This window comes from Schistosoma haematobium, chromosome 1 (genome assembly GCF_000699445.3).
Source record: "Schistosoma haematobium chromosome 1, whole genome shotgun sequence".
NCBI classification, from domain to species: domain Eukaryota; kingdom Metazoa; phylum Platyhelminthes; class Trematoda; order Strigeidida; family Schistosomatidae; genus Schistosoma; species Schistosoma haematobium.
This window is the reverse complement of record NC_067196.1, coordinates 36,084,972-36,139,694: the sequence shown is the minus strand read 5'-3', so window position 1 is coordinate 36,139,694 and position 54,723 is coordinate 36,084,972. Positions and strand designations below refer to the sequence as shown.

Below are 54,723 nucleotides of genomic sequence, written 5' to 3'. Positions count from 1 at the left end.
GGGTGTTGTTTATGAAATTGAAAGGACGAAGTGCGAATGTTCGGGCAGATGGACACGGTGAGTTCACATATAGGAGTTGGGAAACCCTAATTCCAAACTAATGATACACATGGGCTCCAGTATCCTGAGGGAATAAATGGCGTATGAACCAATCATTGGTCACCGGCTACCATGGGACTGCATCTCCTTACGATGCTCCCCTGCCTTGTGGATCAGACCTTTAGGTCGAAGGCTCCGAGTGTGGCTCCCTAAGGAAACCACCTGGTTCGGTCTAGGCACACGGGGAGTATCACAGCACACACAAAAATAAAATTAAGTGACAATATTAACTGGAAATAATGTTAAAACTCAGACAACTCATATCCGTTCCATAATATTGATTATTATTTTTTTATATACTAGGACACTTACGTACTCTCTTTTAACCCTACATTGTGTATCCTTTTTTAAACATATACATCAGCCCACCTATGGTGGAAACTCGGCGACCGGAACGTCGTACTTTGTGAGCCTGCAATCTCATCCGAAGTCAAGGGCGGCGTGGTCTGCTGATCTGGACGTAAGACTGAAGTCTCGTCTGTAGATGGTGCACATGACACGCGCCGTTGACCGGGACTTGAGGATGAGGTCTCTGACGTATCTAGCGTGGGATCTGAAGTAGATGTGGGGATCTCGCTAGTAGGTTTTGTAGGTCTAGCATTGGGTCTCAAGTTATCGAGTAGGGCACTGTCATCGACGTGTGCTGGTTTGAGACGATCAGTGCTGACGATTTGACACGGCCATGTCGATCAACCTTGAAGGTCTTTTCGTGACGAGAAATCACGTAAAAAGGTCCTATGTAAGGCTGTTGCAGGAATTCGCGTACCGAATCTACTTGAATGAAAATATGTGAAGAGGTAGATAACTCTCGAAGGAGAGCGACCTGCCGATGTTGTATTCGAGTTGACACCGGAGACAGCGTTCGCATAAGTGCAGACAGTCGTTGGATGTGGTCTGATTTACCGAAATCAGGTCTGCTCCGTGGTGTGAAAAATTTCTCAGGCAGACGCAATGTCGTGCCGTATACAAGTTCAGAGGCGGAACATTGAATATCTGCTCTTTCGAATAGTTAAGAGGACGAGCGATAAAGTTTCGTACCAACTGTCGTTTTCGTGTGCTCGTAGAGCACTTTCAAGTTGGCGATGAAACCGTTCAACTAAACTATTTGATGCTGGGTGGTAGACGGTAATGCGCATGCGTTCCCTACCAAGCAACCGGGTCAGTGAGAAAAATAGTTAATTTGGGAAAGTTCTCGAATAAAGCGTGGAATATATCGTCACACCGATGAAAGACGCCTAAGATTCGGTACGCGTACATCGGAGTCTATTATATTAATACTTGACTTATCGTTATCCGTCATTTCAAGTTGTTGCCAGAATGTTATATATTTAAAAACATCAATATGAAATTGTGCAACAGATGTGGATAGATAAGTAATAGACTCACCGCAATTGGCTTCTTTGGAAGATTTGACCAGTGGTTGAGACGCGTTCCTAATTTTGGCTCACCAGTTGTAGTGTGGCGTCAAATCGCGTTTGACTACGATCACCACTACGAGCGCGTACCAGAAAATTGAAGGCTATCACCGAATACGAACACTGAAATCACGTGCACTATTCAAACTAGCTTCTTTCAACATTCGCTTATTAATGCAATTCGGTGTGGATCCCAGTAGACAGTCGTTTGTGCGCTGTCCGACTAAACGGAACAGTAAGGATCCGACAAGGTAGGGACACTCGTCGTTGCCTCTTCGTCGTCTGTGCCTATTCTCCCACTGACTGCAGCGCAGACGATGTAAAAGATGAGTTTTACAGAAAGCTCTCCGAACTTCTCCGAAAAGCTAGGCGCTCGGATGTAGTATTAATAATGGCCGGCGACTTTAATGCTCAAGTAGGTAAACTAAGCGATAGGGAAAGACACCTGGGTGGACCTTATGGTGTCGTGGCTCAAAGAACAGATAATGGCGACCGTCTGTTGCAGCTATGCTCAGATAACCGCCTGTTCCTTGCAAATACTAACTTTAAGCATAAGGAAAAACATCTTTTAACATGGAGACTCCCTAATTCGTCCCAACGTTGGACCCAAATAGATCACATCGCTATCAGCCACCTATGGAGGGGCTCGATACAAGACTGTCGCTCATTCTGGAGCACATGCTTAGATTCAGATCATGCTCTAGTACGAGCGCATATTTGCCAGCGTCTTACTGGACGTAGGAAAGACGCTGCAAATAAACCTCTTAGGGCCCTACTTAATGATAGTCAAGCTAAGAGTATATTTCAGGAACAACTAGGAAAACAGTTAGGCAGCCATGTACGTGATGCCCACCCCGATGCAGCATGTAATGATATCCGAAAAGCTGTGGAAACAGCAATGATATCTGCTAGTACGGTAACCCGTAAGGTTAGGGAGCAACACTGGATCTCAGCAGCATCTATCGCACTGACAGATGCTCGGAAACTCATTCCACCTGGCTCTGAACATAATGAAGAGCGGAGTCAGCTTAAGCGCAAGCTGACAAGAAGTCTACGCAATGATCGCGAACAGTGGTGGGTAGCGAAAGCAAGAGAGATGGAAAAGGCAGCGGCAATAGGTAATGGCAGACAATTGTTCAGACTTGTTAAGGAAACCGGTATTAGGAAACCAACTGTTAGCGAAACATTCTCAGAGAAAGTTGGACATATACATTCTCAATCCAGGAGATTGGATCGATGGGCAGAACACTTTAGGGATCAGTTCAACTGACCTTCAGCCACACTTCTGTTTCTTACGATCTCCAGTCAACCTAAATGGCAAGTTAATGTAGGTCCTCCGACTCTTTACGAAGTTGAAAAAGCCATAGGAAATGTGAAGCGAGGGAGAGCAGCAGGCCCTGACAGGTTTACTCCTGAGATTTTTAAGGATGGTGGTTTAGTATTAGCAGTGAGATTAACCGAGGTCTTAGGTAGAATTTGGGAACTGGACGTAATCCCATCTGACTGGTCTCAATCACTGATTGTACCAGTCTATAAGAAAGGACAAAAGTCCTCTTGTGACAATCACAGAGGAATAAGTTTGACTAATATAGTGTCTAAAATATTAGCTTCAATAATACTTCGACGCCTAACTAAAGCTCGTGAAGAGCAGACTAGAGAAAATCAGGCCGGTTTTTGACCTGGACGTGGTTGTATAGACCACATATTCACATTACGTCAGGTTCTAGAGCACAGACACACGTTCAGACGCCCCACAATGGTAGTATTTCTCGACCTTAAGGCGGCATTCGACTCTGTTGATCGTAAGGTTCTATGGCAGTGTTTGTCACTGAAAGGAGTACCAAAGAAGTGCATTAACCTTATACAGGCTCTCTACTCGAACACAACTGGTAGAGTGAGAGCTTATGACGAACTGTCATCAGAATTGATTACCTCAAGTGGTGTTCGTCAGGGCTGTCCACTCTCCCCATTCTTGTTCAACTTTGTCGTCGACGTACTTTTAGACATAACACTTTCCTCGTCTAGATTTCCAGGGGTTGAACTTCTACCGGGAGGTTCACTTGTTGACTTAGAATATGCAGATGACATAGTTTTATTTGGTGAAGACGCTGACAAAATGCAGAGTCTTCTGACCACTCTAAGCAACAATGCAAGCATGTTCGGGATGCGATTCTCCCCCTCGAGATGCAAAATCTTGCTTGAGGATTGGGTTGCATCGACACCCGAACTAATGATAGGGAGTGAAGTAATTGAGCCTGTCGATCGCTTCACTTATCTTGGAAGTCTCATCAGCCCTTGTGGTCTGGTGTATGACGAAATCTCAGCACGGATACAGAAGGCTCGACTAGCTTTAGCCAACTTGCGTCATTTATGGCGTAGGCGAGATATCCGTCTATCAACCAAAGGACGTGTTTACTGCGCAGCAGTTCGTTCCGTCCTACTTTATGGCAGTGAAACATGGCCGGTAAGAGTGGAGGATATTCGTAGGTTACTAGTATTTGATCATAGGTGTCTTCGAAACATTGCTCATATATCGTGGGACCATCGAGTAAGTAATGCAGTTGTTAGGAGACGGGTACTAGGTAAGGATGGCAAATCAATTGATGACGTAGTGAAACTTCATCAGTTGAGATGGCTGGAACACGTGTTGCGTATGCCCAACGACCGACTACCTCGACGTGCTATGTTCAGTGGTATAGGAGTAGATTGGAAGAAAGCTAGAGGCGGCCAAACCAAAACATGGCACAAGTCCATGAAGTCACTGACAAGTAGACTGAGTCATGTTGGTAGGTGTAGACTACCTGGTTGGGGACCACGAGATGATAGCAACCGATGTTTAGAGACCCTGAATGACATGGCTCAAAATCGTTTGCAGTGGCGCAGGTGCATCCACTCTTTGTGTTCTCCAAAATTTTGATCTCCTTATTCCTCCTTGTCTCTTTCTTCTCTTCCCAAATTTATTTCACTGTATTATACTCTTTAAATAACATCTCCAAACACTAATTTTCCCGATTACAGCTTATAATTTTACTACATCTAGCACTACAGGATTATGAATCGACAAGTGCATCTCTGTGCTAATGTGGTGTGGCAACTCGAACTGATGTACGTACGTACGAAGTTCTACGTTGTTACTGACTGACTGAATTTCAGTTGGACAACAGATAAGGCTGGCTATGTCTTTGGAAAGTCTTAATATCGACGTTTGTTGTCTAACCGAGACCCGTATTCAAAACTCTGGTGAAGTACTACAAATTCGCTCTCCATCTGTCACTTCAAAAAGCTTGTTTATCCGAAGACCCTGTGGCATCTTCGTCTGGTCTTGCTGGCGTTGGTGTCACACTAAGCGCTAGAGCTGAAGCAGCACTAATCGATTGGATCCTCATTAACAGTCGGTTATGTGCTGTTAGATTAGAAAGTTCCATCAAAGTGAGAAGAAATCGGCGTGAAAAACGATGTCTTTTCGTCATCTTCGCCTATGCTCCGACAAATTGCAGCCCGGATACAATCAAGGATGAATTCTACCACCAGTTAACCGTTCTCCTTTAGAAAGTGAACCGACAGACAATGTAGTATTATCCGGAGACTTGTGTGCTGGGGTCGGGCGTCTAGGCACAGAAGAGAGTCGTTTAGGTGGCCGATGGGAACTTGTTGGTCGCAGGACAGATAACGGGGACCGTCTGCTGTAACTGTGCACAGACCACAACCTGGTTCTGGCTAGCCCTAACTTTTGGCACAGTCGTCGCCGATGTGCCACCTGGCGTCCTCCCTCTGCATCCCAAGCCTGGACTCAGATTGATCTCATCGCGATCAGCTACCGCTGACGTGGTTGTGTACAAGACTGACGCTCCTTTTGGAGTACCTATCTGGACTCTGACCATGCCTTGGTCTGCGCCAATCTTGCCTTACTTTTCAGTGGACAACGAAGTGACCGCCACCAAAGGATTGATGTCAGAAAGTTGGTTATAACTTCTGTTGCAAGTGTCGAATCGAGCTAGCTTCTAGGCTAGCTACCATTCTACCGAGAAGTATGGATGAGCATTGGTTGCAACTGCACGGCTCCATGAAAATGGCGAGTAAAGTCGCTTGTCGCTCCACAAAACGTCACGCTTATTAGCACAGGGTTTCTTCAGGTTCCTTACAACTCATTGAAGCCCGTCGGTCTACTCTGGGTGACCGTGAGTCTGACCACAAACGAAGGCTGTTGCGTAATGAAATCGGGCAAAGCTTGCGTAAGGACCGAGAAGCCTGGTGGTCGGAGCGTGGTAATGAGCTGGAACCAGCAGCTTCATCTGGTAATTACCGGAAGCTCTTCGAACTCATCCGAGCCACCGGCAGCATGAAGTCTGGTGTGAGCGAAACAATCTGTAAGGATGACGGGATGCCAATCACTAACATCCATCGACGTCTCGGACGATGGAGAGAATTCTTCGAAGGGCAGTTCACCTGGCTTACTGCTCAGACTGTCCTGCCCTACATGGCTGGTGATGACTGATCCACCAAATGAGGCGGAAGTTCGCAAGGAACTCCAACTCTTGAAGCGTTACAAATCACCTGGCCCAGATGACTTACCTCCGACTCTTTTCAAAGATGGTGATGACTTTCTAGTTAAGGAACTGACGACGTTGTTTACAAAGGTCTGGGAGCTAGAGAGTGTATCAACGTCATGGAATGAGTCGATAGTTGTCCCTATCTTTTAAAAGGGTTCACGTCGTTTCTGTAACAACTATCTTCGAGCAAGTCTACTTCCGATTGCGTCCAAGCTATTGGCTTCCGTCATACTTCGTAGGTTGTTCAAAACCCGAGAAAGATTGATTCGCGAGGAGAAGGCTGGGTTTCGTTCTGATCGAGGATGTATTGATTATATCTTCACTCTCCGCCAAATGTTAGAACACCGTCATACTTTTCAAAGGCCAACAATCGTAGTGTTTCTTGACATCAGGGCTGCCTTCGATTCGTTGAACAGGACTGTCCTCTGGGATTGTCTATTGAAGAAGGGTGTGCCTGAGAAGTTTATTAACATCCTAAAAGCCCTATATACAAACACCTCAAGCAGAGTGAGGGCATACAAACACCTCTCTCCATTGTTCCATTCGAGCAGTGGGGTTAGGCAGGGTCGCCCAATCTCACCATTCCTCTTCAACTTTACCATCGTTGACATTCTGGAAACAGCTCTGATGGATGTAAATAATGGCGGTGTAGATCTGCTGCCTGGAAAAAGACTTCTCGACCTTGAGTATTTGGATGATATTGTCTTACTGTGCGACAATGCCCAAGTCATGCAATCCGCACTTAATCAGTTTGTGAAATCTGGCCTCTCCGAGTTGAGGACGTTAGACGACTGTGTTTGATCATCGTTGTCTCCGAAGGATTGCTGACATCCAGTGGCAACACCATGTGAGTAATGCAGAGGTTCGGCATCGTGTGTTCGGGCGTAGAGACGATAATTCAATTGGTGTCACCATCTTGAAACATCGACTTCGGTGGCTAGGACATGTTCTACGAATGTCAACCCACGGAATTCCACGTCGTGCATTATTCGCCGACTCTGGGACTGGCTGGAGAAAGCGGAGAGGTGGTCAGTGTGTGACATGGTATCGTGGTATGAAAGAAAGCTGCAAAGGACTGGCTTCTGTTGGTCCTTCACGACTCTCTGGTTGGGGTCCGAGAGATGGTGCTACACAGTGACTAGAGACGTTATCAGATATGACTCAGAATAGAAGCCAGTGGCGATCCTGCTGTAACCTTCTTTTACTTTCTTCATAAAAAGTGGTTGTATCATCCTTAATCGAAAGATTTCTTCTGATTGTGCCTTTCCGTTTCCACCTTTATTATTATTATTATTATTATTATTATTATTATTATTATTATTATTATTATTATAACACTACCTTACACTAATCTGGTCGTTATTGCTCTTTTTTTCTCTTCCCATTCTCATTGTTTTGTGTGGCGCATATATATTTGGTGCCCACTTGTACCAATATTTATGTGTTCAAATAAATAAATAAATTCATAGTATTTCGTAATTATATTAAGTTGACCAGAAATTTAATTCCAGTATCTTTTAAGTTTGACAATTCGTGTTTTTAACTTTATGTGTAAATCCACAATCTGAAGAATCCGATCATTATTTACTTTGTTCATTGGGATTACCTCCATGGTATGCTATCCGACATGCTGAGTACAAATGTGAGGAGAGTTCATTCGAAATTCACTAAGACGGGAATTTTTTCCCCTGCGTATTGAAATCAGTTAAAATTGAGTATCAAATAAATTATTTGCTTAAGTTTGTTTATTTATTGTAATTCAATGTACTTATTTTTGATATTCATTCACAAATACATTTCATCTTTGATTGTGTTGTAGTAGCGTCATATCTCATATTCTTGAATATTTAATTAGACTTTTGAAGAGTACACTTTATTTGTCGGTCGGTTGAACATATGCACACCTGATTTTAACTGTACCTTGTTACTTCGGTTTTAGTTATGATTAATGATTCGGATGTGATACATTGTTCCATAAATCTTTTTATTTGTTTCCTGGTTTTGCATTGTCGGACGACAGATGAATCAGAAATATTCGGGCCTCTGTGCATAATTAAGTAATTCTGGACTTTATTGAAATAAAGTAATATTTAACTGAAAGAGAATTCAGCGTATTAGTCATGGCAAATATAATTTGTCTTAATGGATAGGGTAAATATTTACTTATTCCAAGTGTTAATTCTATCGAAGCGTCCAAGTAACCCCGATTGAGATACGCGCAAAATCGAAGTTCCAAAACAACGATTTGTCTACAAAAGCGGTTCTTTATTAAATAATACACAAAATTTAGTTACAAACCTCAACTTGTGAAGTGTCTAGGCGTTTAAACGCGTCGTTCAAGAATGAAAATAGCAAAGACTTCCTGTAAGAGTAACATAAAGAATGATTACAACATACGATAGTCCAAAGACAGCCGATAGCTGTGTCTAAATTTGATAACAGTTTATGAACAACCGAAACTCGAACCAAGAGCAAGCAATATGGAAACTGTTGCGTTTAAACAAATGCATAAAACAGTGTATAACCGTTACAGTAATTAAATTACAGTGATTATAATGATAATTACAATGATAAGTAAATTAAACGTTAAAGATATCTGTGAACATTCCAGAATGTTACAGCACAACTTGAGTTACAACGTAAGTGTGAAAATTGTTGGGCATACAGCTGCCTACTGAATGTAAATAAGTAGTATAAAACAACATACAAAAGAGTAGAAAAGGAACATGTAGGAACAATGTAAAACAAACTTAACACCAAGAAAGCAATGAATATATGACCCGAGATGTGATGATCGCAAATAGCGTTACGTGTATGGGAACCGCGTAAATTTCCACTGTTAACAAAATCAGAAACACTGTGACTTTGAAAATTCATTCGTTGAATCTTCTATTAAGATGTAGGTTTCACTTACGCCTATTAATCCCAATGGAGCATAGGCCGCCGTCCAGCATTCTCCAACCCACTCTGTCCTGGGCCTTCCTTTCTAGTTCGATCAAATTAGTGTTCATTCTTCTCATGTCTATCTCCATTTCCCGGCGTTATATGTTCTTTGGTCTTCCTCTTTTCCTTTGACCTTGAGGATTCCATGTGAGGGCTTGTCTTGTGTCGCAGTTGGGTGCTTTCCTCAATCTGTGTCCTATCCACTTCCAGCGCTTCTTCCTAATTTCTTCCTTCTCTGGGATCTAGTTTGTTCTCTTCCAAAGTAGGTTGTTGCTAATAGTGTCTGGCCAACGGATCCAAAGTATTTTGCGTAGACAATTGTTAATAAACACCTGTATCTCCTGGATGGTGACTTTCGTCGTTCTCCAGGTTTCCGCCACATACAGTATAACTCTTGACATTTGTAATGAAGAATCTGACTTGGGTGTTGGTTGATAATTTTTTTGATCTCCAGATGTTCTTCACTTGTAAATATACTGCTCTTGCTTTGCCGATCCGCGCCTTCACATCCGCATCAGATCCACCCTGTTCGTCAATGATGCTGCCCAAATATGTAGGGGTTTTTACATCTCCCAATCTTCTCCGTCAAGTGTGATTCGATTGTTGCGTGCTGTGTTGTATCGGAGAATCTTGCTTTTCCCTTGAGACCTACTGCTGCTACACTCGTCATCTTCTCCTATATTTGTTGTTACGTTTGCGATAGAAGAGCCAGATTATCTGCGAAGTCTAGATCGTCCAACTGCATCCTAGATATCCACTGTATCCCGTGCTTCCCTTCAGATGTTGACGTCTTCATGATCCAGTCAATCACCAGGAGAAAGGGTGAGAGTAAGCAACCTTGACTGACACCGGTCTTTACTTCAAACGAGTCTGTCAATTGTCCTCCATGTACGATTTTGCAGTTTAATCCATCATAGGAATTCTGTATAATATCGACTATATTCTCAGGCACGCCGTAGTGTCGAAGAAGTTTCCATAGTGTTGTTCTGTCCACGCTATCAAATGCTTTCTCGTAGTCAAAGAAGTTGATGTCGAGTAATGAATTCCACCCAATCGATTGTTCCACAATGACCCGTGGAGTTGCGATTTGGTCTGTACATGATAGATCCTTACAGAATCCAGCTTGTTGGTCTCGAAGTTGGGAGTCTATGGAGTCCTTCATTCTGTTTAACAATACCCTGTTGAAGAATTTTCCTGGTATTGAGAGGAGAGCGATGCCCCTGTAGTTATCACGGTTGATGAGATCACCTGTCTTTGGTATTTTGACCAGAAGTCCTTCTTTTCAGTTTGTTGGTACTTGTTCATAATCCCAAATCTTGCTGAAGAGAATTCGGAGTATCCTTGCAGTTACTGCTACGTCTGCTTTTAGTGCCTCTGCTGGAATGTTATCTGGTCCCACTGCTTTGCCTTTCTCGATTTGTCTGATGGCCATGCTGATCTCTCCAATTGTTATTGGGCCAACATCGATTGGGAGGTCCGTGGGTGCTACTTCGATGTTGGTTGGGTTCAGTGGAGCTGGTCGATTCAAGAGTTCTTTGAAGTGTTCTACCCACGTGTTTTGTTGCTCTTCAATCTTAGTGATAACCTTGCCTTCCTAGCTTTTCACTGGGCGCTCCGGTTTACGGTGATTTCCAGAGAGTTTCTTTGTCGTGTCATACAGTTGTCTCATGTTTCCTTGTCTTACAGACTTTTCTGCCGTCGTTGCTAAATCTTCTGATGCTCCGCTTCTTGAGTTTCAATTTTATCTTGGCGACCAGCAAGTGATGATCTGATGCTATATCAGCTCCTCTCTTGGTTCTCACTTCCTCCATTGTCCTCCTGAACTTTGTGTTGATGCAGATATGGTCGATTTGGTTCTGCGTAGTGTGATCCGGTGAAGTTCATGTGGCTTTGTGTATGCGTTTGTGTAGGAATATAGTGCCGTCTATGACCAGTCGCCTGAACCACAAGTCTCCAATATTTTCCAAGCTCGTACTCACCTCGGTGTACTGCTTCCGGATAATTAAATCAACTGTCTCTTTTTATTGGAATGAGAATTATCATTGAGTCAACTCACATTTGCATGATCTTGAGAATGAATGAATTAAGACAACTAAGTAGTATACTGTACTTATTCCTTAACTGGAGGTCAATTTCAGGCACTGCTTCGTAATTACTACATGCAATCTGAAAATAGTATTTATATCTGTTCGCTCTCCACATACGGTAATCTGATTCCGGCAATCAGTCAATCCCATGACTGAATCTGAAGTTGGTCTCCTCAATTGCCTTCAACCTCTTCTTTCTGCGATCCGGAAATAAGATTTCTAACCTGTTGCTCGCTCTGACGAACCATTATGAGACATTTTGCTTTTAGGTTTTATATGGGAGTAAAATGGACTTTTCTGTGAACTCTAGATTTCTCGACAGTATGTACATTTTCCTCCTGATGAAAGTAAGAAATGAGCTAGAGTTTTATTACGTTTAAGATTGTTTCTGGTCATACAGCAAATTTCAAATCGGTCCATGCAATCGACAAACTCTTTAGCGCTTGTATTTATATCCGGTTTTTCAATAACAACTAACAATCTCAATGCCACTATATTGTTTCGAAGCTTTGTTTATACATAACTTGGTATGTGTTAAGTCTTGTCGATTGGACGCTATATTCGTTCCTAAGCTATTCTGATAACCCGCACGCTAGAACTATACAGCGACCTGAACACCAGAAAGAAGACGCAAAAGTATGGGAGACACTTTACTCCAAGGTTCGTTTTGTACAGAAAACATGGGTATTTATAGATGTTAACGTTTGTTCAATCAACAACATATTTCGGCCAGTCCGTTAGCGACATATTATGTTACTGACCAGTAGTAGCAGGCCACGTTGGAATTCTAGAATGCTCCATCATGCTCTGATTGGCTAGGACTCTTCGGCTCCTTTTGGGCCTCTGGAGGCTCCGTTAAAGTTCTCCGAAAGCCGACTTCACAGTATGCAAACTAGTTTTCCCGCAGTTGACCAGTCACGTACTGTATAATGGTCACGGCTGATACAGAAGTGAAGCCAGAGAATACAGCGAATGCGTTCGAATGTAATAAATATTAGAAGCAGAATTAGCCACGTGACGATGTGCGAATTGTACAAACACCTCAGTAATACTATTTCATAAGTCTTATTACTGGCTTTGTTTTTTTAACTATTCTCTCTTTTTGATACATTTTCTATCATTGATACAATTACTATGTGACTCTTAGATTGGTAATTTTCTCTTCATGGTCATACCAATTTTTACCGATAGAAATTTGTGCTAAGCTCTAGCCTATTTATAACTGATTGAGTAGTTAGATCTTATGAAATCGCAGAAACTTTTTTTTCCACTTTATGTCATACAAAAAATTTTGTCATTTATAATTAGATGACTTATTTGCTAAAATTGATAAAGATGTATATAATATTTTTCCATTTTGAAGATTAGATTTGTTTATCGAATACTTGACTTTATTAGGCAGTAAATTCATTATTAAACAATTTATTTATTTTTATTATAAATCCAGATAATCACGTGATTTTTCTTTTTCTTTCTCGGTTACTGAGAATGATTTGAATTGAACAACAATAAACCTCATTAGAATTATAAATTCAAGATAAATTATACTTTTTATTTAATAACCAAATATGAGTTGACCAAGTGTAAAGATAAATGTCCATTGAATAATTATGCGAAAGATATGCATACAAGTGAGTTTTGGAAGGAACAAAAAGCAAGTTAATGAGATGCTCTCTCTCTCTCTCTCTCTCTCTATATATATATATATATATATATATATATATATATATATATAGCATACTAATCATCTTATTCAAATGAATATAGTTAACACTGAATAGAAAGCTTTTAAATAAGAATGTTGCTATCAAACAAATAAGTTAATATAAAATAAAATAGCCATGGCAAACAAAATAAACAGTGATAATAATACATATTGATCCTAAATAGTAATAAAAAATTTAAAATATCATTAATATTGACAAGATATAGTGTTAGCAACAATAAAGCATTAAAACTAGATAAAAATAATGTTACACAAAACAACAAACAGCACATTAAATCTTATCAATTCATTCAGAAAACCCTTTTTATGTTAATATCGTTCTGTTTTTTCTTGTTTTTTTTTTTTAAATGCTTCATTTGTAAAGATTATCATAGAAAAACTAATTTTATTTGACACGTACATGATACAATTGAAACTTGTAAAATATGATGAACAATTATTCAGTGATTTGATTTGACAAATAAAACATTGGATCAATGTCATAGTAATTTGCAGTGACAATAATTTCTAAAGCAGAATATGAAAGACGAAGCGATGTATACTTATATCTGTGATATATATATATATATATATATATATATATATATATATATATATATATATATATATTTGGAAGAAAAACATTCATAGGATAGAAGTGTTCCCTTAAAAGCAAAATAAAATGTGTGTAAAACTATAAATAATCGCGATTAACCAGAGAATTAACAAAAAAAAGTAAAGTGAACATGCAGACAGTTAAATAAACACAACACAAAAACCGGAAGCGTTTGGACGGATATATAAACTACCTGACGGTGTGGTATAAACATCTTAAGTTAGATTTTTTTTAAAAAACAACACAAGTATTCTGATTCGGATTGACAGAAAACAGGCATTAAACAGGAAAATTAATTTATAGTTCATGATGAAATGAACAGAAAATAAGACAGTGGGTTTCAACGAAACTTTAAAATAAATGTTTAAAAGGTATAGATAAAAGAATTTATTTGAAATAGTACTGTTATCAGGTAGTGAAAATGAATAGACAGAAACTAAAAACCACTTGTATCTACAATATATAAGAGGGATGGATATCTTATAAATAGACAAACAAAAAATTTATTCATACAACATAATCTGGAAGACAAAGTAACTATGAAAACAACAACAACAACAAAATTTTGGCGAAATGAAATACAAACAAACATGAATAAAATAATACCACTGATAAATGCATTGTTATTGTTACAATTACAATTATTCACTGTTATGATTAGGTTTATTATTTGGTGTTCAGAATAACCGAAGATGCGAAAATGATACAAATACACAGACTATACATTCAGTTCTCTATTTTTTCGCCAGAGAAATCTCACTGAACTTGTTCGAATAATACTGATAATAATCCTTATGATTATTTTTATTTGACTAGAGTTGCTGTATCCGCCTGATTAGCACTCAATAGAACAACTGGAAAACATTTTACATGTGTACGCCAAACTGGAGTGATTTGGAAAAATTTCAAATCGGTCCATTCAACACCATCTATCCAAACTTTAAGGATAAGAAAACACAACATTAACAAAGATGAAACATTGGTAGTGGGGTTTAGGCGTTTGTATGCACCAAAAACATGACAAAATATTGACACCAAGTTATTAATGTACTACTTTATGCTTCAAAACAGTTTGTCTGTAGTAAGCAAACAATCAATAGCGCAATGACAAATCTAGTACTAATACCAGTTACTTCAGAAGCAAGAGTTGAAAATTAAGAATTCAAGTTATATAACGTAAAATCAAAAGCTACTTATCTATATTATTAAAGTGAACTGAAACTACGATATACAATATATGATATAAATAGATAAACTGAGTAGCTTTTCACACTGCAAGATCATATATCACACATTATGGTTCAATAGTTGACTTTGCTATGAACTAGGTGGATGAATCAAAGTCGAAATACTTTCAGGAATTCTAATAATTGATTAAATAGTAAACTCTTAACTTTTAATTATACGATTCTTATAAATGAACTGAAACCATAAACTATTTAATTAGGAGGTAAATAAACCATGTGTATATAAATTCACATGTATCTGATAAAACAGTTAGATTAGTAGGACAGAAAAGCGAGCCTTCATATGATCCAAAGGATATATTACAAAAAGTCTAAGGTCAAGTGGATTAAAAGCAAATAGTAGTGCCATCTCGAAATACCTCCTTGATACAGAATATCAAGTCGATACACTGAAGCCTATCAAGGTGATTAATAAACAATCGAGCTCTAATCTTCTAAAATTTTCCGGAGTCATATCAATTAAACGTCTAGAACCAGATATATGCGTCCAAAAAGTAAACAGTAATAAACCTTTCTTTGCCCTGGTAACATCACATCCTTTTTATGGCATCATTCATCACTTCAATTTTTTCTCAAGTTTTAATCACATCATTGTTACTTCTCTTACATTCATAGTTGGCTGACTTCAACTAGTGTTTTTTTATTACTATCATTCAGTTTTCAGTTACTTCATTACACAATCATCTTATGTTTGTAAACTCTATGATTTCTGGACACTAGTTCTATGTTCTGGAACTTTCACTCTCATAATTTATTTATCTGAAAGAAAAAATTTCTGACCTTAATAACTCCGTTGGAATCTTCGCTACAACATGATAAACACATTCATCTCTAATCATCTTTGTATTTATAAGTATGTCAATATCTGTAATATCATTGATTTTTAAATATTATAGGTTGTAAGCAGCTGATGAGAGTCTAACGAAATAAAATGAATTTATATTGTTCTGCACCAATCTTTGATTTTGCTCTCTTTAAAATAGCAAAACGAACTATGTGTATGAACATTCATGGATAAAGTGATCTGTATTATAAGGTTATATCAAGAACGGAGAAAATCGGAACTTTTATGTTAATATGTTCAAATTTCGTCTTTTATGCTTTATCATGTAATTATTACTACAACAACAACAACAACAACAACAAAAGTAACTAACCTCTCATCATATGATTATTGTTCACAGTAAACCCTGAAAAACCACAATTACTAGCATTACCACCAGTCAAAGCTAAGCCTAATGCAGATATTGTACTTGAAGTTTTATAATCTGGAGAGCATAGAACATTTGAATCTGATATTAAACCGGCTGATGAAGAATGATGATGATGACTGGATTCTGTATCTTTTGAACGTTCAGTATTATTAGTTGAACTGGTATTATGCAAATTACAACAACGTCCAGTACATAAAAGACGTTGAATACCAGTAATCAACTCATAACGACAGTTAAGTCCTTTTCCTTTACGACCGATAAGCATAACTGAAATATTTGAAAAAGTCAAGAAACACAATGAAAATTGATTAAGTTTTATCGATTGAAAATAGATTCTGTATACAATAATAGAACAAACAGAGAAAAAATACAACAAAACTGTTAATTAGACAATGATACCTGTTTTTTTTGGAAATAAGAAAACAAAAGTTGACATGTTTAAACCACACAGCATATCAAGATTTTAATTTATAAATTTTACGTTTTAAACTAAAACACTGTTTATCTGTTAACATTATTGTTGTCAAAAAGAGCTTGCTGAAGTTGAACGACTCGTTAAAATTACTTATAAGAAGTTTCATTTTATAACGATTAAAGACGATTACAACAATATGGAAGACTTCTAAAGAGTTGTAAGAAATATCGATTAAACACGGAGTCAAATGTGTGTTACCAGATAGAACATACAAAATGAGCTACGGAGGAGGTTAACTATGAATAAGTGAATAATGTGGAAGAATATTTGAGGTTTCTGGTTGGAAGTTTCAAAGAAATTTCGGTTTATCTAAACAATCTGTAGTATTTCTAATTAAAATTACAATGAAATGGTATATCCGTCATAGAATTGCACATATAAACAGTAAACTAGTTTGATAATAAACATTCTTGGTCCTTTATTTGTCCAAGCAGAAAAATTATGGACAAATATGGGACCAAGAATCAAATCAATGGTAGATATAATCAAAAAAACTAAACAATGACAGGTTAAAGGTCAACAATAACTAATCAACATTGATGTCTACAGAACGAGAAGTGAAAAATATATGGAGAAATTAGAACACTTCACTTCTAACTGAAGTTCGTGTTGATGATGTCGCTCAGAATAACGATGAAAGCTCCGCGATTAAATCAACCAGCTCAGAGAAAAAAACTCCAGCAAAAAGAAGATTTATTACCTCATATTTCCTCAAGATTGATTACTTTTAATATTCGAATACTAACTCGAGTGCTGAAATTATATATCAAGAAAAACCAGACTTCTTGATATATATATATATATATATATATATATATATATATATATATATATATATATGCCAATTTCATAGAAAGGCGAACAATATCCATTAATCCATAAATTGTTAGTCTAATATTGATTGGTTTCAAGTTAATTTCCAAATAAAAAGTTAGCTTATGAGAGAAACAGAACTTTTGATTGATAATATCGGTCTTAATAGAATAATTGCTCAGTGTGTTTATTGGTTAATTATACATAGATCGTAAACATGAATGAAGTATAGGTCAATTAAAACTGAAGTATACAATAAATAAAAATGGATAAATTCGAAAATAATTCTAAATTCAAGTATTTTATCATTCCTGGCACTTATCAAATATTAGAATGAGCTATTCAAAAGTCATCGGACTTCTGATAGTCGGACTATATAAACATATGTTGAGAGCAAATGAGTGAGTGAATTAAAGTGGGTGCAATTACATTTTTAAGACCATATTCATGTACACTATTATTACATACTCGTTTTAAGGTTAGGATTTATGTGAGTGGTCTAGAGCTACATTTTAAGTTTAGAGGTTAATCACACTGCTCGGTTGCTAAAGTTAGTCAGTCAGCTACAACGCAGGACGAGGCACATATATGCATCGGTCCAAATTGCCACACTTCATTAGCACAGCAAGATGAACACCAAATTCATAGAAGCAGTTACTTAAATGGTAGTAATATATAAAAGAATGTGTATAATGTTGTAGCATCTATATATGCACAATAAAAAATTCATTTTAAGTCGGTAAACACGTACTTTTTTGTTTTTTTTCCTTTGTCCATAATCCAAGAGCGAGATGTTGAGTATGTGTTTGATTTAAATTGATTTGTACATGACGAATTGGTGAACAAACTAAACTGTTAGAATGGGATTCCATACCATAATTAAATATGTCACCATTACGATATGGCGAAGATAACATAGAACCGGTTGTATTGGGTGACGAATCTATCGTAACGACCAAACCAGGCGATATAGTTTTTATAGTAGAACGTCGCGGTGGTGATACAGGATCCGATGTTGTACTTGGTGGACTTGTAGGACAAGAAAGAGCACTGTTAGTATTGATATTATTTGAAACAGAATTCGCAGATGAAAACGACGATGACATTGAAGTAATTTGACTATTGCTACTTATTGTTGTAGTCTGACTAGGTATCGACCAGTACTCTATTTGAATATCCCAAAGGCGTCGATCGGAACCGAATATTGGTGACTGAACACTTCTTTGAGCAGAAGAATGTGATCTATATTTGCCAAAATAATATTAATAAATGGAGTAGTTAATAGTAGCTTGGAAAGAAGTATGAATTAACATTAAAATTCATTGTTAGGATTTTATTAATGCGCATTATGAAGTATTTAGTAGATTAATTAAAATATTTGTAATAAAAAGCAGCAAAGTCAAACATAGTTAAGTCATGTAAAGGAAAATAGAATATCACTTGCATATTGTTAAAAAGCTGCACACACACATTATGATTAAAAGCAACATGAATAGAAAGTGCGACGAAAAAAAAATATTATATTAGTAAAAAAATTAGCAGCTACAAGAACGCGTCAAGTGTTTTGCAAAAAATAATGTTGGTGACATGTCTTAATTGTTCCATTAAGTAATAATCAGCGTTGAGTTTCGTCAGTAATCGAATTTTATCGGCCAAGCTACAATGTGGCCGTTGGCCTAAGTGATTAGAAATCAAGTGCACTATGTGTTGCTACTAGGTGTTTGGAGTCAGTTAATAACAATCCATCATTTCCTTGACAATGGCTCACATGACGTAGGAAGCACCAATTCCTTTGGTGGTTGCTAATATCCCCTGCTAACAAGCCTTGAATAGCAAGAGAACTGGATTCAGAGTATCTTGCCTCCAAACTCTCAAAATCAATATTATAAAATTATTACAAGTCTCAACCGACGAGGCCCACTTTATATGATAAGGTCTTATTCGAATTTATCATGAGAAAATATTAATTTTATGTATTATTCAGTGTGTTTACTGCCTTGGATTTCCAAAATAATGGGAATTACTGTTAGTAAAATGGCTGAAAACCAATCATAATATTGAACATAAAGGTGTAACCTATAAAATTCCTCGATATTATGGTGAAGCAACATTTCAGAGACATGAATTTAGAGTAAATGAAGAGTCCTAAAAAGTGTATATTTATTAGACTCCACGTATGAAAGATACGGTATTCTAATATACTTTGCAAAACAGAAAAGGCCTTTGAACATTCAGTGATTCTTAACAATATCGATGTAGCGCGCTCAATGTTAAAATGATATATATACAAGGAATATAAATTATAGATTGCTTTCGTACATAATTATCACAACTTTTCAGCATAAACACATGCACATAAAATTCGACAAGATCCAAATAGTTTGTTAAATCCCGGATAGAAAGTTCATCTATATTCAAAAATCTTTTTTGACTGTATGTACTAACTATTGAATAACACATAAAATAATCAGAAAACATCTCGATCAATCTCTGCGTAACAATACGATAGAATTATGTTTAATGTATCGTATGAATGAATTCCTGGAATCAGTTTCTTTTTTTTTTAATCCATTTTTGTAACTTTAATGGAAATTCAGTCAAACTAAAACTAAAATATCCAAAGTAATAAACTTTAAGTGAGAAATAATAAATAAAAACACGTAATAAACATAATATACTTAAGAAATTCTGTTGATTAATCTGAATGAATAGAATATTTAGCATTAACTATTACTGGGCATGATTAGAAACCTTAAGTGATTATATGATCGCACTGCTCATCAAATGAATTATTATAAATGAAGAAAAAAGGCCCACAAATTAAAGATATTTCTATGGTTTCAATTGTTTTATTAAGAAGGAAATATACGTATATTTAGGTAGTTTTCTTCGGATAAAAGACTGATGTAATGCTCTATGAAATATTTAAATCTCCGTAGTTATTTGAATGAGGAAACGAGTAGAAATAAATGGTACGAATGAAATTCAAATGCATAAAACACATTCCCTAGAGAAACGAAATATATTAAAAATACGTCATACATTATACAAAAAGACAAGTAGAAAGACAATGACATAAAAGAAACAACTAATTAATTAGGCAAAACTTAATTTAACAAACACAAATACACGTTGATATAATGACTTCGTTTACATTTGGTAAGTCAGAAATAATCATCTATATAAATATTATGACAAAATTAAAAGTAAACATATGAGTTTATTAGTTTGCACACCACTGATAAACAGAATGAACGTCGACTATTGATTTTCGTAATAAAAATCAGAATTTAATAGTTGAATCATGACTTTGAAATATTAGATCATACATTTGACCTCTCTCCGAGACGCACACATATTTCAATTTGAGTAGTTGAACTACTGATGGCACACATACTGATACAAGATGTGGGGCAAAGTCGCGTACATTAACACATGCTTGATAAATATGTTACACCGACAATCATTTTCGAGAATTTAATTTTAATCAATCTTATCCGCGTTGCTTATTTACTAGTATATTAATCAGTATTCGTATATTTATCAAGTTTCCAAAAATGTCATTCAGTTAAGACATTTGAAATTAAGGTTACTGTCGTCGATTATTCAGACCCTTGAATACGGTACACAGTAAAACAAAGTTAAATCCCTACAATAGTATCATATCAATCAAGAATGAAGATGATTCTCGATGATTGCTACCGAGGAGTGCGAAACTCTGGTCCAAGGTTTTCATAGCAATTACCTTTAACTATCTGAAACAGATTTATAATATATTCCACGGAAAATTGTTAATCTTTAATTATTATCATTATTTCATTTGAAGAACAAAATTATAACAGAAACGTGTCAAGTAATCCATGTTTAATTGAATCTATCTTTATGTTGCCACAATGGGCTTGTGAGGGTTTTTAATTAAAAACACAATCACGAGCCGATCAAAGTTAGACAACCAGTGAAAACCTGAAAGCACTGGATGGACGTTTCATCCTAGCATGGGGCTTCTCAGAAGTGAACATCTAGGTTTTCACAGGTTTTCTAAGTTTGACCAACTCATGATTTTATTGTTAATCAACCATCTCCACAACCCATAAAGACAATTATCATGAGCTCAGCTCATTAGTGACCAGCTAAAAAAAAAAAGACATTTCCTGAGTTCTAGTGAGAAACTGTGGAGCTAACCCATGTCGGGTGGTCGCGCAATATCGTGGATTGATTGTAGTTAGACATTAACACTACAGGGTGCCAGTTCAATGGTCTAGAGGTTAAGCATCTGTTTGCGAGACCGAAGGCCATGGGTTTCATCCCCACTTGTGGGGTCGCCGATGTGCACCACTGAGAAGTCTCACACTGCAATGAAACGGCCGTCCAGTGCCTCCAGGTTTTCAATGGTTGTCCAACTTTGATCGGATTGTGATTTTATATTCATATAGAAATGTATATTATCCCTAAAACATGAGAATTTTCACCTTGAAAAATATTTTCGAATTGCTATATACACACAAGCCCACACAGTACCAACATACGAAGGAATTTTCACACATTTTTAAATTGTAGTTAAAATTGTACATCATTTTACAATAAAAAACCAACTAATGTGTTAATCAAATTGAATGATCTTGTTCACTAATGATAAGTCAAAATAAAGATACACAGAACAATAAGGTGGTAATTGTTATATAGTTTTTCACGTTCGGAAACTGATTAACGGGTTGTACTGTAGACATTTTATTGTTATCCACTGTTATTATTCTAGCTTAAAAACTAGTTTATTTCACGACAAAAGTATATGTGAAGAAATTTCTCATAAAAGTTAAAAATAGATAGGTCATTTTAATAGGTGTTTATACAAACACATAATAAGTAAATTTCTCATATACACCAGGAACTATACGTTGTGTGTCTTAATTCTCTCTAAATAGAAAAATATATACTGATGAAACCACGTTTGAAGAAAAGAAAGCCAAGTTAACGGTAAACATCATAATAAGGAAGGTGTTACATGCAGAAATTAGACTAAAATTGATTATTCCAGCAAGGTATTAGATAAATGAGTGGAAGATTAATGGACAATAAATTGTGTAAAATAGTTGTAAATCGAATAAAAAATACTATAAATAACACACATAAATACAGAGACAAAACCTTTGTTAACTTCGTAACACAAGCATTGTGTAAATATACTGTTTGTGGTTCAGCTAAATAATAAGCTCAAAACCAAGGCATAAAGTTTGTTGGTTAGAGAAATGGTATTTACTATTATCGTATGCAGTATAGAATGTAAATGTTTAATGTACCCGGGTAGAATATCAAACAAACGTATAGTAGCGGTAGTAGTAATACTACTACTAGCACTATTCCTGTTGTTATTAGTTCTAAAAGATCCATTTCTCCATGAAGATTTTCGTTTAAGTAGTGTTTTATGTGAACGAAATGATAGTGAAAAATTTCGACGTATTCTAGTCATATAAACGATGGAGAGAAAAATAAACAGTAACAACAATAATAGATGACAAATAAATATCAATAAAAAGAAACAATTTTAAAATGATCAGAGTGAAATAATCAAGGAGAACTGATCCAAGAACACGATAACTTTCTCATGAACAGTAGCAACACTTTTTATCTAATTTCTCAGGGATTGATCTCTCACTTGAAGGCTTATTTGATGACTGAGGGTACTTAAATGGAACAGTTCTCCTCGATAAAGGTGCCGGAAAAATTGGAAATGAAGAATGTGAGCGCTGTGAATATCTCACTTACATTCGGAGTCTCATCAGCTCCGTAGAGTTGATGGCAAACAAAAACACCATAAGACCTCAAAACGCTTAAATGCCTATTGACAACTTCCGCCACCTATGTTTGTCTATTAAAGAACGAGTATATTGCTTAGGCACTCGTGATGTTTTACTTATGGCTGTGAAATGTGACTTGTGAAAGTAGAAAATATTTATAGGTTATGAGTAATTGGTCACATATGTTCTCAAGACATTGCGTATTAATCGTGGGGCAACCAACAAACCAATGCTGAAGCTAGACATATGGTGCTAGGTTGGTAAGGCTGTGAATCATCGGCTCAGTTTGTTGGAACACGTAATACGTATGGTTAACTACCACCTATCTTGAAGTGCAATGTTGGTTGGAGATTTCGCTTATGACACTATGGTTTCAGCATCAATATTCTTGCATCACTGTTATTTTTGAAGTAACTAAGTTATGATCCAATACATATAAATATAAACAGATAGATAATATCACAATAGGTCCAATTACAATTTTGTATATAAAAAAACCTAGTAAGTTTTAATAAAGATATTTGTTTACAGACACGTTGAAATCATCGTAAGGATTATACCATAAGGTGAATCAAAATAAAAATCAATAAAAACTGTCGTTTAATATATATAGTAGTAGACTAGAATTATTTAGATAACGGCTATTTATTCTCCAAGTAAAAAATACGGAAAGACATTCGATATTGGTTACTAATTACACGACAGCTAAGTGCATTGTCACACAAGCTTAAAACTATGAAATGATAGTGACTGGTTGATTAAAAACTACCTTTTCCATACTTAGATGACAGCATTTTTCGCTACAAGTATCATGTAGGAACAGACATCAGATGAAAAATCAAATTTAGCAATAGCAAAAAATCGTAATACGCAATACTCTTTGTGATAATACGTTTAACGGATAGAATTGTTCAGCTGATATGCTATATAACATTATCTGTGAGAGATCTGTAGAGAGCATTTATGTAATTAAAATCTAAACAACTGGCTAGGTAATTAATTATGGATGTGTGTATGTTTCAATAATATTGACCTTCAATTAGATAAAACACGAAATCCAGTCGAACCGAATTCCAGATTCCTTAACATCTCAAAGGATTACTAAAGCCTTCTATATGTGATTGTGTCACATCACGTTGATAATAAAGTTTGTAACTGAATCAACGTTTCTTAAAAATGATGATTTGTTTCGATAAAAAAAATCACATTGCTGTAAGATGATCCTGGTAACTCTTTATAAACAAGTTATACTGCCGTATATAACTTTCTAAAGTATACTAATTTCCCGTTTGTTTTTTAATTCATGACACTGTCCAGTGTCTTTATCTACGTTTTTATTTCTCTTTTAGCTTCTAGGTACTAGGTAAGGATGGCAAATCAATTGATGAAGTAGTGAAACTTCATCAGTTGAGATGGCTTGGACACGTGTTGCGTATGCCCAACGACCGACTGCCTCGACGTGCAATGTTCAGTGGTATAGGAGTAGGTTGGAAGAAAGCTAGAGGCGGCCAAACCAAAACATGGCACAAGTCCATGAAGTCACTGACAAGTAGACTGAGTCATGTTGGTAGGTGTAGACTACCTGGTTGGGGACCGCGAGATGATAGCAACCGATGTTTAGAGACCCTGAATGACATGGCTCAAAATCGTTTGCAATGGTGCAGGTGCATACACTCTTTGTGTTCTCTCAAATTTTGATCTTATCCCTCCTTGTCTCTTTTTTTTTTCTTCCCAAATTTATTTCACTGTATTATACTCTTTAAATAACATCTCCAAACCCTAATCTTCCCGATTACTACTTATACTCTTATTACCTCTACCACTACGGGATTTGAATCGACAACTGCATCTCTGTGTTAATGTGGCGTGGCAACTCGAACTGATGTACGTACGTACGAAGTTCTACGTTGTTACTGACTGACTGACTGACTTCAGCTTCTTCCATTGGACGTTCAATATGTTTTCATCTTAAAATTCACAAGCTAGTATTAAAATCATAATAAACATGACTTCCGATATTGTACACAAATTTCTCTTTACATTGAAGAACCTATTTAAAAGCTGATTAGTTAAATTTTCTGAAAAAGATAATCATGAAGAAACAAGTGATTGCACTTAAACTCCAATATAAATCTTAACATCAAGGTTATGTTAATCATGCCTATAAGAATGATTCATTTTCAAGAAAAAAAGCCAAGTAATAATCTAATGAAGAATTCAGATAGGCTTGAAAAACTAAACAAAGTACAACCAAATAAAAATTAATGTAGAGAGATCAGAACATTAGAACATTTTCAATACGATTTAACAGGAAAAAAAAACGGAAAAGAAAGCCTAAAATAAAAACGAAATCAATGTACTTAACATAGGAAGTAAACAACTGTTGAAATTGAATAAATCGAGAGTGAAAAAGTGTTAAAAGATGAAAGCGAAGAATAAGAAAAGCAAGAATGAAAATAAGAAAACCATTAGTTGGATAAAAATTAATTTCCCAAGTAATGATTTTCAAAATGAAAATAGAGTAAAATAATATTACGTGAAAAAAGGTCGACAGAAAGAAACAACGATAAAAGACATAAGGTTCTAATTGGTATATCTTGAATCCCAAACATTGTGATCCATTAGTTCATTATAACCTTATCCACAGAATGATAACTAAATTATATGAATTGCTGTAACTGTTATATCCGACGAAAACTAAATCAATGGTAGCGGTCAGGATTAATTTATGGACTATTATAATACATATATTATCACTGTATAATTATTAACTAACTAGATTATTATATACATATTTCTTTTATCATAGATTTCCTTTGACCCACTAACTACCGTCATATGATCAACTATTCTTAATCTATTGCCAACTTATTATTCGCAGTCTCCCCAACTCATAACCACTGCAAGCCTTGGCCGATCTTATTAGTCCAGATAGAGTTTTGATTGACAAAGTTGCACCACATATACACCAAAAGCCTCTTTGATTCAGTCTAACTTACATATCGTAGATTTGTTGATCATGAATGAAACTCATGATTAAATAGTGGGTTTTATAAAACCGATTGCGCTTGTTCAGATGTATTCACTTTTGTCATTTTGAATAATGAATGAAGTTCTATGAAATCCTATTTTATTTACCAACGTTAATTCATTTATTTTATTTCGAATTTCCCACTAGCAACAGTGTACTCATTATTAATTTCAAGTCTTCTGTTTTTTCTCTTATTATTTACCTATTGTCATGGTGTGATCTGTTTCCATTTGAATCAGATTCCTCATTGTATTTATATCTGCTCGACTAGATAGTAATTAAATTAGTAAAAATCAAACTAATTAATGTGCCTAGTTCATATGGATTACATAATGAACTAAATACATTACGTGAATCTAGTTAATAGAAAAAAGTGAAATTAGGAAAGGTTCAATAAGTACATTTTGTCCTGATATAATTACAGCTCGATAACCTTTAAAACGCATAGAATATTTACCGTATAGTAGATGGAGTAGCGTTGATAGAATTTAGAATACATTAATTTCAGGAAACAGAACAATTTAAAAATCATTTCTACGAAATATAAGTATCTTGAAAGATGTGCTAGCATATTTCAATTGCCCACATTTGAAATCAAAAACTAAGTGAATTGATGGTAAAAATTCAAGTAATTACAAAATCCAACAATATTTATGTCGCCTTAGTAACAGTTACCGTAACGATTTACATACTCCAAGTATATACAGAATTGTCGATACAAGAAACTTAAACGATAATAATAAATTAGTTAATAAGAATATACACTAATTAAAACTGTACATTACCTTGGTGCTATGGTTGCATTATGTGAAACTAATTCAGGACTAATATTACGTTTAGTATAAGATTGTTCTGGATCACTCGGTGTTTTAAAATCAAAGTCAGCGGTACTTGTATTAGTTACTACTGTAGATGTATTAAATGAATTAGAAGATGGATCGGCAGTAAACGATCGACTAGTCTGCTGTTGGTGTTGAGATTTAGTCTGTGTTGGAACAGTTGTCAATAAGCCAGGATAATTTAATGTTGAACAATTGCCTAGACGAACATTTAAAATGAATGGAATAACCATTTCTTCATTCTGAATATTATTATTACCTAAAGAACATAAATATAAAGTAAAATGTGGAATTTTAATGAGAAAATAATTTTTTTTAACGTTCTACAACTGATAAACTAAAGGTGTCAAATGAACCTATGTTTCAGTTTCTTTTTATTACTTCAAAGTTTGACTGAGAAATATTGAATTGTTTATTCATTAGGATACACACGTTTAATAGTTACTTCTATTCGTACAGCTGTTATTGTAATGTATGCTGCGTATGTTGACAAATATAAGTAGAAAGTAGCAGCAATCGGGAGTAGAATGCCTGCCAGTAGAAGATTGGGATGAAGAGAACAGGAAGGAAATCGGAGAGTGATTGAAATAACAACAGTTAGATGAACAGTGGAGTATGTAAAAAAAGCTGTTCAAATGATGTATTTAATGTATAATTGTCATATTTTTCCAAGTCACTCTATGTATTAAACAATAAGTTCGTTTTCCCCACCTGAGTTTTTGTTTACTACACTAATACTATTCTTTAGTGGCTACACTTTCTACGTAGGTTCATATAAAAAGCAATGTATATATTAATGAAAATAGTAATTGTTTACTCGGTTATATACTTTGCGTATAAACATTGACTATTTATTACATAAATCAAATAAACACAAACATCATGAATAAGGAAAGAAAGAACACAACATTAAGAACTATATATTCAACCGTAAAGTAAGGTATCTAAGAGTGAAAGAAATGTGTATTCGACGGGTGTCAGTAATTCATAATAATTAACAGAGTTTGTCATATAATTTTAAATCGACTAGACTATTTGAATTTTTTTGTCTTGAAACATTACTTTGTGATTTGAATTGTTTTAGTTTCAAATTAAAATCACAGACAATTTTATTAAGTCAACTTTAAGTAAATGTATGCTAGGATAAGTACTTTTACGAAAAGATATTCCGTTGCATACATTTCGACTAACTAGAGTTACATAGAAATTGAAGAATTAATCAGTGACAAGAATAATCCCTGTTAGAACACATTTAATTTAGATACATAGAAAAGGATGAATTATTTTTGAATCACCTAGAAATTTACATTTATTATTTATTTATTTATTTCAACACATACATAATGGTACAAAGAGGCACCAAATACATATGCGCCACACAAATCTCATTCGATATATGTGAGGGCTGTGATACTGCCCGGGTGCCCAAACCGAAGCAGGTGGTTTTCTTAGGGGGCCACTCCCCGAGCCTTCGACCTGAAGGTCTGATCTACAAGGCAGTGGAGCATCGTAAGGAGATGCAGTCCCATGGAAGCCGGTGACCAACAATTGGTTCATACGCCATTTGTCCCCGCAGGATACTGGAGCCCATGTGCACCATTGGTTTGGAATCCGGTTAAAGCGCCGGACATTCGCCTTTCGTCCTCTCATTTTCGTAAACAACACCCCCGCCACGAGAAGGAAGTGAGTAGGACTTCCCTGGCAGAGGCTATATACGCGTGGCCGTGTGAGAGCACTTCGAGAGGAAGAGCGGACTCTCTCCACTCTCGGCCGTACCAGGGCATTTGGGGGCAGAAATTTACATTTACAAAGATTTGTGTCTATAAAAAACGGTCAATACATTCAATGAATTACAGTCTCGATTGTAAAGCGCAACGATCATTCTATGATTTTGAGAATCCGTTTACAAGAGAAAAATTGTGTTAAGTAACAAACCTGGTAGTTAGGTATTAATTTTATTTCCTCGCGACTAACGAAATTTGTATCTCCTGATCGTTTATGCATTAAATGACTTCTTATTAGGTTTTTTGTGTTTAGTCCATTTTATAAATGTATTTTATTCTCAATAGTTGAGATCATGAGTCAATTGAAGCTAGATCACTATGGAAAACCTGGAAGCACTGGATGGCCGTTTTGTCCCATTGTGGGACTCCTCAGCAGTGCGCATGCATGACCCCGCCTCGCGAGATTTGAGCCCAGGACTTATCAGTTTCACGCCAGGCGCTTAACCACTAAACCACTAAGCCGGCATCTAACGGGAAGAAAAAACTCGTTTCACTTAACTAGTCTTCTGATAACAGTTTATTAGGTGATATTGGTCGATAATTCGGTTGGATTCACATATGAGGATATTCATGTCATCATCACTTCTGTCAAGTGATAATAAAAGTCTAAATTTCTCAGTCATCATTTTTGTTTATGGAATATGAAGCGCTAGCCCCTAATCCAAATATATTACATCAACAACAACAAAAATTAAAGGCATTTAACAGTATGACTCTGTTTGTTTGTTTTCAGACTAATGAAACCATACCTGAACAAGAAATCCCATCTGAATAACTAGCATTTTGGTCTGTTATTCCTTGACCTGACTGATTTGCAATATTTATATTGGTTGAAGATAAATTTGACATCGCATTAGTACAATCTGTAGTTAGAGATTTTTGCATTTTATTTACATTAGTTGAAGTATTTTTTGATGAGCCAAGAAGACATGATCCAATAGGAAATGGATGGACATTTCTACCATTTGTTAAATATTTCACAATACGATTAACCAATTCAGATCGTAGCACTAACAAATCTAAATCATTCATCGTAGAATTAACATCGACAGAAGCAGACTCATTGCATAATTCTGAAAATAAGCTTCCATAAATTGGATCAATTTGACAAAGATGAAACGTAAACAGATTGTTAAAGTAATTCGATCCATGAATTGATGGTAGCGAAGTACGATCAGAATCTGCTGTATAAGAAATACATAAGGCAAAAAAACGCAGTGATTTTTTTCTTTTTAAAATAAAAGATAAGTATAGTACTACAATATGTGTATATGAAAATTATCATGATTATGTGGACACAGATATCAGGCTTACAATCATGCTATGTAGTTAACGGGAGTTTCGCTTTATTTTTTTGGAGTTAGACAAAAGTAACTGGGAGCTTGATGTTTATTAAATCTAATCGGAAGTGATTGTCTGGTAGATTAGATTATTTATTATATACTTTAGAACTGGATAAAAACTCATTTTGAACATGGCGTACGTGATAGAAATTCCAAGTGAAAATTTATTATTATTGATAGTTCTATGGTTTACATGACTCTTATCATTAGCCTACAAAATGACCTTAACTGTTTTGATGTTTTACATATATGTGCTTATGCATAATATATCTGGATATTAGAGCAAAGCTTTAAGAGAATATAATTAGAAACAATATTTGATGTTAGGTGGTTGGAGGGAAGTAAACTCAAATCTGATTTATTTAAGCACTAGACAATATTTTGGTGGAGTTTTGTTCTCTGAGCTGGATGGTTTGGTCGTCCAAACCATCCAGCTCAGAGAACAAAACTCCACCAAAATCATCCACCTGAGCTACAAATCTTCTCCACCATCTCCACTAGACAATATTATTATTACTATTCCATAATCAATTCGTGAAAACTATAATGTTCATTGATATGTTCTCGTTTAATAAGAACTTTTAGTACTCTTCAGAGGCAAAAATTGTTGTTGTTTTATTTTTAGAAAAATAACAACAACCACGAGAATGATTAAATGAACAAAATAAAATCATGAATGACTAAATACAAAATACAGTGACAATAACTTACAATCATTCAGATTAGATTGATTACATCCAGTGTTACTTGGTGTATCCATTGTATGCTGCTGCCGTTGTTGACTGCCAACTTCTGATATCTGATTAGTCTTCATTAGATTGTTCCGACTTCGTTGATGTTGTAATGCTGATGAATGATGAATAAATCTAGTTAATCCATCAATTGGTATAATGAAAAATCGAAAAGCAGTTATCAATTCTGTAGATCTACAACTTAATTGATCAACATAAGCACGTAAGACAAGATTAATTAATAAATTTCCACCGAGTATACAAATTTTAATATAATCACCATCGGATATACGTCGTGTATAGCTTTGTGCTTCATTAGCCAAACGTGTGAAAATTGTACGCATTTCAATGAGTGAATTTACGTTAAATAAACGTAGATTTAATTCAGATAGTAGACTAAATACAATCTGCAAAATTGAACAAATAAAAAACATTTTAAAAACTTAATTAATATGAATATTAGTAGCATAGAGCAAGTGCGGAGATTGTTTAACTTGTAGTTCACTTTTAAACTAGATGACTAGTGAAAGTCTAGAAACATTCGGAAACTGTTTTTATCTTGATATAGGACACCTTAACAATTCATATGCACGAGCTTCCCATAAATCAAGCCCAAGATCTTCACCAGTTGACTGAAGGTTGAAATGTGAATACTCATATGCTTACACAGTAGTCTAAAAATCAAGTGTTTGCTGAGAGACCTGAAGATCCGGGCTTCGATCCCTGGATAGATCATAGATGTGTACTGTTCAGGAATCGTATACTAGGACGAAACGACCCTCTAGTTATTCTTGATTTTAAACAATTATCTTGATAAAGTCTGAGCATGATGTAAACTGTATTTACGCTACTATGTGAACTATGAATTAAACCTACAATATTAGTAGCGCATAATCGATTTAAAAATAAATGCCAATGTAAGATTATACTAATATGAAGAAAATAAGGTAAGGAAATATAAATAAATGAACAATAACAATCCCTAAAGGATATAGTTTCACTCAAGGAAAGTACCACGAAAGATTTATGTCAGTTATAACGGTTCATTTCATTATCTACGAGGTTTAGCTATAACCTGATGGTTCTAGAAAACATCAGGAGACATTATGCAGGTAGTCTATAAGTTTTCTTGATAAAACTACTAGTCTATGGTTGTAAGTAAATAAAAAATTATTCTGATTTTAAAATTTTCAAATACCAGTTTACAGGTCTTGTGATTTTTTATGCATTTATTGTACTAAGGTGATGAATATGAAAATCCATATCATATATCAGTGCTTTTCCCAACAAATACGAATAAATTATCAATAACTTGAGTGAAATCATCCAGGTCCCAAAGTAGAGGGTCAGATATATAAACGCAAGTATGGTGAAATATTTTACAACGAAATGTGTAAAAATATTGTTTGATTTTGAATAAACAATCATGTGTTTCGAAGTATATTATTAAAAGGTCCGAGGTGAAATTGACTAAAATTCTTTTTTTCTTCCCAAACAAGAGGATGACCACCAAATCAGTTTGAACGACACTGATGTTAATGAAGCTTACAGTTATATACATTGTTTTAAAAAGAATGTTCATAAGTCATATTTTAACACTGGTCTTCAACATTGAATTCTCTTGGTTAACTGACACTGAGAGTTCGTGTGAAGATGAGCTTTAATCTTCCTTCTCAGTCGTTTACGTACATGACAAGAGATGTAAAAGGTGATTGTTGATCAATGTTAATGATAAGAACTGATGAAATGATTGTGAATCAGTTATTGGTGTTGAGAATCTTGTCGGTGCAGCTGTTAACTGAGAGGTCACTTAATTTTTCAGCAATCGAATCGCGTTACGTCTTTGTTTATTCTTCCTACTGTGGAATAATTGTATTGAACTTAGAAAATTCGATCACATACGTATTTTATCTACTTGCAAAATATATAGTTGCTTATTCCTATATTACATAAATTATTGACAGATAGTTTCGGGTGATTATAAATTTCCGGACGATGTACGGATATATCAGTACTATTTTAGGAGTGTACTAAAAGGGAATATGGCAAGATATACTTCATTCGGAGTCGGTAACTGAACTTTAGTGCTTTTATACTCAGTATGTAGTTACTAATTGCATCAAACACAGGATAACTTTCAGACGTTCCTATAAATTTCACCGGTGATATTTGAATTTTTCAGTCTCATCAACAACCAAGCAGATGGAGGAAATTTTTTCACGAATTAGAGGCGATATGATATCCTGTGATTATCTTGTCCGGCACATCTCTATATAGCTTTCGTATTCTTGCCTGTATCTAGGTGACACACCATATAGATAAACAAAAGAACGAACCCAATAGTGGCGAACTTCTTGAAGAGGTTTGTGCTGATGAGACCCACGAATATTGTTTTCAGACGAATTGCAGATTCACATTATTGTTTACATGTATTGAATGCTTAATCTGTTGTCCACTTGAATTGGCTCTTTTGGTGGTTTATCGTATTTTCAACAGAAAAACGTATTAATAGAGTCATATTACGCTAGCAATATGAATCTTCCAATCTAAGGTGAATGCTGTTTTCTCAAACTGCTTGGTATTTCATGTATAGATAATATCTATCACATTGGTTCCACTATATGACGAATGTATCACATCAAAACTAACTAGATTTTTAGTTTCAATAAGACAGTATGGAAAATTAAAAATTGAACATCATCTTGAAAATAATAAATAGGTCGGTCGGTTTACGTTTAAACATAAAAATATGAATTATTAACCGCGTAGAGATTAACGTGCTCCACTTTCGAACATGTGTTTGCCTAAACCGAATTAAATGAATTGGAGTTTAAAGCGACAAAACCAACCGATGAATATTTTAACTATTAAGCCATCACAGAGAATTGACCCGGTTTCTACAGGCTAGGTTATGAACAAGTATCAAATCTATTACCTAGGTTCGTATTACGCCTAACAAAGAAAACTATATGGATGGAGGAGTCTGTTATTTTGACCAGATAAAGCATACATCATGTTATTCACACCAATGAGGAATGGTTTTAGCATTGTGTATAAATACAAAGATGTCAGCTTCATGAGAAAATAACTATGGTTGAAAAGTACTCGAAAGATAACAAAGCAGAGTTAAAAATAATGCATCAAACGATCTTACTTTTCCAGATTTTTCGAAACTACCAACAATAAATGTGACACTTGCTAGTTTTTCTAAATTTGACGGATTCATTTCCGTAGAAGTCTAAAAAAGAGCAACAAGAATATCAGATGAGAAAAATTCAACGAAAACTCATTTAAAAACGTAACATTCTTTTACAGATTTGTAGCACAGTAGCTCAAATGACTACTTATAAGATTATACATTTCGCAGTCTTATCATTCATCTATTTATTCCAATTTATTAATTTGTAAATACTTAATTTATTGGTATTTACACCACTAAACAGCTGAATTCAACACACTACTAATATTGTATAGTATGTATGATAAAAGCTACAAATTATATTTTGTTAAAATACTTACCAATCAAATTTCTTATGAGGTGTTTACTGAATCCCATAACAACAGAAATTACACGAAGCTATTACGCAAAACAGAAGTGTGAAATACTAGAAAATTTCTTTATGAACAAGGAAATCATTCAAAAGATAAGAACTTAACATATGTTCAGTAGTTTTTTGCTTATTTAATAATCGTCTTGTGACTAAATGAATGGTCAGACGACAAACACGTGTACTCTCCTTCAAGTCATGTTTTGGAAATTCCTGTCATATTGTCAGTCTTCTTATCATAACTCATTAGACAATTCAATTCTCTTTTAAATTACACTTGATTAGTGTTTTGGAAAGATAAGATACTAGAAAATCTGATACAGTTCACCATAACAATAATCTGAGATAAATATGTCCTGGATACAACTTATACTTCAGATGAAATTTTACGATTTCTCTATACGAAATTATTTATTCAAATGTTACTATCGAGTTCCAAAATGAATGACTAATTTAACCAGACAGTTATAAAACTGTAGAAATGGGGAAAAATATGCATCGATCCAAGCCACCACATCACACATAAGTACAAGGGAAATATAATGAGTAGAAATTAAAAAGGTAATGAACTATACTATGGGCTTTTTCAGAAAAATAAAATTTTAATAAGACTGATTAAAACGTACAGCAAAATGTTGAAATTCCGAAGTTTAACAAAAGATAAAAAATGAATACATCTGTACCCCTGAAACTGATTTCGAGACATATCATTTAAGGTAGTCAATCAAAACTAAGGTTATCTTTTTCAGTATGCATCATTTGTGTGTTCTTCTCAAGTCAATGGATAACGTGTTAACAAATACATTCTACAAAACAAAAGAATGTTATTTTGTCTTAATTGTATTCTGTCATTATGAGAAAAACAGTATCTTCAGATTGATCACAATTATATTTTAATAGTTGAATTCATGAGTCGATGTAAGCTAGACCATTAGGTTTTCAATGGTGGTCTAGTTTACATACTCATGAATTCAACTATAAAAATTACTACAATCTCCACAAAACCTATTCTGATCATGATCATAAATAATTTTAGAATAATTAATACAAGTGACTATATAACCTACTGTTGTCTGAATGCTTCCGTTACAATAGTCGTTATGTTCGAAAAAATTGATCCCAATAATAATTTTCCTGAACCTAAATTCATACTTAACGAGACAGCTAATTTTCGCTTATTTTATACATCCGTGTAGAGAAAATTTTGGATAGATATGTATCTAAATATCCAATCGATATTTATAAGAATATGAACCGATAAAAAGTTGAAGTTTCATTTCTTAAGAATTTAAAACTATAAAAACACTTCCATAATTTTACTCTTATTTACTTCTTCCCAGTTTATAGTGATTGTATAAATTATAATATCAAGTTATTTAAATGTTGTGATTAGATATAAGTATTCTATCTTTTGACGACTTTTATGAACAGTGTATAGTTTCTTGGCAGTTTAAATAAATTAGTGTAGGGTTGCAGAGAATGTTGAGTTTAGGTTGATATCATGAATGGATCAATGTTAGGCCACCATTAAAAACCGGGAAGCACTGGATGACCATACTAGATGGTGGTCTAATATAAATCCATTCATGATTTCAACCTAAATAAATTAGTATTGATTTGGAAGTCTTTTTTTATTAACCCTAAGAAAATTAATTACTTTTACCTTTGTTTTTCGAAGGTCCTTTAATATATGTATATCTACGAAATAAGGTATCATTACCAACATTTGATTTGATAATTTCGAATAAACTTGGATTAATTTTAATTTGGTTATTTATTCTCTGAAAAAGTGACTTACACTAAGTCACGAAACGCCAGAAAATCTAATTTTCTACTCCTCGGGATATTACAGATATATTATTTATCTACGAAGTAAAATTTTTTTATATAAAGAGTCATGTTTCTAGCTACATATACTACTAGCACATGGTGAATTAAACGGTATATTATCAAACAATTACGACAGACATAGAATCGCAGTTGGAAATGGAAGCCGATTGAAACTGTTGGTATAGAAACGCTTCAATGACATGAATGTTTTCTTAAATCATTGTAGTAACTTTATCTGAGCAAAAACAATTGCTTTAGTGAACATAATTTAGAGACAAAAAACGTGAGAATAATGAGATTTAGCAAACGTTCCCACTAATACCTATGGAGTTAGACGGATGTTAACTAGTAAATTGGATAATTCAGTGGCCGAACGACATCTTCTTCACCAAGAAAACGTAAACCTCAATCTTGTAAGCGCACAACTGTTACACCCAACATTACCTAATGACATTTTATATTATGAAAAATTGATTACAAATATCTCTTTAACATGAGATTTCATTGAAAAAAGAAGGGAGTTGAAGTATGAGGGTGAGAGAAAAGAAAGCATGTTATCGTATTGTTAGTATTTTCAATTGCCAACACGACTCAGTTATAAACAGATATAATAACAATGAAAGTAACAAAAGCAATGAAGACTATTACCAATCAAATTTACATATCGGGATTGATGATAATGATCGCTATAATAGATCATCAACATTGTAACCTTGAAATAAACAATTAATAGAAAGCTAGGATTCAATTATATACCTAATCTAGTAAAGCAACATAAAATTAAAGTCAAGGTCAAAAGGTTACTCTACCATCACAATATGAATTTAAAAGTAATTATCGAAGTAAAAAGAACAACAAAGTGCTCAATAGAAGGTAAAACTACCAGTATAATACTAACAATAATTGAATTGTAAAACTTGATGAATGAACTTTATATAACATGTATAAGTATATCAGATTAGAAAAATAATATGATTCCTACATACATGTTTTTATTTTAGATCCATGACGTAGATCACATTGTTAAAATGTAATTGTAAGTAGCAAGTACGCTGATTTTCATCCCTAAATACATCGGAATATTAAAAGTAACAATAATATAGTTTGCATCATAGACTAACCTTAGTTAGAACTATTTAAAAAGTTGTCCAACTAAGCTCGGTGTTAGTGATGTGGAATATAGTGTATTCAATATTTTTCACAAACTCCCCCTAATACCAGTACTAATAATACTTCAACAGATTTCTTTCCTGCACTAGACATTTGTATGAAAGCTGACGAGTGACTAGTTGTTTAAAATGTAGTACTGTGGATCCAGTCATATGCTTATAAAGTAAATAAGCTGAAGATTTATAAAAACAACAATAATTGCAATTGTACAAATATTTAGATTATGTAAGAAGTGGCTTAATGATTAAAGCATAGTGCCATCGTTTTCACTCATTTTAAAGCATATCATAGGTTAGGCTTCAAAGAGTACATATAAAATCATACTTGTTTAATGAGTTCTTTTTAAAATCTAATTTATATAGAAAACTGAAAGAGACATTTTTTCTACAGCCTATTTAATGAATTAATCGAAAATTGTTATGCTCATATATTTGGCAGTTAGTTATTATTTGGATCGATATTTCGTATTCAAATAGAAGCTGAATAAATAGTTATACTCATATTGATCGACGAATATAAAATAGATACTGAACTTGTGAAAACATATAATAATATGCCTTAATATTATCATATTATGATATCAGTCTCTGATACATAAAAGCTGTGAATAAATCCTTCAAGTAAATGCTAATTGAGTACTGCGTTAAAAATGAGTACTATTTAACTTTAATTTAGATAAGTGGCCAGCAATATCACTCGTCACAATAAGTGTTTCAAGAAATCTTGTACAACGAATTGCAATTAATGAGTCGTGGTTATTACTGCATGGTTTACACAGACTACATAATCATAAACATACCAGTCAACATCTAACGTAAACAAGTCATACTTAAATATCAAATATCTATTGTCCTTCAAATTAATATTTGGATGAATATGCCTACTTAAAAAGGTTTATTTAAAAACAACTTTTGACGAAACTAAACAATCATCAATTCAGCTATAACGTAGGACCAGGTTTATATATGCATCGGTTCAAGTTGCCATAAATCATTAGCACAACAAGATGGACACTTAATTAATAAAAGCGGTTATTTCAATGGTAGTAAATAAGAAAAGTCTGCATGTAAGGATATCATACCGGGAGAAAGATATCGGTTCGTAGAACGAAAGGTATAGAGTAATTTTAATCTCATAATTTAAGGTAAGACAGAGTTTATACACGTACGCCATTGTGATCGATTCTGAGCCATGTGACCCAGAGTCTCCAAACATGGGTTACGATAAGTCTTATTTTAAGCAAAGAAATATGGCCTGTTGTTAAGAAATAATCTTATTAAGCCGAAAAACATAGAAAATGATATATATCCATTTGAAGCCTTAACTCAACATGATTTGTACAACATTTCTTTTAAAAATTAACATACTTAGTTGATTGAATCCTGATTAAAATAAACCATAATATCTTAATATAAGGAAAATTATATGAAGATATTATGGTTTCTGTTTCTGTTAAGCAAGATTCAATCGACTAAGTATGTTAACTTTTAAAGGAAATGTTGTACAAATCATGTTGAGTTAAGGCTTCAAATGGATATATATCATTTTCTAAGTTTTTTTAGAAAATGAAAGACGCGGTAGACGCCCAACTTTGAGATTAACAAACTGGATTCAGTAAGGATTGGTTGTGCACAGACCAAATCGCGACACTACGGATCATTTTCGAACAATCAGTTGAGTGGAATTCGTCACTATACATCAACTTCATTGATTATGAGGTGTTTGACAATGTAGACAGGAGAACATTATGGAAAATTCTTCGACACTATGGAGTTCCTGAGAAGATTGTCAATATTATCCGGAACTCATACGACGGACTACAGTGCAAAGTCGGGCATGGAGGACAGCTAACGGATGCATTCCAAGTAAGGACCGGAGTCAGTCAAGGTTGTTTACTCTCTCCCTTCCTCTTTCTTCTAGTGGTTGACTGGATTATAAAGACCTCGACATCTGAGAGAAAAACACGGAATACAATGGACAGCTCAAAACCAATAAGACGATTTGGACTTCGCACATGACGTAGCTCTCCTATCCCATACACACGAACAAATGCAGATGAAGACAACTAGTGTAGCAGCAGCCTCTGCATCAGTAGGCCCCAACGTACACAAAGGAAAAAGCAAGATCCTCAAATACAACACGGAGAACATCAACCAAATCACACTTGGTGGAGAAACTCTGGAAGATATGGGATCCTGAAGGGAAACGGAGAGGCGGAAGGGCGAAAAACACTATGTCGGGAAGTGAGAGCAGATATGAAAAAGGATGATTAACAACTGGAAAGAGCTAGAAGGAATTGCCCAGGACAAAGTTGGATAGAGAGTGCTGGTGGGTGGCCTGTAGATCATAATCCTTATTCTTCAAACTGCTTTATAACCCTCATTTAGCCCTATTAAGTAGGTAGACACTCTCAAGGTCACGTTAGCGTCCCTCAAAGGTCGTCCATCAATTATAGTCTCACCATTTTCAACTACAACTTAGTAATTGAGTGTGATATAGATGCTGCAAAAACGAAATGAAGGTCAATGTCTTAATAGTAACTTAGGTGAACGCATGTCCTAGCAGTTCGGTACTTTATGGTGTCAGTTTTTGATGAAAAATATTTTAAAAATTAATTGAAACATTCGAAGATCTTATTACATCCAAGTGTTTGCGGAATAAATCAAAAACAAATTTCTTTGAAAGAAAGTTTGGATCTTGCGACTTACACCTAACTCATAAAAAAGCTTTTGAAAAGTTAAAAATGAAACGAAAAGTTTATATTAGGCATACTAATTCGAAAAACTTCTACACTATTTCAAACACTTACACCAAGAGAATTTGCTGATGCTTCTAAAGATTTATTTTCACTAGTTGAGAAATCTGTACTACAATTGGTTGGTGTTTTCTCATGAATTTTCTTTTCATCATAAGCAATATTCCCATCGGAAATTCCTCTATCGCCTAATATATACGAACGATTAGTTTCTGGAGTAGAACAAAGTGTAGGGTTTATTGCTTGAGAGAAATCTCCCGAAGAATTATGTAAAGCGGAATAATCAAAAACTGTATCTTGTCCACGAGATAAAGATAAACAAGAAGGATCTAATCCACCATCAGTTGGAGAGTGATCATCTGACGATTCCTTAATGAATAAATAAAACAGAACGAATAGTTTAGTAAATAGATCAAAAAGTTAGGGAAATTGAGGAAAACAAACAATAAAAAAATATTTACAACTACTTACACTTTCCATAGTAATATTTTCTACACGTTGATTAACCGTTTCAGATTCCTGGTTGTAGTTAGATTTATTGGGTCTATGCATTCCAAAAATATGCTTTGAATTAGATCGTCGTCGAATATGCGCAAATCGTTTGGCGAAACGGCCACCAGCTAAACTCATCATATGACCACCACCTCGTTGAAGGAGTGAAGAATCAGTGGGATGCAAAGGTCCAGAATCAGTAAATGTTGTCGTAGGTGAACCTGGTAGTGCGGAAAATCTCTCTAAAGGTAATAAATCGGACTTTCCAGAAGATTTCCCGAATGGGTTTTGAAAGCTTACCGATTTACCAACTGAAGCTAGCATAGATCGTAGATGTACAGTATCCGGTGATGTATCAGTTTCACTTTGGGCAAGTAACTCTCTTTGTAGGCGTTTCAACAATTTCGCTCCAGCATCCTAAAAATGACGCAACAAAAACAGATAAATTATTTCGCCATCTACAATGAGAGTTTAAAGTATATATATATATATATATATATATAGTAGCATGTCTGCAGGTAAATACTCTATAGTTCAAAACAAACTAAATCCAAGTGAGAGTAGAAGTTGCATATATAAAATACATACAATTGTCCAACAAGATAAACACATTTATTTACGATAAATTAATTGAGTAGGTAAATAATGATTAAAACTGTGAGAAGTCGAGTATCTGGACTAGTAGAATGTATATCAGTACAATTTATAATAAATAAATGCTGACATAATCTTTGAACTCGTCAATCATATGTTTTACTTTTTTTGAAGATGAGTGAAATGATAAAATTATGATAACTTCCATTAAGATAAGTTTATATTGTTGTTGCTATTAATAATAATGGTATTATTATTAGAGTTACGTGAATACGTTTTCAAGTGATACTGACCTAATATTTTTAAATAAAGATTTTGCATTAATTTAATAACATTTATATCAATTTCATACAAACTACGTAACATGTAAATCAAATGTGTCAAATATAATTACTTTGGCAAAATGAAACAAATTGTGGTGGTCACAAATAATACACACGTGAACAGATAATGCACTATGCAGACAAATAAAAAATATTTTCACTGGACAGCCGTTTTGTCCTAATATGAGACTCTTCAGCAACATATTACTAGGAATTATAAAATTTACTTAAACTAAACTAATTGAGTTCAATGAGCAAATAATATGTTGACAGTGGTTAGTTAACTTATTTTGTATTATTATACAGTAAGTGGAACATAGAAAATATGAACCACATATACAACCTTCAATATTATTTAATTAATGATATGATTTTGAATAACAGACACTCAACACATAGACAACAGAGAAGACTATTTATGCGATATTGGATTTTTAAAAAAATGTCAAGAACGACAGTCATAGCAGAATATAATGAATACAAAGTATTTTGCAATTCATATTGTTTTCATCCTAATTAAGATTTAGGAAAAGAACCAATTGTATTATATTGCCTAGATTCGAAATGACATATTTTAAAAGGACAAGATAATCTTAGTTAGAAAGGATAATTTGCAACAAAACAGAATGAATACATTTAAAACATAAATACCAATAGTGACTGATATTGCGTGTTTTAAACAGTTTACTGTTACCTTGTAGATCGAAGTAAAAAATTAGACAATTCATGATAGCAATGAAAGTATTCGTAAACCGAAGATATGTAACGTGAGTGAAATGATGCATAACTTTCTATACATCTAATCAACCTACGTCGTAATAAATTTACAAGTTCGAGAATTTATTTATGTTCGTCATAATTTGAAGCTAACTAATGGTAACTGATCATCCATCAAATGATGAGTACCTATCATGTAAGTACTATACCTAACGTCATCTAGGTTAAATAATTGCATTAACTAGCAGAATTGAATAGAGAGTTTGTAAAAGTATCTTGTGATGAAATACATTGAATACACGGCAAAACTGCCTCACTCTGTTTAAAATTATTTATTCCCTAAAAGCATAACCCTTAGAGTATTTTAATTTTAGCTTTATAAGTTTAAGTGTAATGTGACATTTAAAAAATACCAATATCTCACCCGAAAAGTTGAAAATTCTTTCTATAACGAAAACAGAAGTGAGTTATGTACTTCATAGGGCGACATTACTATAGGGTTCGTGTATATTTATTACAAGCATATATTCTGGAGGTCCTTCGGTCAAAGGAATAAGTAAGATGAGTTTTGTTGGGACCAACAACTGTTTCTGTCTTTGGTGAGAGTTTGAACCCTATGATGAGCATCAATTTCCTAAAGATTGAGGACATATCTTGGTGACGAGTGACAACTAGGATGTAACCTAGGTTCCAAGGTTTACTGGGGATCATATATTACGTATAACACAACAACCTTAATATTGACACGTCAATACACATTTATAACGTCTTTACATGAAGTAACTACTTTGTAAAATTAGAGTTCCTAACAAAATCTGCTGTTGAAAATCCATGTTATTAGAGGACTAAATTTATTAAGTGTAAATGATGCTATAAAACTTTTAATTGGAGAACACAATGAAAATAAATCATTAAGAAATTTGCAGAAAAGATAACGGAGTAAAATAGCAGAAGCCCAGTCGCTCAAGATTTTAATTACAAAATACTGTGAATGCACAAAGAGAAGTAAAATCTACTTCTTTGTCTTAATAAAACTGTGAATATCTTCAAAAATCTAGTGAATATTAACTTACAAATGAAGGATAATTTAAAGAGAGAACAGTAAAGAAAGACGATAATCTCTTGTCCTGTGGGAATCAGTGGATATCTATTAAGTAGTGTAAACTCATTATGCTCACTACAAGATGCAAAACCCAAGGTTTAATACTGTATAATGTTGTGGACGAGCCCTAGTGAGAAAAATTCAACCTAGAATGAAACAAATATCTAAACAGTTGAAGGGCTTTATTCATTCTTCATTTGATGTCAATTTATGATAAAAATGAACTTTAAAATTTACAAATAAGCCATCATAAAACTATATCACTAAACAAATTAGTAGAGTTTATATAAATTTAAAACAACGAAAAACTTTAGTTAACTTACGGCACTCAATGTATCATCAGAGCTACCGGCTGTAGCGAAAAAAGGTCGAAGTGTTGGTCGTGGTGTACTCTGAATCGAGACTAAATTATAACTTTCCGCATCTGAATCCTCTTCGATATCACTAGCTGTCGCTATACGATCAATTTCATCCCATAATTTCGATGTTGTAGCCACATCTAAATCAACCTATTAAGTTAGGATAACGTGGTTGTTTTTGCGAAGAATAGAAAAGAAAGAGATGTAGACATGAATGAAGAAAAATAAACATGAGAATGTTATTTTTTTAAGAAAAAACGAATGATTGAACAGAAAATAACATCCATTTAGCTCTATAGGTTTACACTTAGAGTATATTCGGAAGTTTAGATTTTAATTCATTTATGAAAACAGTTATTTACAATTTAAGTAAGAAAATATTGTTGTCACTTTCCTATAAATGTAATAAATAGAAAAAGTTCAGTTATGATTATTTAGACTAACATATTTAGCATAAACTAGTAAGGGAAAAATTAGAAATGATAACATTACATAAAGCGAAGATTATAATACAGAAAAGTGAATTACTATTCTAAGTAAATGAAATGTGAACTAAACAAATAGAAATTACCGTAATTATAAAATGGATCATTTTTCATTTTAATTTCATTACATAGAAATAGGTATACATAACTTTAAAAATTGATCTTATGGCAAGTTTTGCATAATAGAAGTATTCTTTTTTCGGTCAAGGACAAATTATTCTATCATGTATAAAACGAATGTTACCAGAAAACTCGGTAAAAATAAACAAAGTACTGTTTACAAACACTCTGTTACCTTTATGACATTCAAAGACAAAGATGAGTGAAACAAGAGGTGTTTCTTACTTTATTTATCGAAAACATAAGATGATTTTAATTTTCTTTCTAAGTAATAAGGTCAGAAATATTTGCGATTACAAAAGATCCTAATGTGAAAACAAAACGAACCAAACTGTATTTTGTAAACACCTTCATCCCAAGATCGGCTACGTATTCTTATCCAATTTTATTAGCAAGACTTTAAACAAAAAACTAATGAATATTTACCAACTACAGTAACCAACGGTGACATGACTAAGGATCATTCGCAATGGTCGAGTGCATTTATTTATCTTTCCTTACTTCTTGAATTCCAAAAACTTCTTACACTTTTTTGTTCACTTAATATTTTCTACGACTACTACTGATAGTGTTACTACTTTTACTACTCTGGGATTTATCGGGATAACTTTAACTCGCTATGCTGATATGGTGTAGCAACACTTGAGCAGTCCCATACATCAGGTTCTACGTTGCATATTACTGAAAGACTGGACTACCAAGGTAATCAGAAAACTGTTCCAAATGAAAAGACTAACAATAGATTCACTGACTTGATTGAGGACAATCGATGTCGTTTAACAGTGTTACAGTAAAATTTGTAACAATATCACAGGATTACTTCTGATTAAAATTATACACAGAACTGTGATGCTAAGTTTTTTTAACAATCCACAAGGAATTCCACACAAGAGGTCAAAATTTATAGTTGAATAGTTATCCATATTTGGTGAGCTTTTACATCTAAAGTGAAAACTTCCGCCATACTGAGAAAACTATACAAAACACATGAACGATTGATTTGCATAAAACAAGTTGAGTTTTCCTAACATCAAGATTAGGTTGATTACATCTACACTCTTAGCCAAATCCTTAAAAATCTTCATATGTAGTGCAGATGAATAATTATGATAATTTTTGACATTATGGTTACTACCAGTTGTTCGAATTTGTGATTTAAAATAATCATCATAGAGGACTGGTATTCCAGAAGTTCAAAATCTTCAAGATCTTTTAGATCACATTACATAAAGTGACAGCATACAACAGCCTAACTTCGACGTTTGAAAACAGCAGTATGACGAGGTGGATTTGTACAATCCTTACATTCTTTTGTTAATGATATTCAGAGGACAGAACTGGTAGAGGAGACTACAGAGACATTTAAACCTTAAGTACCTAGTTGATACTGTCTGTTTATTTGATGATAAATTGATTAATTCGCAGTTAGCTAGTTGACTATTAGCATAAATTAGCATCGGAAACACAATGCATCATGAAAATTTGAATTACTTCAACAAAAAATGTCAACACTCTGTTTTACAAGCCCACAAAAATAGAAACGTCCATATATCTTCACAGCTGTGTGATAGTAGAAATGTAACAGACTAAGTTAATCTATGTATAATAAAATGCAAAGCGACCTATAACATTCGGTGTCGTCATGACGTTAGTCTGATCACAAAAGATAGAGAATACAAAGCTACAGAGTGAACAGTTTGGAAATCAAACATCTCTGAGAACAGTGTTCCAGTCTTGTTTCGTGTTTCTTACTTTATTGTCGTTCACAAATTAATGTCAGTTCCTGTTTTTAAATCTTCCGATGCAATTGACATAACTATTAAAAAATCAAATGGTGAAGCTCTATATGATGTTATATTGTTTCACAGTTTAACTTTTTCGTGTATACAATATGTCCCGAGTAGATAAATATAATTCCTGAGACTGAAGTACAAAATTAGGAAAGAATAAACCACAATGAAATGTTTCCAAAATATATGCACACATACTATAAGAATTTTATAAAGTGATTGTGGAAACCTAAATAAATAATGTTAGACGGAAATAAACTTATAATAAATGACGTAGATAGGTTGTAGAAAATCTAGCTTGGGATATGTACATACACAATTAAATACGCGATAGAATAAAGTAGGTCTAATGATCGATTAAACTTTGTACAGTATATGATTATATAAGAATTCTGGTATTCCTAAACACACATACATACATACATACATACAGACTAAAGGATTGTTTCGTTTACTGTTAGTAAACTTAAGACTAACATATTCGCTTACGGATAAAAAAGTAATTATCATTCGTTTCTTTTAAGTTAGAACTGCCCAAAGGAAAGAATGTTGATTTATAAAATGTGATTCTTGCTCTCATATTGCCTAATTTCAATGAATGAATAAGTAAACGCATATATATTGAAAATATCTACGGTCAATTAAACAACGGAATGAAATACATAAAGGTTATCATTAAAAATGTAATTGGTTATTCGTAAATAAATAAATAAATAAATAGAGATGGATTAATGAGATTAAGACAATGCTTATTATAATATTTTATAACTCACCTCATTAGGATCACTAATTTTTAATTTTTTCAGTAAACCAATTAATTTTTGCTTAATTTGCTTTTGCTAGAAAAAATTTCAATGAAACATTTAAAACAGGAAATGAAGTGAAAATTTTAAAATGCATATTTGATGCATGTTTTCATAAGATTTAATATAATCACCTTATGTGTACATGTAAAATTTAGTCATAGTACATGTTTGAAGATTTATCATTACCGAATTTCCACATTTCTATCAGTAATTGTAATTCCTTAAAGACATTAAAAATTACCCGTAAATATAGAAATTACACTTTATTACTGACAGTTGTTAAATTTAACCATTCACGAGATAGTCAAATATGATGTAAGATAAATGTAAAGTGTTTTTCTTAAAACTCCTTATAAGTATACGTTTATGAGTGGTAAACATAAACCTATGTTCAATATAGGAATCCCTTTTTAATATCTAGTATTTATAATTTTGTTAATTAGCAATAGTATCAACAGATCCACATTTGTTGGTGGAAATGTAAAAAATAAAAATATGAACCTGTGAATGCTCGATTTAATGACTCAGTATTTACTTATCCTGAGGTTTGGTTCAATTTCAAATGAATTTTCTCTGCTGCTTAATCAGTAATTAAGATGGAACAGTTTTATAATGGCCGATTCATATCAAAAACCATAGTAGGGTTATATCAATCATCATAAATCACTATTACAACGTTAATTATTTTAAACTAACCAAATAAGCATATTTTCCCGATGGAATTATCTAATATTTTGTTAGATAAGAATTTAATTAAACAGTAACACATTCATCAATAAGGTTAACGTCTAAGATGAGAAAATTGACATTTTAGATAAACAATAAAACAAACACGGTTTGGATATGTAACAATAGCACAATTCCCAGTAAAATATACGGAAAACTTTAATAGAATAGTCATAAGTGTAATTTTAAGAATAATTAAATTGGAATATGATCATTATTCATAGGTAATAGTTTTAGCTATAAAGAGCAGTGTATATCTTTTCTAGCTCGAATACTTTTAAAAAAGAAAATTTAAAACCCTTTTAATATAATAGTGAAGAAACATTGATGTAAAAAAAAACAGATAATTTACAATGTTTTTGTCAATGTACACCCCAAAGTAAATTTTACAACAATTTTATGTATGGATCATAGAATAATATGAATTTGTATAATAGAATTTTACTATATGGAATAAGATTTAAGAATTTGTCCCTTTATTCAGAAACTAAGTATTTAAATTAATGAATCATAGCGTGTAAGCACATTGATGGAAAATGATTACTTTATTTCTTACTTTTAAAAAAAATAAGGCGTTATCATATTTGCTCTGTTAGCTACACGAGAACACATGTATATAGCCTTTGTTTTAGTTAACTTGGTCACAAAAATATACAATAGTAAACAGTTAAATATTAGATAAGTTAATTGACTCAAATATATTGTTAAGATTTTACTTACATTTACACACTTTTAAGAAGAGAAATGTAGATTAAGAAAAAAAATGATATTTTGATTTCTTTCTTTTACTGATACACTACAAATGTTTGGTATGCAAAAGATAGTCAAAAAATGGCTTGATAACCAATATATTACCGTATAAACAAAAAACAAAGAAACCTTTGTGATGTTTCCAAGTGAATTTACAAACTTTTTTAAGAAACCAGTTAAGATTTACTTATAAATAATCATACTGGAATATTCTGAAGATTTATTCATACTCGATATGAGTTCTGTAAGCTATGATGTGATGCTGTTGAGATACGACTTATCAACTAATTGGTGGTCGTAAAAGACATTCTCACTAATATCATAACGTCAGAAACGGTGAGGTTGTGAACTTTCATCGATTGTCGGGTGCATTACCCATGACCTGTTCCCAGCATCCAGATAATGTCTCGGCTAACGTGGAAGTAAACTGAATGTTAAAAACTGTTGGATCAAGATACGTGATGTTTAATTTCTCGTGGAAAGCTGATATTACGCTCGTTTATTTAAGACGAACGGGGGAAATTCCAAAATGCATACAATTCCCCCACACTAACACCAGATACCCAGACAACATAAATAATCTCTCCTACGTTGAACTAACTCAGATCAAGAATGTATTATCAGCCTTACTAACAACCATATATTAAAACAATTAACAAGGCTAGGAAAATATACAAGATACACAAAACTGTCTGTCCACGTTCCCTAACCAAACATAGTTTATAAAGTTTATGAAGTCAATTACCAGTGTTTTGAGTAGTATCAGGAGAAACAGACAACTGCGTTAATATCCACAAGATAGGTTTAATATATTGTTTAAATAGCATCATATAGATATAGATCACAATGATCCAAATGGATCTATTTTTCATTATCTTCACAATCTGAAGCTATTTTATACTACTCCCCAATTCATTTTTAACTATATTCTTAATGCTTAATCTTTACTAGTGCTGACTTTTATATTGTGAAATTTAATTTGCAGTGTTGGAGTTGTGTAAAAATTAATTAATTAATTAATATTTGTATCAGGTTGTATGTCTTTTTATGGCCGACTGAATATTCGTAAAACAATTCAGATACTAAAATACAGTTAAATAAATTAAGTTCAAAATCAACAGCTAACAACAAAAAAGAATAGAATGTGATTTGGTCACAATTTTATACAATAACCTAAACTTAAATACTAGAAACAATTGTTTGAATTGTATATTGTACTAAAACAGTAAACAGATAATAATTAAAAATATAAATCACATATATATAAATAGGTACTTACACCAACAGACATAGCTTTAACAAGCTTTTTTTGACGACTATGTCCAACTATTTCACACTCAGCTATCTGATCGTCATCACTTTCTTCAACATGATCTGAATCCTCTTGTTCACTATAAACATCTGGTATAGGATAATCTTCATCTTCATCTACAACTATAAACAGAAATGTCAGTAAAATTTAAAATAACCAGAAGAAAAGCCCATCAATTTATCTAGTAATAAAATTAAAGCCCTGTTTATATATTGAAAATTTGATTGACAATAATATTTATTTCGTGGTTTGTGAAAAGTTTTTATTACAGGATAAAGTTAGCTGGTGAATGAGAAGCACTAGTCGGTTATTTTAATCCCGATTTGAGACAATGTGTTCTTGTAATCATCAACGACAAGTTAAGAAATGGATTTTCCATGGTTTTTTGTAGAAAACAGTAGTTAGTGAATTCGAACATGCCCCCAGATAGACGGTTAGTTATCCACCAGAAAGATGAATAATAATTGAGCTACATTTAGAGTTCATTGAAGTTGCAGTGTGGACTATTTTACTCCGAGTAAGCGCGTTAGTTAATGCTTGAGTACTGATTACGAGACGCAATGGAGCTGATATTGTGTGAGATCATAGGTATAGACTGGCAAGGGTCCCCGATTTAGAACGAAACAACTATTGAGTGGCTTCTCGTTTTCCTTTGGTTCTTCAGTTGAAGTCAGTTTGTAACGAGATTTTTATTCTAATGATAAATAATTTTGCCCGCCTATATGTTATGTGCTAACATAAGTGAAATTAAATGGAAATGTTTTTATAAGAAACAAACGATACCTTGACAGCGTCAATTTATTTATTAATTAGACTACATACCATAGGAAACACCGAATAAAAGATATTCTGAACAATGAATAATTGTTCCCTCCTACAAATATATAGAATGTTTAAGTATCTATATGCAGTGGTTGTAGGGACATTAAGACAGTCAGCATCTATTTGTGGACTAATACTATACATATATTTATGTTCCTCTTACTATAAGTTCCTAATTGGCTACTGTTATATGATTTACTAATCTCAAGTTATTCTTAATCTATTAGTCACAGTTCCTTATAATCACAGGCTTGATCTTGTATAAATGTTACTTCTCTTTTATGGTGTGATGTGGTCTGATTTTACTTGTATATAAACCAATTATATTTGAAATATATGATTCATATCGCGGAGGCTGAAATTGGTGTTCTAGACTTAACAGGCAGGACTAGGCGAAAAAAGGACCGAGCAGAAACCTAGGCCGCTCGTACGGATGTATACGTCATTATTCGTGATATCGTATAGTCAAGGTCATAACAGTGTGAAAAATGAAACTACACTTTTTTATTGTAAATAAGTGGTCATGTATTCAGGTCGCAATGTTAATCATTTTGCTTAGAAATTACAATTAACAAACAAATTCAAAATCATTTCTAAGCATAAATCTATAAGGATAAAATTTTGCTTTCCTTTGCAGTTGACCGATATGGTAGGAATGTTAGAACAACTGTTGTGTAAAATAAGGTACTAGGCATTAACTTTGAAATAATTCCCATCATGGATAGACTTCATCTGGAGAAAAATCGAAAATAACGGAGCGCCGGAAAGCTGTGACATGACATGCTTACACACAACGTAATAACCAAAAAATAAACATGACTAGTTGAAATAAGTGGTTAGAAGATACGAGCTTGTACGTCACTCACTCTCCAATGAATTATGATCTGACTGTTACGTCTCATTCTCTCCCATAATTATATTAAGAAAATTTCTTGAGGATTGATCGGTTACGGTGAAGCAACAAAAGTGGTCAGGAAAGTTAGCATTTTTAAGACCACTGACAAACCACTACATTGAAAAATTTTTATTCATCAAACCTGTCTTTGTATTAAAGACTCTGAGTATTATACACCCATTTAACAATTGAGCACAGAACAATGGAATTGATAAAAGAATAATTATGTTGGATGGTTGCGAAAAAATCTTCAGTAAGAAAGTCGTGTATTGGATATATGGAATATTTTGATCACCAATGTCAATAAAGCATACTACTATATATGCTTTAGTAAAATGTTTGTTCAGCTGAGTTAAATTAACTTTGAAATGCATTATTTTTCTTTCATCAAATTATCACTTCCACATAAGAATCATTTTATTTGAAGGAATAGAAATGGATAAATTTCTAATTATTTAAAGACAAAAATCTTCGTTTAACTATTAATTGTTTTTTTTTTATCCTCCCAAAACTATTATAACTTAAATATCATGACATATTTTTGAACCGATGTTTAAATACTGCCACTTAACTGATGTGCGCAAATAATATTCCAAATATTAGTGTATACAATAATTCACTGATAATATGTAAATATTTCAGATTTAAAAAAGCTGGATTAGGTTAGTTTAAGTCTTTCTTTTTCCGGAAAAAAAGATTAGTTGGTAATAGGATATGTAGAAAGTAACGAAAAAGGTTGTTAATGTATGAGAAGTATTAGAAGAATCAAATGTATATGATGCAAAAATTCCTACAATTAAATAAGGTTAACAGTTGAAAGGAATAGATGAAAATTTATGACATAGTTATTCAATTAATTAGTACAGACCTTACGAAGGATCATATATACATTCTAGTGTGATACAAAACAATAAAGTAGGATGAAGACGGTTCAGTAACGAATATTCATCAAGTGGATAATTATATTTACTAACTCTTCTATAAATGTTTTACCGTTTATCAGTTTTAATACTATTGAACAACTTATACTCTATACTTCAAAAAATGTTCATTTGTAAAACTTAGTTGAGTGACAATACAACATCACTTTACCTTATTATAGCCACGAATGCTTAAAAAATTAACCATAATTATCACTGTACATTTCAAGTTAATGACATCATAGAAAAAAAATTTTCCTCATTGAATCAGATCCATTTTATTCAATGACACAAATGGTTTCTTCCATTGTTTTAAAGGTAAAAAAGTTTAAAACTTCAGTAATATAACTAACGAACAACTTGATTTGTTCCAATAAGACAATATTGAAATTCGATCTCAAATCTCAACGTGTATTGATAATTGCCTTACGATATTTGGAAATGATTTAGAAAAGGCAAGAATTTATGCATTTATAGATCCTATTTATCCCAAATAATAAAGCTTATTGCTGTAATTGAAATAGTAGACCAATTTGTTTGAGTATTCCGTGATAGCGCGTATTTATTAAAACAAACAGTAAATTTCACAGCAAAAAGAGAAGGCTAATATTAAAATGTAGAACATGTACTTTCCTATTAAGGACTTATGATATACCTATTTAAAAGAAAAACACATCACTTGTGGGAATTTCTATATAGTGAATGTGATGTCGATTAGCAATAAATTTAGTCGGTCATTTAATGAAAACAAAGTCTAACTAAGGTGTTGTTGTTTTTCAAGTGTCAAGTTCCAAATAGGATGATTACAATGTAACACGCTAAAAATACAATATCGTAGTATAATCAATGAAATAAACCACAGGTTTCTTCAAGGAACTATCTAACTCAGCACAAACATTCATGAAAATGCATGTAAATTCAGTCGTCGAATCGTCAGTCTAAGATCTTGGTAACACCACAAAAAACAGGTGAGCAAAAATTAAAATCCCTAAATCATATGTTTAATGAAGGATAGAAAAAACACTGAAAAATAAAAAGTAAAGTGGGGTAGAAATATAAAGGATAAGGAAGAAATAATAATACGGTAGGGATAAGAGATATCTTCGTATTTATGAAAACCAACGAATCGATATTAATAATTGTAGAATATAAACCATAATACTAATAGCAATAATAATAATTAAAAACCCTACTAACCTTTACGCTTTCCGTTTAATAAATCTTTTTCAATAGGTAAACTTGATAAGTATAAAACTTCGATTCTACCAATTGGATGAGTGGAACACTTTGGATCGGTATATAAATCTAAAAATCGATTCTCGATACGACGTTGTAAAACCTAATTTTTTTCAAAAAAGAAAAAGAAAATATACTGCAACACAGAAATCTTTCTTTTCAAGGAACTTTCAAGATAACTTCCATAATATATTTTTTTTAAATTAACAAGTATTTAAACAGAGAGAGAAGATTTACAAAACTATAGTACGTTTTCGGCAAATTAATACACTTTGTTGCCGACATTATATATATATATATATATATATATATATATATATATATATATATATAAACATTAAAATTACATCAAATGAAAGCATAATGAATATAAATTAAAGCCAAATAAATGTAAGTCATCATAGAGGTGTACACATATTAATAAAGTTATAAAAGGCTACTATCATACATTAAATGACAAAAAAAACTGACTAAATTACGATAAAATCTAATCATTTTACTTTCAACTAAAAACATTTTTGAGTAATAAATGTTTAGTTTAATGGAGAAAAAAGATGTCAGATGAGTAGAAATAATGAAATAATAACCATCCTAAATATAGTATATTCATTCCATTTTTACTAAAAATCAACAATTCGGTGCAAATACATATACTGTGACTCAGAAACTTAAACATTTAACTACACGTCTCAGTTCAACTAAGTCGTTTGGATAATATGACAATATCAGTGGGTGTCACGCCCACACGCACATGCACCAATGTTGCAAATTACAACTAGATATACATGGATAATTAATTTAGTCTATTCTCTACGTAGCCAAGGATATCTAGTCTTAGTGCTATATCTGGGCATTTCTACAGCCTTTGACATGGTTAGCCACCAACTTCTTATAGGTAAGCTCGCATCTTATGGGGTTCAAAATCCTTTGCTTGCTTGGTTTGATTCCTTTCTCAGTAATCGATATCAAATAGTTAAAATTAACTCTTCATTGTCTAACGCTGTCCCTGTTAGAAGTGGTGTAATACAAGGTAGTGTCTTAAGCCCTTTGCTTCTTTTAGTGTTTATCAATGATATTTGTGAAAGTTTTTGCGTCGGTAAGCCACTTTTATATGCAGATGATCTTAAAGTAATATATTCATTTTCTCCACATGAGCTGAAAAATATGCAAAATCGCATCATCATGGAGCTTAACAAGGTAGCACAGTGGTGCTTAAAATGGCAACTGGAGCTTAGTACGGCCAAATGTGGATGGATATGCTTCGGCGATACATCACTCAACCTA

The 54,723-nt window shown here is 33.5% G+C and overlaps 1 protein-coding gene across 1 annotated transcript; it reads right to left on the bottom strand.

The window, feature by feature from the left end:
• Positions 1-13,194: 13,194 nt before the first annotated feature.
• Positions 13,195-53,585, bottom strand: MS3_00010112 (uncharacterized protein). Its single transcript, XM_051218454.1, has 14 exons — positions 53,401-53,585; positions 49,534-49,688; positions 46,746-46,811; positions 43,542-43,727; positions 40,462-40,899; positions 40,045-40,359; positions 33,842-33,925; positions 30,668-31,094; positions 29,363-29,797; positions 26,776-27,088; positions 22,462-22,623; positions 17,916-18,406; positions 15,820-16,143; positions 13,195-14,353 (listed from the first exon to the last, which is right to left on the bottom strand). The coding sequence occupies exons 2-14, from the start codon at positions 49,543-49,545 to the stop codon at positions 14,220-14,222; spliced, it is 3,387 nt and encodes a 1,128-aa protein (XP_051073892.1). The 5' UTR covers positions 49,546-49,688; positions 53,401-53,585; the 3' UTR covers positions 13,195-14,219.
• Between the last annotated feature and the right edge of the window lie 1,138 nt (positions 53,586-54,723).

Coding starts and splice junctions, on each gene's coding strand:
- MS3_00010112 (XM_051218454.1), bottom strand. Junction 43,728..46,745: donor AAATTAGTGATCCTAATGAG/GTGAGTTATAAA, acceptor CTAACTTAATAG/GTTGATTTAGATGTGGCTAC. Junction 29,798..30,667: donor TCAATCTAATCTGAATGATT/GTAAGTTATTGT, acceptor TTTCTTATACAG/CAGATTCTGATCGTACTTCG.